This window comes from Dermacentor variabilis, chromosome 4 (assembly GCF_050947875.1).
Source record: "Dermacentor variabilis isolate Ectoservices chromosome 4, ASM5094787v1, whole genome shotgun sequence".
NCBI classification, from domain to species: Eukaryota; Metazoa; Arthropoda; class Arachnida; order Ixodida; family Ixodidae; genus Dermacentor; species Dermacentor variabilis.
This window is the reverse complement of record NC_134571.1, coordinates 150,636,046-150,708,134: the sequence shown is the minus strand read 5'-3', so window position 1 is coordinate 150,708,134 and position 72,089 is coordinate 150,636,046. Positions and strand designations below refer to the sequence as shown.

General features: G+C 45.4%; 1 long non-coding RNA gene across 1 annotated transcript; it reads right to left on the bottom strand.

The window, feature by feature from the left end:
* Positions 1–32,659: 32,659 nt before the first annotated feature.
* Positions 32,660–49,464, bottom strand: LOC142578010 (uncharacterized). The gene is made up of 2 exons (XR_012827128.1): positions 49,366–49,464; positions 32,660–32,970 (listed from the first exon to the last, which is right to left on the bottom strand). It is a non-coding gene; the product is annotated as an uncharacterized LOC142578010 (long non-coding RNA).
* Positions 49,465–72,089: the final 22,625 nt, after the last annotated feature.

Here is a 72,089-nt window from a genome sequence, read left to right as displayed (position 1 = left end):
AAACACCAGTCGCCAAGCATCGCAAAAATCACCGAGGAGTGCGCTCGACCACTCGGCCAGAGCCCTTGCCGAGTTTCGCCTCGAGAACGCGAAGCTATAAGAGAAGAAGTCGACGAAATGCTGCGCGACATCATCCAGCCGTCGAAAAGCCCGTGGGCATCCGCTGTTGTCCTGGCGAAGAAAAATGACGGAACCTTACGTTTCTGCGTCGATTATCGTCGTCTGAACAAGATCACGAAGAAGGACGTATACCCCCTCCCACGGATAGACGACGCATTGGATCAGCTCTGCAACGCGAAATACTTCTCGTCGATGGACCTCCAGTCTGGCTATTGGCAAATAGAAGTCGACGAAAGAGATCGCGAAAAGACCGCCTTCTTCACCCCACACGACCTCTACGAGTTCAAGGTTATGCCATTTGGACTGTGCTTGGCGCCTTCAACGTTCCAGCGCGTGACGGACACGGTTTTAGCAGGATTGAAGTGGCAGACTTGTCTCGTTTGCTTGGATGACGTCGTTGTCTTCGCCGGAAATTTCGGCGATCTTAAGCGGCTTGCAACAGTACTAGCAGCCATTAAGTCATCAGGGCTTACTCTGAAGACAGAAAAGTTCCGCTTCGCTTACCATGACCTTCTGTTCCTAGGCCACGTCATCAGCAAATGTGGAGTCCGCCCCGACCCGCAGAAGACAGCTGCCATCGCAAAGCTCCCGCAGCTCATCGACAAGAAGGCAGTGCGTAGATTTCTTGGCATGTGTCCCTACTACAGGCGATTTGTCAAGGACTTTTCACGCATCGCTGTGCCACTGACACAACTAACTATATGTGACGTCGAGTTCAAGTGCGAAACGCCGCAGGCCGATGCATTGCAAGAACTCAAACGACGCATGCTATCGCCGCCCGTACTTGCGCGCTTCGACGAGCACGCTGATACCGAAATACACACTGACGCCAGTAGCCTAGGCCTCGGTGCCGTCATAGTCCAGAGAAAAGATGGAAATAAACACGTGATAGCTCACGCTAGCCGGTCGTTGTCAAAAGCGGTAGGCAATTATTCTACAACCGAAAAGGAATGCCTCGCCATCGTTTGGGCTACAGGGAAATGTCGTCCTTACCTATATGGCAGGCCATTCAAATTCGTCAGTGACCATCACATCTTGTGTTGGCTAGCGAATTTAAAGAATCTATCAGGACTGCTGGCCCCACGGAGCCTCAGACTACAAGAATACGACATCACTGCAACATACAAGTCCGGAAGAAAACACTCAGATGCCGATTGGCTATCACGCGTCACCATTGACCCGCCGCCGCAAGATGACGAGGATGACGACGCCTTCCTTGGAATAATAAGCGCGGAAGACTTCGCCGAACAGCAACGAGGGGACCTGGAGCTGAAAGCCCTAGTCGATTATTTGGAAGGGCACACCGACGTTGTCCCCAGGGCATTTAAGCGTGGATTTTCTTCGTTCACGTTTCAGAACAACCTACTCGTGAAGAAGAAATTCTCAACGAGTCCGCGTTAACTACCTTCTTGTTGCTCCGTCGGCGCTGCGTCCAGAACTACGGCACGCCCTACATGATGATCCGGCCGCTGGGCACCTCGGTTTCTCCTGGACGCTATCGAGGATACAAGAAAGGTATGATTGGCCGCGCCTAACCGCCGATGTCTCCCGTTACGTCAAGACATGCCGAGACTGTCAGCGACGCAAGACACCACCGACAAGGCCAGCGGGATTACTAAAGCAAATCAAGCCTCCTTACCGTCCTTTTCAGCAGATCGGGATGGACTTGTTGTGACCGTTTCCGACATCAACTTCTGCAAATAAGTGGATGGTCGTGGCGACGGACTATCTCACCCGTTTCGCTGAAACTAAAGCTCTACCGAAAGGCAGCGCAGCAGAAGTGGCGAACTTTTTCGTCGAGAACATCCTGTTGCGACACGGTGCTCCAGAAGTCCTCATCACCGACAGAGAACGGCTTTTACAGCCTAGCTCACGCAAGCCATTCAGCAATACAGCCAGATAAGTCACAGGCGGACAACTGCCTGCCATCCGCAGACGAATGGTCTCACCGAGCGCCTGAACAAGACCCTCGCCTTCATGCTAGCAATGTACGTCGACGTTGAGCAAAAGACGTGGGATGCGGTCCTGCCTTACGTAACATTCGCTTGCAGCACGGCGGTGCAAGAAACAACACAGATCACGCCATTTAAGCTGGTTTACGGCAGGAACCCGACGACGACGCTCGACGCCATGCTGCCACACGTCACTGGCGAGGAAAATCTTGACGTCGCTACCTATCTCCAGCGCGCCGAAGAAGCCCTACAGCTCGCCCGCCTTTTGGATCAAGAACCAGCAGAGGACCGATAGCCTACACTACCAACCTCCGACGACGCTTCGTCGAGTACCAGCCCGGCGACCGTGTCTGGGTTTGGACCCCGATACGCCGACGAGGACTTAGTGAGAAACTACTGCGGCGCTATTCTGGACTCTACAAGGTCATCCGACGTATTGACGCACTGGACTATGAGGTCGTGCCAGACGGCATTTCGCATTCACAGCAGCGCCGCGCACGATCTGAAGTGGTTCAGGTGGTGCGCCTAAAACCCTTTTACGGACGCTGACGAACTTCCTTATTTTGTTGTTTTCTTTACTACGAGTCATTTTCTTTATTACTTTCGTTTGTTTGCAGCATCGGGTCGATGCTTTTTAAGAGGAGTGTAATGACACGTGTACTTATCTTTATCGGGCGATCACGTTGCGCCGCCTAACAAATATTATCGCGCAGCGCGGAACGCGCCTGTATGTATCCGAAGTATCTGGAAAGTTATTGATGCTTCTATCCGCTGTCTGTTGTCGCCGAACCTTGCGTTATCTGAGTTCATCACCTGACGGGAATTGTGTAGAACTTTGTGGAAGGCACGCGGGTCCCAACGATTAGTCTGGAACATTCGACAATTGATGTATGAAAGCCGACGCGCTTGACCCGTTGATCAGATTTTCGACTATCGCCGAGTGTGTTCGCCGCTATCGTTGTGCTATAAGTGTAGCCTGTCTTGTGGGCACAGGTTCGCCCAATAAAAGTTAGTTTTGTTGTTCACAGTATTGCTACTGTGTTCTTGAACGGCACCACCACGTGACAATATGCGTATCCATTTTGTTTTATTTGGTACGATAAGCCACACATCTCTGTGGACTTACGCGTTCCGTTACGCTGACAGATTAGTTAATTTTACAGAAATATTACACAAGCTTCGCCGAAGGGAAAAAGAATTTTTGGGTTGTTTATTGAAGTTGCGTGAAAAACTGTCTCGCCCGGGTATGAGCATTGTGGCACAGCGTTGCCGTGAGAATCCGGCATTCTGTCTAAATTAAAGCCCCAAACACACGCGGTTAATCGTGCGCGTCTGGCTAGGCGTCACGCGTCTGCGAGGCCATGTGCGCCTGTCCTACGCGTCTAGAGAGGGAAGACGCGCAGAAATCGCGTGCATCAAGGAGGTCTTGATCTTGGGTGTCATGTTGAGCGTACGCGACGGACGTGGAAGCTTGTGCACCGACCTCACGTGGGCCGCATGTACACTTTCGGCGATTCGGAAAGGTTGTTGAAGTTTCAGAATCCTACGGAGACGTCGGGAGTAGCTGCTGGTTTCGTGTCGCTGGAGCACAGCGGCTATGGAGGCGATCAACAACCAAGCGCTGATCGCCTGCGTTGAGGCTCGAACTGCGCTTTGGTGGCCAGCGGAACACAAGGGCCACAAGAACAAGCACATGACGAGGTGCTCGTGGATCGCCATGCCCAATGCAACAGGTGAATGCTCAGAATTTCGTACGGGCGTCGTACCGGAGCAGTTTCAATCGCGATCGAACCCGATCGGAATCGGATTTTGTGATCACGATTGCCTGCACTACGGAGCCTGCGTAGAAGCAATCGTGATCAAGAAAGTTGTTCGCGCTCGATCGCGATCGAAAGCCTGTGTGCAGCCGGTATAAACTGCCTCTCTCATCAGCCGACTCGCAGATGTCGAAAACGCGTTTCATCTGTGCAGATGACGTTATCACAGCGCTGCAAAAGTGATGGACGTCCTTGGGGAATATATTTCGGCGCCTTGAAAGACGCTTCAGAAAGGAAAGAGCCTAACCATGCCAGACGACGTTCAGGACGACGTCATCTGGCTGTCTTTCGACCAGATGATGTTCCTGCGCTAGACAATGGAGTGTAGACCGTAAGTCATTTTGAAGTTTCCATCTTAGCTGACGTGTTAGAAATGAGACACGGGATTCTAGTTCTTTCTCTTTACCACGTCGACCGGCGATGCCGTATGTTTGTATTATAGCTGGCAATGCGCCGCATTTATGGGGATCGACTCAAAATTGTGCTTACACAAGTAAATCAACGGGTAGTATGCATTATATTCAGCTTTGTCTAACTGGCGATAACAGATTTGTGCGGCATTGCTGCTCCGATTATCGCTTATTTCGTTAAATGTGATCCGGTAAGGGGACATATAAGCAGTACAAGGATAGCTTTCTATATTTATTTATCTCGGTACCCACACATCAAGTTTATCTTTCCAGTTTTCATCTGTTTTCTGCAGAGAAAGCAGAAATACAGATGCAAAATAACAAGTAATATAGCACATAAAGACCTAACATAATAAAGCATGAGACAGAAGTAGATTGTCACGTACAAACTAGCACGTGAATGAAAAGAAAAGGACTTGCATGATGCACACACAAAAAGAAAACACACAAGATGCAGGTAGTTTCCTTTGGTGCTGTGCACTGATCCTAAAAGGCAGCACGCAAGTCAATGGGCAGTATTTAGCCAAGTATTGAATGTTGCTTTATTCGCATGTGTCTTGGGCATTGCAATAAACAGCTTTAATTTTGCATTTCGTTGCTTGCCAGCAGTGTGCAAATCTGTGCTTCATCACAGACCCTCAAATTTTACCTAGCTTGCTCAACGATTCATTCAGTGCCCTCATGCTGTAGAAATAAATGCACCATAGTACCAACGACATTATCAGGTGTGTAATTGATAATCCTTGTTTTTGTGTCTGTTCAGCAGTGTCATGACCTAATTATCTGCTTGCGGTTATTCTGCAGATACCAATCGCTGTGAACACTGGTTTAAGCGAAGCTTTCACGATGTTTGTGGAGAACGCTTTTCCTGCTTAGCAAAATTTTCAAGGAAAGACTAGTTGATCCAGTTGAAAAGATTTTCACTGTGCAAGCAAAGATTATGGAAATTTTACATACCGAAACCACGATCTAGTTACATTCTAATAATTGGTATTTGCACTATGTCCGGTACTGGTCGCTCGTGCAAGACAGTAGCCAGTAGTCAGCTGGGATGACAATGTTTCAACGGCTGCATTAATATCATTATGAGGCATTCAGTAAGACCTATTTGGCAAGACAGTAGTAGCAGCGGTGGGAAAGTACAGAGAAGAGGCAAGAACGCTGAGTTTTAAGAAACCTTCTGGAAGGGTTTGCTCGCTAAGATAAGCATTACTGGGCCAAAACACCCTTTACCAGGCAGATGGCAAGATGACAAATATTATTATACGTAACTTCCTAAATACAAACAACAAACGCACTGACCACTACGTACACAGTTTCACACTGTGTTTAGACATACATTCAGTAAAGAAAAACAGTTTAGAATGAGATGAAGTTTAAAAACAAATGAAAGGAAAACAAAGTTACAAGCCAAGAACGTTTCAAGTAGAAAAACTGGAACAGGAGAGAGCCTTATGCTAAAGCAAGACCTAACAATACTAACTTCTTTGTGTTTAGAAAGTGGAAGCGTAGGTCTTTCAAAATGGAATTTATTAAGTGGTATTACTGAATAAACGTAGTGGAATGCTTCCTGTTAATTCATTCGAAACTTAAATATTCCAAGTATCATGCACTGTTTTGAGCAGAAGGTATCACCAGGCTTTAGGCATGCAGATCTCATAAGAACTGCTGAAATGCAAGTTGGAAAAAGATCAGTACCCATGTCTCAATTGTTGTTTGCACATTAACTATGATGACATGACTTTTCTTGACAACGATTTCCATGGTTGTGAGGGCAATTCCTGTGTGACATACAATCAAAATGCTTTTGTGTAGGTTTGCTACCACCTTTATTTCATGCTACATGTGCAAGCATTCCTGAGTGCATGTTTTACAAGTTACGCAAGGTGAAAAGTGCTGAGGTAGCTTTTGTGCAATGCCACTCTATGGCAAAGTTTCTCGACTAATTTAGCCAGAACAGCTACACTGGCGGTGCGCGAAGGGCAAACTTTCAGTCTCTGTGATCATGATATAATTTTTTTCAGGTATCTTTTTTCACGCAATTGTCAGTAGCTTGAATAATATTTCTCTTGTTTTTTATAGGTGTTTCTGACCCATCATTTATGTTTGTATGAGTTCATAAACATTTGGTTGTTTATGATGAATTGGATGATGTATTAGTATTTTTTTATGCATCCTCATTGTCAGGTGCTTCGTTCTATCTTTTGTTTTGCTTCAATGTTTTGTGACCCCTCCCTGCTTTGGCTACGAAACGGCCCTGGGCAGTATTATGTAAATAAATAAAATAAATGATACATTAAATGACAAAGAAACAGTGTTCTTTGTTATTTCTCCAATCGCACATTATTACTATAGGGGCAACTAACCTTTACAAACCTCAGTGCTATAGCAAGTCGTTCTCCAGGCTGCATGGGTTTCTCGAATGTGGTGCTGCCGTGTGAGGTCCTCTGCAACAAAGCTCAATAGCTTGTAAAAGAGCTGCGGCGTCATGCGAAAGAACTTGTAGAAAAATTCGTGGTCATCCGGACGCATCCGTTGCATCTGTAAAAAATGGTGCATTATTACTTGACAGAAGGCCCGTGCCTACCCACAAACACGCGCAGGTATCAGGAGCTGTACACTTTTCATTGACACACACGCATGGCCACTAGCCATGATTAACTTTACGCCCTGCTTTGTTTATATGCTTGAATGCAAACGCAAATTTCTTTTTCTTGATTTCAACTAAGATGTCATTAACTCGCGTTTGTTCCCTCACCCAATCGGCTCTTTTCTTATCGCTCAACGTTAAACTCATGATTCTTCTTTCCATACCTCTTTGAGTCGTTCTCAATTTCAGTAGAACCCTTTTCATAAGTCTCCAGGTTTCGGCCCCGTACGTGAGTACTTGTAAGACACAGCTGTTATACACTTCCCTCTTGAGGGATAATGGCAACGTGGTCTTCACGATCTGAGAAAGCCAGCCAAACGCATCCCAGCCCATTCTCATTCTTCTGATTATTTCAGTCTCATGATCCGGATTCGCCGTCACTAGCTGCCCTAAGTAGATGTATTCCCTTACCACTTCCAGTGCCCCGCCACCTATCGTAAATTGCTGTTCTCTTCCGAGAGTGTTAAACATTGCTTTAGTTTCTACAGAATTATTTTAGACCCACCCTATTGATTTGCCTTTCCAGGTCAGTGAGCATGCATTGCAATTGGTCGCCTGAGTTACTGAGCAAGGTAATATCATTAGCGAATCACAAGTTACTAAGGTGTTCTCCGTTGACTCTTATCCCCAATTCTTCCCAATCCAGGTCTCTGAATAACTCTTGTAAACACGCTGTTAATAGCATTGGAGAGAACGTATCTCCCTGCCAAATGCCTTTCTTTATTGGGATTTTTTGGGTTTCTTTATGGAGGACTCCGGTGGCTGTGGGGCCGCTATCGACATCTTTCAGTAATGTTACATGTGGCTCGTCTACACCCTGATTCACTAATGCCTTTATGACCTCTGAGTTTTTGAATAAATCAAACGCTTTCTCGTAATCAATGAAATCTATATATAAGGGTTGGCTATATTCCGCTCATTTCTCTATTACCTTATTGATAGTGTGCATATGGTCTATTGTTGTGTAGCCTGTACGCAATCCTGCCTGGTCCTTTGGGCGACAGAAATGTAAGGTGTTCCTGATTCTATTTGCGATTACCTTAGTAAATGCTTTGTCGACAACGGACAATAAGCTGATCGGTCTATAATTTTTCAAGTCTTTTGCATCGCCTTTCTTATGGATTAGGATTATGTTAGCGTTTTTCCAAGATTCCGGTACGCTCGACGTCATGAGGCATTGCGTATACAGGGTGGCCAGTTTCTCTAGAACAATCTGCCCACCATCCTTCAATAAATCTGCTGTTACCTGATCCTCCCCAGCTGCCTTCCCTCTTTGCCTAGCTCCCAAGGCTTTATTTACTTCTTCCGGCGTTACTTGTGGGATTTCACATTCCTCTAGTCTATTCTTTCTTCCATTATCGTCGTGGGTGCCACTGGTACTGTATAAATGCCTATAGAACTCCTCAGCCACTAGAACTATCTCATCTATATTAGTAATGATATTACCGGCTTTTTTCTGTTCACGCATGCATCTGATTCTTGCCTATTCCTAATTTCTCCTTCACTGCTTTAAGGCTTCCTCCTTTCCTGAGAGCCTGTTCGATTCTATCCATGTTATATTTCTTTATGTCAGCTGTCTTACGCTTCTTGATTACCTTGGAAAGTTTTGCCAGTTCTATTCTAGCTGTAGGGTTAGAGGCTTTCCTACATCGGCATTTCTTGATCAGATCTTTCGCCTCCTGCGATAGCTTGCTGGTATCCTGCCCAACGGAGTCATCACCGACTTCTATTGCACACTCCTTAATCGTGCCGATCAGATTGTCGTTCATTGCTTATACACTAAGGTCCTCTTCCTGAGTTAAAGCCAAATACCTCTTCTGTAGCTTGATCCGGAATTCCTCTATTTCCCTCTTACCGCTAACTCATTGATCGGCTTCTTGTGTACCAGCTTTTCCGTTCCCACCTCGTCTAGGCTAATTCGAGTTCTTACCATCCTATGGTCACTGCAGCGCACCTTGCTGAGCACGTTCACGTCTTGTACGATGACAGGGTTAGCGGAGAGAATACAGTCTATTTCATTTATAGTATCGCCATTCGGGCTCCCCCACGTCCACTTTCGGCTATCCCGCTTGCGGAAGAAGGTATTCATTATCCGCATATTATTCTGTTCTGCAAACTGTACTAAAAATTCTCCCCTGATATTCCTAGAACCTATGGCATATTTCCCCACTGACTTGTCTCCAGCCTGCTTCTTGCCTACCCTAGCAATACGCCCATCCGTAGAGTGTATTTTGTTTCGCTTTACCCATCACCGATGCCACGCCTTCGTAGAAGCTTTCGACTTCCTGGTCACCAAATCGAGTGAGACTCGCCTCACTAGATAACGTTCTAGCATTAAACGTAGCAAGGTACAGATTCAACTGGCGGCCTGTCCGGACCCAGGGATTCTCAGCACCCTCTGCTGCGTCACAGGTCTAACCGCCGCCGTAGTCAGTTGCTGCGCAGCTGTTGGGGACTGAGGGCCGGGGGAATGCACAGCACTCCTTTATTCTGAATTCGACATTCTCGCCGCTCACGAAACTTTGATTGCTGGCGCACCCACTGGCCTTACGCCCTCTACCCATTATAAGAACCCAGACCATATATATAGACGGTGACGAGGAAAGCATATGTCGCGTTGAAGTAGACAAGTCCGTTTGTCGGAACGTTGGCTCCTGCTTTCATTTTGTTCTTGTTCCGCTGATCGTCTTATTATGGGTGAGTCATTCTCCTGGTCTCCACTGAAGGTTTTGTGCCACCGCAGCTTTTTCTTGGGACAGGCGAATATAGCGCAAGACATAGGCAAGAAGCGTAAAGAGCCACAAGGAGAGCTGAAAACTAGGCACAAAGATTTTATTGTTGCTGAGGCCACTGAGGCTTTACTGGCGCAAAGTCTCTTACTTTCGCTTTCGAAACTTCCCCAAGTTCAATAGCGGGCGGGTTCGCCTCCAGCACCTATCACAGCCTGCATTCTGTTCTGCAGGGAGCTGATAAGGACCGACAAATGTTGATGTTTGATCTAAGAACCTTCTACTGCTCTTTCATAATAGAGGGCATGGAGCTGTCGATGGGAGAGGGCAACCTTTATGTTGACGTTGACATTTTCAGTTAAATTCAGGTCAGGTGACTGTGGAGGCCATTCGAGGACTTCCACATCATGACTCTCTCGAAAGCAGTAATTTTTTCTGAGAGCAAATTTTTTGGGTATGGGAGAGCTATCATGCTGCAAGTTGAAATCATATTCAAGAAATGGTCCCCTGCCGAGGTATGGGAGCAACACATCGTCCTGGAGGGCTAAGTACGATTCTCCATTGAAGCGGTTCTGGATTCTCACAAAGGGACCCAGCCCTTCAGCTTATTTATGCCCAGATTCTTGGAGAACGTCGTTTCTACGTATGCCACAGTGCACATAAATCAGCTCTCTAACTGCTACTATTTATTGAGCAGCAAAATGTTCTACAAATTCAAAAGTTTGTGCCTGTCTTATTAATTTCAGTGCAAGTATACTTTGGTCGTAGTTTAATCATGGCTAAACTCATGGCAAACTCCGCTGATTACGTTTGTACGCTCAATGTTCCGTTTGAAATGTTAGCCTCATAAGCACAACACAACTTCTAATTCTATTCCATTTTATCGAATCTACCCCACGTGTAGCTGTGGGAAGTTTAAACTGAAGGATTATTATTATTGCGATAGCATTTATATGGACACTCCAGAGGCATTTCTGCCGCCGCCGTGAGGTTCCATATGAGTGAAAGCTTGTGAGGGGGAACTGGCGAACGCGGTTCAAGTTCATGCGCGCGAGAGAGAAACGCGGCCCAGATGAGCGCCCTCTCCTGTGGCGCGCGAGGCAGGGGTTCAAGCGAAGGAGGAGCGGCGTTCGGCAGCTGCTATGCTACTGCGGCGTTGGCGACGCCATAACGGACGCCGTAGTAGACGCCTTCAAAGCGATCTCGTAGACGTCTTGAAAGCGATCTGCAACGTGGCCAAAGTGCGCACCCTCGCGGGCCTCATCTGCAAAGCGACCTTAGGTGGATGCAGAGTTCGCGTACCACCGCTAACATCACACGCGCTGTGCTTTCGACGTTTCGTTCGCTTTGAAGCCGCAGGTCACGGAGGTCAATTCGCTTGCGGCTGCAGCCACGATGCCTTACTAAAGCGTTTTCACAGACAGTTTCCGGTGTCATCGAGCGAGATGTGTTCATGTTTACGTGTGCGCGCGTGACACCGTGATGGTTAATTTAGTTAAAACACGTTGGCTGGCTAGTTGGTTTGAATCCATGATAGTATGTGTTAGCGCGAATGAACAAGGACGCAGACAGAAGTAGACACGCAAAGACAGCGCTGGAGGGGGGCACGCAAAGACAGCGCTCTGTGCGTCTGTTTCTTTCTACTTCCTCGTTGAGTGAAGATTTCATATTCTATTATTGTTAATTTAATTAGTAAGGAAATGTTTACAAGTTTATACGGCCGATAAATCTATTATGCTTACTTTTTGCAGCTATCTACTCATTCGCTATCGTAATCGGTGCTTCGCCTTCCGGGAGGAACTACTATTTTTTATTATGCTTCTCTTTCTTCTGCTTATTATTATTATTATTATTATTATTATTATTATTCCGCTGTTGGGGCGGACGACTTGTTTAACGCCAGGGTAATATGTCCTGAATGCGAGTACTGCGGTACTTTACAAATATTTCACAGTCACTCAGTCAGAGGCAGGCACTGTAATATTGCACCCTGGCTTCAAGGAGCTGCACGAGTTTCTAACAGGCATGCATGTGATATGCATTGGAGCAAGCACAAGGTGCGGTGCCAGAGTGCTATGTGGCTATGTGACAGAAATTTGAATATCCATCTGGACAGCTGATACTACTGTGCAAAATGTAAGTTAGCACTTTCAAGGATACGAGAGCTTCTGTAAATCATGCTTACCAGCAGTTTCGCGGCCGTCGTATTCGCTGCCGTTGGTCCCACCTTGTAGTACATGAAGATTCCACCATAAAAACGACCCTTTCCCAGTAGTCGTTGGCCCATTCTTGATGCTGCGAAGCAAATTCGAGGCGTTTTTGCTTCTTGCCCTCACTCACAATTGGCATCTGAGCCGCTTTCCTCCATTTGAGGCTCGAAGTGTACAGGCGACGCTTCACGGTTGTGTTTGACACACGTGCTAGTCCTACATTCTTTTTTAGTTTTCGTCAACACTTGCAATTGGACTGTCCACAGCTGCGGCAACAATGGCCACGTCCTCGTGTCGGTGGTCACTTTTGGGCGGGCTTTACGTGGAGCATGCTTAATTCTCCGCTGTTTTCAGTACGCGTGGATGATCCGCTTCACTGCTGAGACCAGCCGATGGGTACCTGCCTTTGTCTGGATGTAGGCTTGCAACTGCTTCATGCGTTGTACTTGCGGCGCCTACCCAAATGGCTTTCTCGGCTTGTCCGTAATACTTGTGGAGGGCACTTACCTGAGCATTTGCCCAACCCTATCCCGACCCCTAACTCTCCATCTTCCCTGGGGCTCTACACCTGAGGAGGCAGAGGAGACCGCCATCACCTGAGCCCGCGCACTTTCAAATGCTGAATACATCTTTAGCGATTCCAAGCCTGCTGTGTCCAACTTTGCCAGAGGCAGGATTCACACCGATCAAGGCAGAAAGCTGGGCTAGTTGGTGTGTCATCATTAATCAAAAGATTAGCGCAAATAACAGGGACACAGACAGAGAAAACGACAGGACGAGCGCTTTAGCACTCGTCCTGTCTTTTCTGTCTGTGTCCCTCTTATTTGCGCTCGTCTTTTGATTAATAAGGATTCACACCCCTGCCTGGAACTTGTTAAACACCACCACTCAGAATTTACGACGCATGGTAGAGCTCCGGTGTATCCCGTTTACAGAACCGAGATATGTTTTTATGCAAAGCTATGAATCTCTAAACTTCGTGCTCCTATATTTTTCAAACTTCGCAATTTTTGAAAAATGTTTTAAAGAAAATTCAGGACCTAAATAGAAATTCCGCAACCAACAGTCACTAGAATTTAGCTTTCTCTCTCAAATGCAACAAATTTCATTGAAATTGGTCCAGGGGCCTGACTCTTCTATTTTCGGGGTCCAAAATTAAAGAAAGCTTCTGTTAAACATCAATGAATTCCTCCAAGCCCTGCGCACATGGAGTAATATAATTCCATTAAAGATCAATACAAGCAAAACTAAAGCAATCCTTTCGCTCCTAAACAGTCGCCGGTAGTTCTCACAGAAAATCTTACGCTTGAGCAAATGCTTTTACAGGTCGTTCAATCCTTCAAAACACTCAGTGTAGACTTCCACAAGCACATGTCCTGGGGCACGCATAATAGAACACCTCTTTTCTGCCGCAAGGCTTTGCCTATGAAATGCAGAAGTAGAAACGGTTGAAAAAAATAAACAGATTACCAAACTTTTGAGGACTGTCGCCATTTTGGCTGGTTTACGTTTTTTTTCTACAACCCATTATTCCTGACATGCAAGTGTTATTTTTCCAGAACTTAAATAACGGCCTTCTTGTATGAGGCAAAACTGCATCATCCAATTTACAACAAATTGTACTTCAGAAATAGGCCCTTAGGCACATAGCTGGCGCGCCCTTCATTCCACATACAGAGGAACTTTTCAGGCAGTTTAATGTAGTGCCTGTTAGTAATCTTTATTAATATAACATGGCCATACGATGTAAACATAGCATGAATACTGGAAAAGACATCATAACGTCGTTAGCGCACTTGAAGATAAGGACACCTAAATGCAACACATGCATCAAAGAGTATTGGAAAGTTCAGTTTTGGTCGAACGAAATAAGCAGAACAAATACTTCAACACAGCATACCTGTACTACTAAATTGTTATCATGAACGAGCGATCAATATCACAACTGTCAGAAAAAAAACTCAGTGTGCACGATCTTTGCGGCGCATTCATGATACCATCTGTTCTGCGTATATTTGCTTGTCTGAAAAGTAATATGCATTTCATTATGGACATTTCATGTATATAACCCTGCAATTCTCTGTGTTTTCTGTATTTTTTTCCTACAGAGAATATGTGAAACTGTAGTTCGTGCCTGAAACGCTGATATTGAAATGTATGCTGCTTTGTCTTTGACGCTTCTTCTATTCACACTGTGTTTGATAGGTTAGGAGTATCACTGATTTTTCTTACTGTATACACTCGGTAAAGGTTTGGACCCCCTTTACAAAAAGGGGGTCCAAACCTTTACCGAGTGAATGAACTTTCACTTTTTAGTTCGTACTTTCCCCTATTAAATATGGAAATAAACTCAACTCAATTCAATGAGATATTGCACAAGATTGGACGATGTGTGTGACATAGTCATGGCTACTAAACAAAGGGGAAATTCACTGGTAATGGCAAAAGCGATGACACGCAATATACCTAAAAATAGAATAAAATGCTAAGATTGCTTTATTGACAGCCGTACCAAGAAAAAAAAAACAAGAGCTTACTTATAAACAAGTCCGAAAGTATATGAAATGCATGATATGTTCATTACTTGTGAACAAAACGAAGAAGACATGACAAAAAAAAATAACATTGTACTAAAAACGGAAATACACATTATCACACTATTTTGCACTTGGACACAGATTGAATAACGGTGACAAGGTGGAGCAGAAGGTGCTCACCTTTTGCAGCAGCACATATGAAGCATTCGCAGAAAGGCCTATTCTTCAATCAAAGACCAAATGAAATAGGCCAACAACAAATAGTTTTCTTTCACCAGGAATGTAATACTTAACAATAAATTTACATCACTTAAGGCACTACGTAGTACCTACTGTGCACTCCTTCGTGTAATAAACACGGACTGCAAAATTCTGTATATGGGACACTTTGAATGCTCAGGCTTTCCAAAAAAGAAAGTGTATCAGGCCTACACATGAAGGCTGTTCGCACGGTTTTGTCATCGGCAATACTGAGATAATACATAAACACGAACAGTAGTTTTTCAGCTGTTAGTACGTGTGGAACGGCGACACAGAGAAAAAGCACTGAGGGCGGAATGGACAGCTGGACCAGTTGCTAAAGTTGGAGAATGAGACTTGGCACCGAAAAACAAGTCACAGACCAGGTGACAATGAGGAGGAACATGTATTTGTCAGCTTTCTATACCGGTAAGAAGGAAGTGTAGCACAATTAAGGCGCAACGACGTCTGGAAACTCGTGGAACACACACATGCACAAGGCCGTGTTCTTGTACATGCGTCTTCTTATGTCATTGGGTCTGCGCGATCACCTGTTGTCTTTAGGCACCCGGAAGAACGTTGCAGTGCTTGTTTCTGAGGTATTCGTGCACCACTTCACGATACACGAGCGGTGCGAATGGTGAAACGCGTGAAAGATCGCGGAGCACAAGCACGCCGCTATTGCGGACCACGCAACTGCCCACGCTGGTCAACGTGCTGCAGCGCACGTTTCCCATAACATCAGATAGCGAAACATAAAACTTCATGCAGCGGGCTAAGCTAGCGCCAGTCAGGGAGCCAGGGTCAGGGAGTCAGGGGCTTGCGCCGGACAGTCGCAAGTCAGGGAGTTGTGAGGGAAGGCACAGGGAGAGGAGCTGAGAGGAGGAGCCAAAGCACATGGCCAGCTGGATCGGCGCATGCGGGCGCGCGCGCCGATCTAGGAGGCCGTGCAAGGGAAGCGGAGTTGCTTTGCCACCCTTTTGATTGATGGCACCAATTACCTCGGCCACCAAAGTGGCTGAGTTTCCAAAGCCGGCGTTAACTGCGAAGTGGTCCCGGACACATCCTCATAGACACGGGCCAGGACACAAAGACAACCAAGCTCGGACATAGTTTATATTGTGCGCATAAAACCGTACACTGCGCGTTCGTAATTTTTTTTCTCTCATTCACCCTTCTTCGTTTTTGCTTTTCATTTCATCTTCGTGAGCTCGCCTCTTTCTTCATTGATGATGATGAGTTTGGCGCATACCCACTCACGGTGACCGGATTGCCTGTGCCAGCGCAACGTTTCTTTTTTTTGCACTTTCGCTTCGTCTGCGCACTGGCATATCTTTTTGCTTTGTTTTCAATGCTTACGCATATTTTGCAGCATCGAGACAATTGTATTCTTCGGAAGAGGAGATAATGCTACATGTAGGTAGTGGGTCAAGGGCAAGAGTGGGTCGATCCCAAAAGAACAAAGACGACCGCGCGCTTTCCCTGCTCACGAGCCAACACCGACGGACGCGCTTTCCAGGAGCCAGCTGCTCTGCGGTTTATCAAAACCCCAAGAGTGCCCCAAGATGGCTCGGGACAATATCTGTCTATGTATCTATGTATATTTTTATCTAAGCTTTATCTCTTTCCCTGTGTCACTCGGTAGCCGTGTTCGAATTGCCAGCGTACCGGACGGTTCTATTGATTCAACCGTGTTCAAAATCAATTCTGGGAAAATCTTGGACCATTAAGAACGTGGCGTTGTACGAACATACATATCACTCTTGAACAAACTTCTTTCTCGCCGACACTGGTCACTAGACGGGGGATCGACGAGGTACCAATCTTTGAAGAGCCCGTTTGGCACCAATTTAGAGCACTGACTATGTGCCACTCGTTCTATGTACGTCTTCAATGAACCTTTTTCATGAGAAATTACGTCACTGGGTATGGGCCAGTATGTGTGCGCTGTTCTTCGATAAACGTATTTGAGGCGAACTTGCGTAACTATATATGGGCGACTGAGACTGACAAAGTAAGAAGTACACCAAGCAAGTAAAAGATGAAAAGACAAGGCGTTTCGGCTTTCATACAGAAGCCTGGTTCAAAATGGGGCGAAAAAGGCTGAAGTACCCGTCCACATAAGTTTTACCGTGCGGGGCACGCACGCACGTAAGACAAGGGGAGGGTTTGTTCGTTTCGACTGAGCGTGTGTCCTGTTGATTATATCTCGAGGGATTCAAGGTACAGACATGCTTTCTAGTTTCTTTCCTGCCTGATTAGACTACACTTCATCCAGTTGATATAGTGCACAGTCATTGCTGCGTGCCCTGCCAAAGTATTTGCAGCCACTCTTTTCTTATCCACATTGTTCTGATGTTGGCACTGCCGCGGTTTAAAGTATCTTGTCTCCCCTATGTAGACGCAATCGCAATCCGCACATGGCGTCTTGTGAAGAACGCCACGAAATGCTTCTTTTGGCAGCGTGTCCTTCAAGCTAACGACTGCTTGTCTCCGTTGATGCACAGGAACGTTAGCCATCTCAACGTCAGGTTTATGCAGCATGCGTGACACGCGTGACACGTTCTCATTTATCCCGGGAACATAAGCAACGGAAGCGCCTTACTTAGGACCGGCACTACCAGCTTGGAAAGGGTTGAACAAATGATATACCACAGCAATCAGGAACGCATAGGCGTAAACGCTCGTCGAAAAATCTTTCCGGGTTATCTGCACATCAGAATTCAGGTCTTCGGGTTTCGTGCAAATGCGGCTCGCACGACCGAACAGGGAAGCAACTACTGACCTTTTGTGAGCGTAAGGGTACGCAGACAAGAAATTCAGGTACCGGCCAGTGTGTGTACTCTTTCTGAAAACGTTGGACCATTGCTTGTTTTCACCAACCCATCCCAAAAAAGGCAGCTTATGGTATGTCTCCATCTCCACCGTGAACTGAATGGAACCTGCTTGATTGTTCAGATGCGTGGCGAAAACCTCCAAAGCATAGCATTTGATTACACAAAAAGAATCGTCAACGTAGCGTAAAAAATTATTCGTCATGGGCTGAAAGAAGCGAGCACTTGACTTTCCAGCGATTCTGTTATCAAATTCACAGCGTTCACCGAGACAGAGGCATACATCGGTTTGCCACGGACTTGCTTGTAGATAGCCTTCTCAAAACAGAATTAGGTGGCGCCCAGGCGGAGATTGACGAGTCTTCAAGTCCGTGACATCAAATGGCAACCTTTCCAGTAGAACTGGATCGACGTCTACATCAGCAGAACAAGCTTCTACGGCCATGTCAGTGGCAATGGGAGTAAACAGCGACACAACGTCAAACGATACCGTCACCTCGCGGTTGTCGAGGACGAGATCCAGAACTCTTTCAACGAAATTGGTGGAGCTGTGCACATGCGTTATGCCTTTCCCTTCGAGAGGAGAAAAATTCTGTGCAGAAAGCCAGATACCTTGTACAGGGCGGAAGGGGTAAATTCCACTGTGGGTCCTAAAATAACATGCGGCTGATGAACTTTTGGTTAGTCGTAAAGCGGAGGGGGTGCACCATTATGGCAAAGAAGCGAGCAGTAGAGGGACTTGGGCTCCCGAGAAACAAAGTGGAACACCTCCACTTGGCGTTTCTGTAGTCCTTTCTGTAGCTTCAAGGTGGGCTCGCGGGTGAGCCGGACGTAAATGGTCTGACCGCCAAAGAGTTCCCGCACTTTCATTTGTACGCGGCCGCGTAAAAGAGAACTCCGGTAGAATTACGATCTCGAAGTTGTCAAGAAGCCTTTTGAAAGCACTGCGTTCCTCAGATGAAAGTGGTGAAGGAAATTTCGGTCGACGTAACCGAGAGAAGACACCGATAACGCGTGTGCGGTGCTCATCCCGGTGGGACTGATGAACTTGGCTGACGGCGTGCTCCACAGCGCAAACCACCTTTGTGAGTTCCAGGGCAGGACCAACGTTGAGTTCAGGTCAAGCTCAAGAACAGAAGCATCAGCCGGATGAAGTGTGTGCGAAGACAGATTATATACCGCCCCATCCGTGCCACGTGGACGATGGGGTATGGCGGTGTCCGAGAGTCTGTGAAGCTTGACTTCATGCGTAAACTCCGCATGGTGTGTCCGCATCTTGACCTCTTGATTGGTATTTAGCTGGGTTCCATCAAAGTGATCCGGACAGCGGAAATTGAGGCGACGTCGGGCAAACACGTTTTCAAGTTCCCGAATGGTATTCCGGCAATCCAGTAAGCTTCCTTGCAGCAACAGTCTTTCTGCCTCCGTGACGACACTCAAGCCAAACTTGGAAGCTACAGGCCGGTTCAGATGCAGAGGACAAGTGATTGGTCCCGCCTTTTGCAAGCCAGGATGATGTCAAAGTGTCCATTGAAAGCTGCTACTCGGGGTGCCAGGGAAAGAAAACGGCGAATGTCGGTGATTACAGGTTGGGAATGCGCGTTGCGAAGATGGATGTAATCGAGAGTTCGAAAGAACCCCATCTGGTTGGGATGACACATGGCAAATAACGACATATACCGACGCAGTAAAACTTATTAATAGGCAAGACGTTTCGGCATTCATACGGAACCATTTTTACAATGGGGCGAAAAAAGCGAAAAAGGCCAATGGGTTTTAGCATACGGCGCAAACAGCGCGTGTAAGACGAGAGGAGGGTTGCTGCGGTCTGATTGAGCGTGCTTCCTGTTGATTGTATCTGGAAAGACTCCAGGTAATGACATGGCATACACTTTCTTTCCTTATGGTTCACGCACTTGAACCATCAGATTCTTACAATATGTTCAGGAATGTACGTCTTCCTGAAGTGATCCGGTTGAAGACATTCCGCCACAGGTCTTTCTCTGCTTCGAATATCTTCTTCTATCTTCATTTTGTGTTCATCATTGCTATAGCAGGGCGTATACTAACCTTGTATAATGCGATGCCGTCACGTGTCTGCATAAAGGTTTTGAGGCTGCCCATACAAAATTACATTTTGGTAGGAGAATATTTGCATTGGCCTCTTTAAACATATTGTTACGGAGGGGCTGAAGAGAAATATATATACCAGAATATTTACAATGATTGAGCAGGGTACAACATAGTGGGACAAAGTCCGCGGGAATCGGACGGCTCCGTCATGTTCGTCCCTGTCCTAGGTTTATTTTTTGGCCGCGTGCTGTGCCATGACTCCAGGCAGAGGAAGAACCGTGCCGTTGCTTGCTTGTGTTGAGTGATATGGCTTCATGCGGGCGACATGATCTACATAAGAAGGAGCCAGAGCGGTGCCATCAAGAGGCAGGGTTTTATACGTTACATCGGTCAGTTGTCTCAATACGCGGTTTATGCCAGGGTAGCGCGAAATCAGCTTCCACAGACGCCAACGCTTCGTGAGGGGTTACAAAGCAGGAATATATAACAAGGGATCAAGTGGACGTATTGTATGCTTCCGTCTTGCAGTTAGGGAGAGGGCGGATTCCATGTCCATTCGCATTCGTTCGGACTTGAATCATATCAAGAACCTCAAAGTCGACAACAATTGATCGTCAGTTAAGACATATGGTTAGTTAGAAAAATGCAGTAACTTGATCAAAGGACCAGATAAAAGCAGCGTTTTCCTTAAGGCTCGTAGCGAGGAATGGTGCAATTCTAGAAACATTGAGCACGAGCCTGTGGAGTCTGTAATTACCTTACCGCTTAAGGCACACTTGCATCTCGGCGCCAGCCAACACTTTGATTGATGGGCTCAAGCTCCTTCAAGGAAGCTGCTGCGCACTTCTTTCGCGTTTGTTCCTCAATGCGTTGGTGATTTCTATTCTCGCAGTTCTTCAACTGCACGTTCGCCACATGAACCATGTGAAGCAACCTTTTGCATAGTTGCAGCTTCAACACCCGATTTTTCGGGCTCCCTAGGGGCCGCGAAACCACCCGAAAATCGGGCATTCGGAAAAAATGAATGCGTGCCTTTTACTGCCCACAAAGGCCTGAAATCGCCACAAGTAGGTCCTGAAAGTACTCTGAAGGCCTGCCAGTACACTTATTAGGCATATCGGTGCGCGTAATGCGACAGGAGACGGCGTGTGCACGCGTGTATAATTAATAAACAGATACTGCGTCCAGTGAGAATTGCCCCTTCCCACGCTTGCTAAGCTTCATTGCAGTACTTTACCTATTCTTAATGGCATATTATTCATGTATTGAGGCAAACCGGACTTTCAGGAACCGGCATTCAGCAATGCGCCGTGCTTTCCAAGCTTCGAAGCCAATCGCGAGGATTACAAAGACGGAATCAGTGCCATTGCTGACAGCGGCGAATTCTTTCAATGAAAACCACAGCACCGAACGAGAAAAAGATTAATAGAGAACGTCAAAGCAGCTAGGCCTAGTGTTGCCGCGGTCGTGGCTACGGCTGCCAGCGGATCTGCGTGCGAGAGCGCCGGTTCGAGGCAGCGAGCGCCGGCGAGGCGGCGAGATAAACGTGGTGGTGCAGCGAAGCCGTCCGAATTATCACGCATGTCGCAAAAGCTGGGCGTCCGGAGAATCGGTCGTTGACTGTATGTTCACTGGCAACTCCTCCAGCCGACGAAATGGCGTCAAATACGATTCGTTACGGTCCCTCTGTGTTACTCGCAGCTAGCATTACGCGACTTCCGTTCCCTTTCAAAAAAGTTACACCTAATTTTCCCTGATAGAAGCACAAATTTCCGGAGTTTTCGCTAAGTATTTCCAGAATATGCGAAATTCCTGAGAATTCCCGGTTTTTACTGTTGGTAGGCGTCCTGGCCTGGCAATAATCACACGAGCAACACTTATATAAAAAAAAATTGGCAGCATGTTGCCCTACTGAAACACGTGAAGGCGAGAGCCTCCTGTCTCTGTAGCTTCTCAGTGGATAGTATTTCCCCGCAATGCACTAGTCCCTGAACAAGCATCCTCCATCGCCGTCTCTGTCGCTTCGCAGTCGACGATAATAAATGCGAAGCATTTTTAGCCGAACATTTGCCACTTCGACAGTATTTATGTATCTATCGATCTTTCTAGCTGTCTGGCTCTTGGTGGTAATATGGTTATTTCGGTAACTTGGTATCTACCAAAATCGGCGTAGTATGACGAGAGTGTATGATGAATATAATATAATATAATATAATGACGAATGAAAGGACACGACGTGAATGTCATGACATGCCTGTCATGTACATCATTAAACAACAACCTATGTCTTGGTATGTTCTAAAATTAGAATAGTATGGCAAAAGCGTATGACTAAAATAAATGACAGGTCATGATAAGCGTGTCAAGTAGTTCATGAAACCGCCGCCTAGGTATTGGTGCTCCTATGGTCGCTCCGTTCATTTGGTAGGTACCAAAATTGACATTGCATGACTAGAGTGTATACGAAAAGGTTCTGTTGTACGCCGATTTCGTTTTTGCCTGGTGGTAGTTATACTGTACATGTAGTCCTAATCACGTTTCTGTTGTTACAGTTCAGCTCTTTGTTTGTATGAGTGTAGATGTTGTAAATTTTATTTATGTCCTGCCAGCTATGTAATTTTTCTGTTATAGTTACCCACCTGGGCTCCCGGTTACAGTCTCCGAATTTGGGACCCTCATCTGTAAAATTAAAATGTAACCGTTTCGTTTTTGTAATGAGTAAACTTGATTTGATTCGATTTGAATATAAATGATAGGTCATGGCATGAATATCACGAGATGTGTGCCATGCAGATTGTGAAAGAGCCGCCTACGTCTTGGTGCTCTCATGGTCGTTTTGTTAACTTGGTAGGCTCACCGCACACTGCTTCGCATAAATCAATTCCCACAGGTTGTGAGATCTGCCGGCTTTACAAGCAAAGCTTATCTATGACTGGCCTGAGCGTCCGCGTCTGTTCGCAAAAATGATAATGGCTCATACCCCTCTAAGCAAGCAAAAAATGCATTAGCTCATATGCCTGTAAAGCAGAGGCTAGAAGGCTATAACGTACACATTTGCAAACCAGAACGACTGTGCCTGATTGCACTCATGCTTGAGCGCTTCTCAGTTCGGTGTTGCGCTCAGGTGAATGTACACACTATTATAAGACGTGCGTGTATAGATTTGACATTTTCAAACAACATGTGTGACCTCAAGGTAAGCGGACCTCTTGCCCTATGGCACAGCGATCACAAGGCTATCCTGCTTATTAAAAAATTACCGGTGAAGTTTGTGATGTTCCATAGACATGTGTTTCACTTGCAACACAGAAAGGACAGTGGATAATAACCTTCGTGTTTGAACGCTTCTCGCTTCGGTGTTGCACTCAAGTAAACGTACCCACTATTATAAGACGTACCTGTGTATGTTTTACATTTGGAAACGACATGTGTGGCATCGAATTGACCAACCCTTTGCAATATACCGCAGGAATCACAAGGCTACCTTGCCCACTTGCAAAAAAATTAATTGATGAAGTTCCCGATGTTCAAGAAACATGTGTTTCACTGACAACTTGTCTTCATTGATCTCATCAGTAACCACACAATGCAGATCTCGTTAATCACAAGGGCACATTGAGGAAACCATAATATTGATCACAGATGGGGCGGTTAAGTATACAAAGAGACAACCTTCCCTTATCCTCCATCTTCACAGAGTGGAAGGGCCGAAGATTTTCCTCTTTATGTTAACTGGCCATGACCCATTACTGAGGATGATATTTGTGTGTACGACACATTGCTGATGATTACATTTTTAACCACATGACCAGACGCCACTTTTTTAGCTATGAGCCGTTGCAATGAGTCACTTAAATCTGTCGTCTTAAAACAGCTGCAGTTTAGCTGACGCTCTGACCCATCTGTGGTGATATCGGCGACATCGAGCATTCCATTTGGCTATGCCCGCTGTTCGGCACAGAAAGTGGTCGACAGCCTGAAAAAGAATGTGCTTTCGCACAGGGCCTTTGGGGACGTCGTTTCTGACGTAGGGCCTGCGGAAATCAGGAAGAGAGTGCAACGAATCCTGGTTGCCTTCATACAAGACGCGGTGCTCCTCGAAACCTGGTGACACACATAGTGACTCATATAATAGGCTCAGGTTGAACAATTGTCAACTATATATGCCAGGCTAACACCGCCTGCTGCGACACCACCACGATCACCACCTTCCGCCGCATGCGCCATAGAGGTAAGGTTGCGGGTGAGGGCTGGAGACCTTCTTTAGTTGCCATGTATTCTAGAGCTTATGGCCAATATGTGTGCAACGGTGTCCATCAGACCTGTTACGGGCACACCGTCCAAGTGCATGTTGATCAAATTATGATGGGTAGGGGGGCTCAGAGATAAATTTTGCTCCAGTCCTCGTGACAGAATCATCTCTACGACCTGCACCCGTTAGTTTTCCGAAGAAAAGCCACCAGAGCAAACGGGAGATGGGAATGTAAGATGGAGGAGCGACCGGGAAAGGCGCCGGTTTAGTAAAGGCCAGTGACTGGATTCAGTAAGGGTAAGCATCTGGACATTGTTGTCTTCTATCTCCGTTGGAGGGCGGTGAGTACCAGACAAGCGACGGTTGTTTGCAAAATTTGGACAATACTGCGAATTCCAAGGACTTTGATAATGGCAAGGAATATTGCACATGGGTCCACAAGGGTAGCAAACGGGTCTCTCATCGGGGCTGTGCCATTCTGAGCGGTCGCAGTAACGAGGACGAGTGTACGGGGTTCGGTATTGAGTTGCTGCGCCACCTAAAGGAGTGTCAAGTGTGTTGATAGAGCGAACTGTATGGAGCCAGATTTTTGCCAAGTATAGAGGGATGAGGCTCTGAATTAAAGACATTGTCGCGTGGGAATCATTGGAAGCTTGGAACCAAGAGGGAACTGCAGAGGGAGCTTCGATCGCTCTTTGCAATGCGCACAATATTTTCAGATTTAGTGGGAAGTGGCGGTACATGGCGCCGCACTGTTGGAATGACGGGAAAAACGGAGGTGCTGTGTGACGGCGCTTCGAGCCTTCAACGTGCCCGCATTCAGAAATTATATTGGATACTGCCGGTGACTTCCTAAAAAAGAGGAGGTTGAAGGCGTCGGCATCTAATCTTTTGCGAACGTGGGCAGCCTATTTCAGTATTTGCCACCTTGTCAAACCCTCGTGTGGACCCCCGCTCACGCGGCTGTGCCCGGCAACGTGTCGGCTAACAGTTTGGCTCGATATATCGCGCGGCGAGCCTCGTCCACGGATGCGGACGGCGTGAATGACGAGGAGAGACACGAGGAACCATGCTAGACTTCAACACATAACCCATAGGTGTCGAATGAGGCGTCGCGCGCTCCCGCCACCGGCCAAGCAATTCGATAAAACGAAAGCGGTCGCGTTTATGCGACAACAGAATCACAGGAGGCAAGGAAAGCGACCAATGTAGGGTCTGTTCACAAACAGGAACACTACCACGCATAATGTGGGAATGCACCTCGCTCCGCTTTTCTCGGCACCCCGTCAACAGCGAGACTGACTGGACAGCCTGGCTCGGTTCCGGGGACGTCGACCGACAGCTTGAACTGGTGGACTAGGCGGCAAAGGCCAAGCTGGCCCAGGGACTTACTTGAGTTTGATCCCTCAGCCACGTCCCCCTTTACCCATCCCCCTTTCAATAAAGTGTGTGTGCGTGTGCGTGTGTGTGCAACACAGGGCTCACTGCAAGGGTGAACTGTGTGTTTTCAGTCCTGCGCGCTTCCGAACAAGAGGCTTGCCAATTCATTCCTGAAGCTTTTGCTTACAGTGTGTCCATCTGGTGAGTATTTCGCCATCGCTTGAGATGTGGCCCGTGCCGTGACATTGAGGTACAAAGTCGTGTTAGCTAGCATACGAGTTGGGTCACTAAGACGGTGTGCGCTCACGCCCGCGCACATCTGAAGTCAGTTTTCGATATCAGTGCAGTCGGTTCACTAAAATGTGCTAAAATCCCGCGGTTTTACGCGAACGACGGTGGACAGAGTAGTAGAAGTATTGTAAGGATTCACGAAGCAGTTACCGCTGCTAATCCCGTCTTGCTTGCCGAAGTACCCGCACCTCCATCAAAATATTACGGCGTAAAAAAGGGAGCTCGAAGTACACGCGTCTAAGTCTGCTTGGTCATCTTCGGTGCTGCTGTTAGTTGCTTTTTTGGCAGAACACTGTGACAAAATCATTTGAATGTATTATGGGACGGATGGATACAACTTTCTTGGATGTATTATGGGATATCCTGAATAATAAATGGACGGATGAAAAGTCTGTTTGCTAGGTGATGATATAAGAAATGTGAAAGCCATTTAGTAAGCATGTTGTCCAACACGCTATGTCTGCTTGCAATTAGTACGGCACATAATTATTTTTGAATACTTTGTGATAGTTCAGAAGATTATAGATTACATTCACTACTTGGTATCACGAATGCATACTCTTAGTTTGTGATTAAGTTAGGGAGAGAGTTTCTGCAATCATAGCTCATATTTTATTTCAGGAAAAACAAGAATTTCCAAGAACTTGAAAAGTCGAAATGTTAGTAATAAAGGCAGAGATGCTTCAATGAGAAAAGGCGGCAAAGACATTGGCCGGAAGAGCACTTCTCTAGCCTTGCTCTGAAGATATAGAAAATGGGAGACAGAAAAAGGGAAAGAAAACTGGCAGTTCAAATTTTAGTCGATGCAAAGTGTTTTTTTTCTGATGTGCGTGTGTGCACAAGCACAATTCGGGCATTCATATTCAGACTCGTGAATGCATAGGCACTAATATGCTGATCCCAAGAGAAATTTTATGCCACAAATTTATCAAAGGCACTTCGTTAGTCCATCTTTTCGCGTAGGGTACAACAGAACTAAAGATATAACTCAAGAGTACAAGGAGCTCTCCAATATATGTGCTGGAGAAGCACACTAATAAGCACACACTGCGTCACAAGTGTGTAGCTTGCCGGCCGTGCTTTGTCGCGGGCGCTGTGTCTTGAACGGGATCTGCAGACGGTTCATACATGTGTACGCGCTGTGTTGTCGCCGCTCTTAACAATAATAATAATAATAATAATAATAATAATAATAATAATAATAATAATAATAATAATAATAATAATAATAATAATAATAATAATAATAATAATAATAATAATAATAATAATCAGCCTGGTTATGCCCACTGCACGGCAAAGGCCTCTCCCATACTTCTCCAAATACCCCGGTCACTTACTAATTGTGGCCATGTTGTCCCTGCAAACTTCTTAATCTCATCCGCCCACCTAACATTTTGCCGCCCCCTGCTACGCTTCCCTTCTCTTGGAATCCAGTCCGTAACCCTTAATGACCATCGGTTATCTTCCCTCCTCATTACATGTCCTGCCCATGCCCCCCCCCCCATTTCTTTTTCTTGCTTTCAACTAAGATGTCATTAACTCGCGTTTGTTCCTTTACCCAATCTGCTCTTTTCTTATCCCTTAACGTTACACTCATCATTCTTCTTTCCATAGCTCGTTGCATCGTCCTCAATTTAAGCAGAGCCCTTTTAGTAAGCCTCAAGCTTTTTGCCCCGTAGGTGAGTACTGGTAAGACACAGCTATTATACCCTTTTCTATTGAGGGATAATGGCAGCCTGCGGTTCGTGATCTGAGAATGCCTGCCAAATTCACCGCAGCCCATTCGTATTCTTATGATTATTTCCGTCTCATGATGCGGATCCGCCGTCACTACCTGCCCTAAGCAGATGTATTCCCTTACCACTTCCATTGCCTCGCTACCTGTTTTAAATTGCTGTTCTCTTCCGAGACTGTGAAACATTACTATAGTTTTCCGCACATTAATTTTTAGACCCACTCTTCTGCTTTGCCTCTCCAGGTCAGTGAGCATGCATTGCAATTGGTCCCCTGAGTTACTAAGCAAGGCAATATCATCAGCGAATCGCAAGTTAGTAAGGCATTCTTCATTAACTTTTATCCCTAATTCTTCCCAATCCAGGTCTCTGAATACCTTCAGTATACACGCTGTGAATAGCATCGGAGAGATCGTATCTCCCTGCCTGACGTCTTTCTTTATTGGGATTTTGTTGCTTTCTTTATGGAGGACTACAGTGGCTGTGGAGCCGACATAGATATCTTTCAGTATTTTTACATACGGCTCGTATACACCCTGATTCCGTAATGCCTCCATGACTGCTGAGGTTTCGACAGAATGAAACGCTTTCTCGTAATCAATGAAAGCTATATAGAAGGGTTGGTTATATTCCGCACATTTCTCTATCACCTGATTGATAGTGTGAATATGGTCTATTGTTGAGTAGCCTTTACGGAATCCTGCCTGGTCCTTTGCTTGACAGAAGTCTAAGGTGTTCCTGATTCTATTTGCAATTGCCTTAGTACATACTTCGTAGGCAACGGACCGTAAGCTGATCGGGCTATAATTTTCCAAGTCTTTGGCGTCCCCTTTCTTATGGATTAGGATTATGTTAGCGTTTTTCCAAGATTCCGGTACGCTCGAAGTCATGATGCATTGCGTATACAAGGTGGCCAGTTTCTCTGGAACAATCTGCCCACCATCCTTCAATAAATCTGCTGTTACCTGATCCTCCCCAGCTGCCTTCCCCCTTTGCATAGTTCTCAAGGCTTTCTTTACTTCTTCTGGCGTTACCAGTGCGATTTCGAATTCCTCTAGACTATTTTCTCTTCCATTATCGTCGTGGGTGCCACTGGTACTGTATAAATCTCTAAAGAACTCCTCAGCCACTTGAACTATCTCATCCATATTAGTAGTGATATTGCCGACTTTGTCTCGTAACGCATACATCTGATTACTGCCAATTCCTAGTATTTTCTTCACTGCTTTTTGGCTTCCTCCGTTCCTGAGAGCATATGAAATACTATCCATATTATATTTTCTTATGTCAGCTGTATCACGCTTGTTGGTTAACTTCGAAAGTCGGCGCTCTTGCGTTGAACCACAGGTCACTTCGCTCCCCGCTGCTGCTGCGCTTGCTTACACCAGCGTTTTGACAGCAAGTGTCCGCGCTCATCGAGTGTTATGTGTTCATGTTTACTTGTGCGCTCTGACACCATACTTGCTAACTCAGTGTGTAAGCGAACGGTTGCAAGTTTATAATGCCGCTAAAACTACTATCCTTACGTCGTATAGCTCTCAACTTATTTGTTATCACAATCGATGCTTCACTTTTCGGGCAAGACTGTGACTTTCTTTTAGTTCTAAAAATAAAAAGCGCATGGAGCATATAGCGCAATTCAGCCTATTGATATGGATTACGTGAAGGAGTGTACTTTACTTGAGCGACATATTAGAATGTAGAGGTTGCTGATTAAAAATATTCACTGAATAACTTAATAAGTATTTTATATCAAGCAAGTGTACAAATTACGACATTGAGACCAAGAAGCAATGAAGTCATTGCATCACTTCTTGGCTGATTGGCGTGAATTCCGCAGTTTCAAAAAGGGCCCTCAAGTGAATAAATAGTAAGATTAGTTTAGAAGCGTTATAAAATAGGAAGTCATTGAAGAATATGCATTTTTTGGTTTTAATATAACATTCTAACTGGCTGCATGGTTTAAAAATGTCTCGACCATAGTTCCACCGACGGCATGGTAATATTGTCATAAATAGGTGACACGCGTAAAAATGAAACGAACAAAACGAGCAAGATAGTGGGAGAGTGGTAACTACAGTTTTACCTGAACAGGTGAAGCCCACCCTGGAATCTTTTTCTTTGTTTCTCCCCATTGACTATCGTTCTTTTAAAATGAAGCAGTATTGATTCTCAGTATGTCTCCTTTTGCATGCTCAACTGTACTTAAATAAGAAAATCAGAGATGTCCCAATTAACCTGCGGTTCACACATCTTATAGCTTAGTGCATCTTGGCAATAATAAGATGAACTGTGTCAGTGCAGTGTTCTGTATAGGCATCTACATTTTTGAAACAAACAGCCACCAACATGGAGTTGCGTCTGTGTTGTTTGTGTGCGCGCTGTTGGTGTGTGTATGTCGCGTACATCTTGTTTGAGTGTGTTGTGTTTGTGAGGGGAGTCGTATACATTGTGTCACGTGGTGAGTTCTGTTTGTTTCAAAATGTATACGGTGCCACTGACTGACCATGCACTAATATTCTGCAGTTGCCCGAAACTAAATAATCCTCTGGCTGGTATAAATATTGTTTGGAAGCGGCCTCCCCCACGGTACTCCTATATGCACACAGTGCCGGGCTTTTTTGATCTCTATTCCCAAAAAAGTCTTCTGCCTAAAGCGCTTCACGGAACTCTTCACCATCACGCTACTGCCATACGTATACTTGCAGCACTGCATATGTAAAAGCGCCGCTGTTGTGTGTCAGGTAAGTCGCAACTTTACCCTCTGAGAGAAAAGCCAAGTACCCGCGACGAAGCAAAAAGCACGGCATTGCACCAAAACTTGTCTCCATAATAAGAGGTCTTTCCGATGGGGTTTAAAGCAGAATGTTTAAACCTACATTCCCTAAAAGCATATGCCGAGGCCACATTTTATTTTTAGCACCAGTACGGTTTCATGTATAATCTGATTCTTTTGCACTGTAGTAATAAGTTCACTTTGTTTGTTTAGCTTTTAGAGGCTTATTTAACCGTCAATTTTTTTTCTTTCTTAAAACAAAAGAGTTTTTTTTATTTTTGTACGAAACAAAGTGTAGCCTGGTTCTTCTTTGTACTATCATTTACAACAATGTTACCCCTGAAACCTGCTCTTGGTCTCGCAGGCTCCATGAAATATCTGATTCCTTGATTTATAGAAGAAACAACGCAGTGGCTTATGGGCTGTGGTGTTACGCTACTAAGCACGAGGTCGCGGGATTGAATTCCGGCTTCGGCGGCCTCGTTTTGATGGCGGGAGAAATGCAAGAACACCCGTGTCCGGTGCATAAGCGCACGTTAAATATCCCCTAGTGATCAAAATTAATGCAGAGTTTGCCACTACGGCATGCCTCATATTAAAATCGTGATTTCGGCGCGTAACATTCTAGAATTCATTCACAGAAGAAACACAAACGTAACAGGGAAATTAAACAATTTTCAAGTGAGAACAGGCCTGCTATTGTGTCAGTCAACTACGATGGTTAAACCAATGTCTGACTTTACACAGCAGTTCCTTTGTACATTAAAAAAGCATTTGGTTGCACTTGCATTTTGAAAATACGCACATCTCTCCAATGTGCACTTCACAATATCTGGACACTGTGACATGATACATAATGCACACCTACTATGATGCCTCATAGACACGGCACACCCATCTTGATGCTATTCGGTGTCGAAAATTTGTGTATGAATACATGCCGTGAATAAATAAAAACTAATTTACTAAGGAAGTTCCGTACATTTGCCATCAGTGCCTTTTGTACACAAAGATGTACGTATTTATTAACTTCGCTTGGCCTTGCTTTGAAAGCGCATTTACTTTTTGCTGTTCTTCCTTTTTTACGTAGGAGTACCTTACATGGCAAGCGGAAGCTTATGTACAGTGCTCACGGAATGAAACGCGTCAATTTAGGGCTAACTAATGCGCATACGCTCGTCTGCACCGGCTGCAGTTCATGTCGCATCGACGTAATTTTGGCGCGATGCAGTTAGATTGAAGTCCGCGTCAATTTTGATAACCAGATTGCTGGCGACATGACACACAACTCTCAAGCACTTGGCATAAAAGCGGGGTTCTACTAGATGCTGCCTGTCGCGTTTCATTCCGTGAGCCCTGTACAGCCTGGGAAATTGACTTTGAAGCTGTTATAACACGGAAGGAAAACTGACGCTGCTTGGTTTGTGAACCTAGTGCTCATAGGCAGTTCTATTATTATTCGTGTTTTAATATTTATCTCTCCAGTGATCTTTCAATATAAAATAAAGCAAAAATGAATTTTATTCTGCATTGTCCTAAATTAAAAATTATATCTTACGGTCATTGAGAGAAAAAGTGTTGGTCATACTTAACAACAGCAAAAAATAAGAGTAATGTAAAAACTAAGACACACACCAGCGCTACGTGTGACATTTTTCTTCTTGCGTTAGAGTTGAATATTTTCAGCTTTCACCACTCAGCCTAATTTTCGTTTTGAGACCAGCTGCATATTTATATGATATTTGGTATTTTATAAAGATTATCTGACGGGAGATAGAAAACTCCACCATGACAGAGGTTCAAATAAAAATGCAGGCTAGATTTGATAAACAGTGGTGGAACGAGGAATACCGGCTGCAGTCAAAGCTTGGACAAAGAAAATTCGCTTTGTTGGGGTGGCGACTGCTCTGACGTAGAGAAATGGCCAGTCATAGCGTTGGCTTCAGCGACACTCTGGGTTAGGCCATTATTACTACCGATAGAAAATTATCTTTACGTGTCGAATTTCTGTACAGTGGAACAGACAAAAATATGAAGTAACATAAAAATATAAACAGAAAATAGAACTTTTTCTGTGCCTCAAAATGGCTAAGTGTTTGCACTTACGTTTTCGTAAAATAAAGAAGAAAATGTAATTACAATAAAAGAAAAATTTAGAACAGAGAAAAGAGCTTTTTTTCAGTAATATAAAACAGGTATCTCTTCTTAAACACAATATTTCTCTTAATGCAAACAGAAAGATCTTGTTAAACCACAAAGAAAACCAAAAATCGAAAACACAGCTTTACAGAAATTTTATGGAGGGACAGTGGCCACACAAAATTTCTGTTTTATTTTTCAGGAAGTATTTTATACACTGTCAAGTGAATGGGGATGTTATATTATCAGAAAGTGAAAAGCAGGAAGTTAAAAGACGACTTAGGGGGGAAGCAAAATAGGAAGGTATTTTCTCTGACACTTATCAGGGAGGCTAATAGACATATTTAAAAAAATAACTTTTATTGCCACTAGTGAATGTAGGAAGGAATGTTTTGCTGGAGGACTGTCTGTGCTATCAAGCCTCTAAATGATGAGAAAAATATATTGAACAAAACAATGCCTTTTCAACATCGCATATACCTTTCGTATGCAAGACAGCCAGCAACCAATTAATAAAACAAACACAGTTACTTCAAAATGCATAGATATTTGCTATTATTCTACAGATCACACCGTTTAACGCCTTCTGCGTCCGGCACTTAAAAAAGATTGGCAACACCTTTCGCACTCTTGTTGGGTTCTGTAGAAACGTCCCTTGCAGGACGCTGACGAAGCGGCAAAGCACCTTCCCTTATCCCCGGGGAAATAAAGCGCCTTTGGATCCTTTTGTCCGTTTCCAAGTCTTCTGCATCGTGGATTGCTTGGCTTCGTGCATGAATAGTGGCAACCCTTCCAACGTCCTCCTACTGGATGTAGTAGCACAGCTGCAAATTGACAAAAGTTGTCGTTACACCAGAACTTGAAAAGATAATTATGTCATAGGCTTCCCTTTTAGTATTCATCATCGACTAGGTTGCTGTAAATAGTGGTTCATTTCTATGTCAAAGATTTTTATATAGCAAGCTGAGCTTTAAGCAGCATTAGAGTATTTGTATTTCTGCCCGATTTTGCCTCCCCCCCCCGAGCCCAATTTTATGATGCCTAGATGAGATGTTTCTTAGAGTGTAATCAGAATTATGCTTGGGCTACTTGGTCGTGCTTGGGCTACTTTGTCGAGCTGCATCTTAGTACGGCTTCAAGAACAAGCCAAGTAACTCAGTAACAGACGACAAACTACTCGCAACTCGCAATACTATTCGTAGCAAGTGATAACCATAAACACAAACCAGGTTAGTATCACGCTTGCGATGCTAATTAGTGTAATTTGGAGAAGTATGGGAGAGGCCTTTGCCCTGCAGTGGGCGTAACTAGGCTGATGATGATGATGATGGATGCTTATCCATTCAACCATCTTTACCGTGTCATGCTGTTCCCCAAAAGTACGCAAACACATGGCAAAAATTATTCTGTTCACTGCATATACTGGTCTGGATGTGTGCTCAAAAAAAGGAAACAAATATGGCTCTCACTGCCTTGCTTTGACAAATATTATTCATGCACCGAAACATTCACTTACCCTAGAGCCAACTGGTGAAGGTATACACAAGTTCAGCAGCACATTACACTCCGGTAACACGTGAACGCGAAAGCCTTCTGTCGGCAGCTTCGCAGTCGATAGTAATTCCGGGCAATCCGATAGTCCACGGGTGAGTGTTCCCCATCGCCGTCTCTGTCATTTCGCAATTGGCTTTCCCCACAACCGCCACCGCCATCTGTTTCTGTTTGACTTTACCCTGCATCCTCTCATCAGGTGCATACAGCACTCTTGATCTGTCGACTTGCTCCCGCCGCCTCGCACATCGCATCTCGTTTATCCCTTGGCAGGTATCCTCGGCCGTAGCGTACTGTCGACGCCTGTCCCGCAATTTAGTAGGCCCGCTGCGCCTTGTATTTGGGCATTTATTCTCTGCTACATTTATCATTCACTTTCGTTACCATTATCCCTATTTCTGCTTATAAAATGAAATAACAAATTTCATCTCTTATGCATCTAACAATCTATCCTCTTACGCCGACCCCGTGGCCCAAGTTGTCTGCCTGCATGGGTCACTAGGCATGTGCTCCAAGCCCTGAAGCAGTCCTGGTCATTCCATTGTCGTCGTTCGGCCTTCTTGATATTACTCCATTCATGCTGTCGCCATCACGCCTTCTAAACAGACCCACTGATTTAGTGATTAGGTATGAGATCGTTTTAGTGGTGCAGCCGTGGTCGTTGCATCGCCTTTATTCTAGGTTTCTCATCCGATACTTGCCATGCGGTCGCCGTCTGCCATCGTAGGTATGCAGGGAGTATGGATTCCTCGTTCCACCTCCATAGTGATGCCCGTCGTGGTCGTTCTATTGTCGTCGTTATAGCTTTGAGAACTCACTCTCATCAGGCCGTCGTCTTCAGGCCCTCAACTACAACGGTATGGTCCAAGTTGTCTAATAGATTCGATCACTAGGTATGTGCTCTGGGTCGTGAGGCCGTCGTGGGCGTTGTATCGTCGTCATTCCAGCTTTATCATTGCACTTTTGTTATGTCGTGGTCATCAAACCACCGTCGTCCCACAATCGTCGTTAAACCGTCGCCGTCACGCTGCCATATTATCATTCTCATTACTTTCGCAACATCACCCGAGAGTCTTCATGCCGTCATCGTCATGCAACCTGTGCCGTTCCAATTACTTCCGTCTTTATTATTCATTGTATTGTTATTATATGGTCCTCATTCATTCGTGATTATGCTACCCTTGTCATGCAGTTATCTTCAAAGACCCGCTGTCACGCCTAGAGTGTAAGACCGTCGTCGTAACGTCGTCGTCGTCATGGTATCATCGTCAGACCACCTTCGTCATCTTACTCTCATGCTGTCGTCGCCACGCCATCGCCATCGCCTCGTCATTTTAATCATGCACTCGCCGTCATCCCATCGTACTCATGTCTTTGTCATGGCATCTTCGTAACTGCTTCGTTGTCATTTTAACTTCGAGACCCAAATCTAGTCATGCAATCGTCGTTATGACATTGTGGTCATTCTGTGGTTTCACCATTCTCATGACTTCGCATTGTCCTCCTATTGTTGCCATGACATCGTTTTTCTACTGCGTTCGTGAAACCATCGACCTCATTACTTCTCCGTCGTTCTATTGTAATCATGCTGTTGTCGTTCAATTGTGATTACGTCACCATTGTCATGCCATCATTATCATTGCGTCTCCGTCGCTCAGATGATATCATGCATCCATTGTAAAACTGTTGTCTTCATGTTATATTACTCATGACATTAACATCATTCCCGCTTAATCCGGTTGTCTTCATACCGTCGTCGTCACGACATCGTCTCAATGCACTCGTTGTCCTTTCATTGTCCTCATGTTATTGTCCTCGTGTTGGCATCATTATACCATCGTCATAACATTTTCATGGTATTGTTGTCATGCTGCTTTCTTTATGTGCCTTTGTCGTTAGACCATATCGTTTCTTCAGCAATCTACCTTCGCTGCGTCGGCATCATCTAGCCGTTCCCATGCAACCGGTCTCGTGGGCGACCTTGCCAAGTTCGTGCCATTGCAAAGTGGGACGATATAGTAACAGGTGGCCTATAGACGAAGCAAAGAAAATCTCAGAATTACCACTGCATGCATAAAATAACCATGACTTTTGGAATATGGTCTCTCGCGACATTTCTTGGTTCGCATTACCGGCGGCAGTCATCGCGAGTGGAGTTCTGTCGTGATTTTATTACCATGAAACTGGCTACTTTCTCGGCGAACAGCGCATGTTCCTGCGCCGCCATAAATCATCTCCGAAGGACGCGCTATGAAACTTAGTGTTATTTCTCTGAGCATAGTAACTTTCATGATCTTGTCGGCTTCTGTGAAGACGCAATTCAATACTGTTTAAAGCAATGAGAAAAAGGTGCCCTGACTTCATTTTTTCGGTTCCTTCACTGTTCGTGCTATAACCAGCTTGCTCAAGGACACCTTTGCAACTTTTCTCTTCTTTTACCCACGGCTGCTGCACGCATCGCCAAACTGCCAGCATACGTTGCTGAGTGTGCAACATGCTAGACTTAAAAGCCAGGTATTGTCGGTGTCACACTAAATTATCTACACAATGAAACTAAGTCTCACGTCTGGGAAAGGTATTTCTATAATGCGCTTTCCCTTTGAACGGTTGTAGGTGAAAGCTCTCTGCTTATTGGTCAACTATGCTTGGTGGATAAATGGTGAAATCAAATTCGGTGCCAGCAATAAACTTGGTCACAAAATATGAGTGCAGAAACTGCCCTACCAGTAATTTTAGCAAGCGTTAGGCACAAGACATTGTGGGCTGCATATGATACGCGATTTTTGTGGTACATGTACAGTGTGTTACAGTTATCTAGAGAACCCATTCTCATGTAAAAAAACTGGCATTTCTGGTTCATGAAATCAATAAAGATTTCCTACCTGCAACACCTGGAGAGAAAATGTTGAAGCTATGCGCAGTAGTAATGAGAATCTGTAAGTCAACCTAATGAACTTGCACAGATTACATAGATTGATGATTACATGTTCTGCCACTGACACTTTAAAATGACCAAGCAAACAGAATGGAGGAAGCAGTTGCAGTACTACTGGCAGTGACGCGTTGCTCTAAGTACTCTCCTAATGTCAGTAGGTGAGTGTGCTTGCGTCGCACTAACATTTATAGTTTCCTTTGTCAACAGCGTTGGCTTTGGGTGAAGGAACATGAATTTGAGTGTGTGGAACGACGCAACTGCTCGGGAAAACTCAAACACAGGGGAAAACTCGCGCATTTGCTGAGCCCGCCTTCTGTTCATCGCCATCTTCAAAAACTCGCTCTGCATGTGGCGGATGACGCCCTCAAAGGAAACTTTTCAGGGCACGTTGATAGAGGAACCTCTCACGCTGACCTTCCCGAGGCTGCGGTCGTCGCCAGTCGAGTATAGGTACACACGCTAGGGCGCACGTTTCGCCACGGGAATCACGGGGCAGACGTTCCTGCCACCTGGGGCGCCCCGAAAGCGGATCCTGAAAGATTTGTCAGTGTAGCATAAGGTACAAATGCTGGAAACGTGTCGTAAACATTTAGCCCGTTTTCGTCGCGAGGGCAATTGGTTTGCAAAAAACTGCAAAGAAAGTCTCACCATGCAGCAAGATAACGTTCGGCCACATTCTGCCAAACGGGCAGCCGAAACATTGAAGGAGTTGGGATTCGAATTGCAGGAGCACTTGCTATACAGTCCAGACTCGCTGTATATACATCACCACCATCATCATCATCATCATCATAATAATAATAATCATCATCATCAACATCAGCCTACTTAAGCCGACTGCAGGGAGAAGGCCTCTCCCATACTTCTCCAACTACAGCGGTCATGTACAAATTGTGGTCATGTCGTCCCTGCAAACTTCTTAATCTCATCCGCCCACCTAGCTTTCTGCCGCCCCCTCCTACGCTTCCCTTCTCTTGGAATCCAGACCGCAACCCTTATTGACCATCGGTCATCTTCCCTCCTCTTTACATGTCCTCCCCACGCCCATTTCTTTTTCTTGATTTTAACTAAGAAGTCATTAACTCGCATTTGTTCCCTCACCCAATCTGCTCTTTTCTTATCCCTTAACGTTACACCCATCATTCTTCTTTCCATAGGTCGTTGCGTCGTCCTCAATTTAAGTAGAACCCTTTTCGTAAGCCTCCAGGTTTCTCCCCCGTACGTGAGTATTGGTAAGACAAAGCTGTTATAAACATTTTTTTAGGGATAATGGCCACCTGCTTTTCGGGATTTGAGAATCCCTGCCAAACTCACCCCAGCTCATTCTTATTCTTTTCATTATTTCAGTCTCATGATCCGGATCCACGGTCACTACCTGCCATAAGTAGATGTATTCCCTTACCACTTCCAGTGCCTCGCTACCTATCGTAAACTGCGGTTCTCTTCCGAGACTGCTAAACATTAGTTTTCTGCAAAATCATTTTTCGACCCACTCTTCTGCTTTGCCTCTTCAGGTCAGTGAGCATGCCTTGCAATTGGTCCCCTGAGTTAATAAGCAAGGCATTATCATCAGTGAATCTCAAGTTACTAAGGTATTCTCCATTAACTCTTATCCCCAATTCTTCCCAATCCAGGTCTCTGAATACCGCCTGTAAACACGCTGTGAATAGCATTGGAGAGATAGTATCTCCCGGCCTTTCTGTATTGGGATTTTGTTGCTTTCTTTAGGGAGGACTACGGTGGCTGTGGAGCCGCTATAGATATCTTTCAGTATATTTACATACGGCTCGTCTAAACCCTGATTCCGTAATGCCTCCATGACTGCTGCGGTTTCGACTGAATCAAACGCTTTCTCGTAATCAATGAAAGCTATATATAAGGGTTGGTTATATTCCGCACATTTCTCTATCACCTGATTGATAGTGTGAATATGGTCTATTGTTGAGTAGCTTTTACGGAATTCTCCATGGTCCTTTGCTTGACAGAATCTATGCTGTTCCTGATTCAATTTGCGATTGCCTTAGTAAATACTTTGTAGGCTACGGACAGTAAGCTGACTCGATCCAAACGACCTTCAAATGTTTGGACCATTGCAGGAAGCGCTCAAGGTAAGAAGATTTGGAACTGGCGCAGAAGTCATTGATGCGGTGCAAACTTCGCTGCGCGTTGAACCTAAAAACTTCTTTTCCGACGCAATCAAAAATCTCTGAAACCGTTGCCCAAAGTGCGTTGGAGCGCATTGAGGTTATGTACAAAAATAATTTGCGTTTCGGTATATATTATCAGAATAAATCTACCTATCCTCAAAATTTCCGTCACGTTGTGACTTGTCCTCGTTTATATTACACCAAAAAGTGTACCCAGCCCGGCCGCCAATCATTATGGCATGCGATTGTGAGTATTCTGGGACATACCGTGCTAACTGACGACAACACGGAGAAGGAGGATTAAAAAAAGGAGCAGGAAATACAGGGAGGTTGACTATTGTGAGTACTTGGTGGCCGCCCTGCGCTAGGAAAAGAGGTAAATGGAATAAAGACGACAGTTCACACTGTTCCTGTCATGTCTGAGTCCTGCAGGTGCGAAACCAAATTGTTCGAGTGCCTTCTTGAATACTTAGGGTGCTAGAATACTTAGGCTCAGATTTGCAGCGTCTCTGGCAATCCATGGGTGGGGAATGGAAAATAGCTTTTGAGTTTAGTATTGCGGGCACCTTAACAAAACCAAGAAATCAAAATGCACACTTATCCACGGCAGTGTTTGTTATTGCTGTTGTACGGCTATGGGACACTATACCTAATATCAAATACAGAAAACGTCCCCCTGAAGAGATCCTGCCGCGGAATGCCGTCGGCAATTATCCTAGCACGTTAAGTTCTTAGCAATCTATAAAGATGAAATAGAAACGTGGCTGTTTTTCGCAATACATATCAAGGAATCAAGCCTCATTGCGTTTTACGTCTCTCGACGAAACGCTGTAACGAAGGTCAATAATTTCATCCCAACGGCCACTACTATACATCAGTTACAGTAATGGCACCCGTGCGACCATGGCTGTGGCGAATTTAAGTGGTTCAGTGATAAGCGATGACTTTTATTCGTTTACTTTTGTGGTTCACATCAGCACTAGCACACCTCTGGAAGTCTGAACAGTTTAGGCGCATTATGCCACGTGGTTACATGACTAGAAATAGTAACAATAAATCAATAATTAAATATGTGCCATTTATTGCTACATAATTGATTTACGACACTTATTAAATTTATGAATTGTAGTGGCTGATTTTCTAGGGCGTATACACTTGGAATGAACTTGCAAAATCACAGCTGTATTTAGACACTCGCCATAAACCTCGTAGTAAAAATGCAGCATTGTTCCACTTATTTCTTCAAAAAACACGATTTTATGCACTGAAGCACAGAAGCAGCAGGAACGCCCGATGTATTTTGTCCCACACTTAGGGAAACATCTCGTAGGTGGTATAACCCTGAAAGCTCTTTTACCGTGGATACCATTCGCGAACTTACGGCTTCAATTGTAGATCGGAATCGATGGCGTAAAATATTTATTTAATAATTTACAAGTGTCTTTTTTACTATTTGTCAAATTTGTGCTAAAATTTCTGGTGATAGTGATCCTTTCTCTTGAAATAATCCTGCTCAAGGGCAAGAATAACGTTATCGGCAACAGGCTCTTTTAAAAATTCCAGAAACTTGAAAATGGTCACCCCCTACATGGCCCCACCTGTCTTTTACAATTTTCCAACGGAATTATTTGTCCGCGACTGCCTTTAATAGAAAAAGCCACCTACAGAGTGAAGACAGACAGCCCATGTAGTGGTACACAATTTCTTATTTACCCCTACCGAACAAGCTGGTTGGTTCTATTGCTACTTCTAAAGGCTACAGACAAAGAACTGTGATAAAAATTTTTCTCCTTTGTGGAAGGCTGTGCACAGGATTTCGTGCCCTTATATTCTGTGGGACAGTTGTGCTCAAAAAATTCGAATTATGATAAAGCTCCTCCCTTTCGATCTCATCCTTTTCTATTCATATATCTCCATAGCCTGCTTCCCCAAACTTTGCCACGTTCATTGTGACGTTTCTTCTACTGGGATTTTCAGTTTACCACCATTTGCTCTGTAGCTGTCTATACGACCGCGCGCTCCTTTTCTACACTGTGTGTCAAATTTTTTGAAATTTTTAGAAAATTTGTTGTACTTTTTTCATGTCCGCTGGTAAGAATGTGAAAAAGTTAATGTGTTACAAATGTCTGTGAACGGCCAGATCTTCCGCGCACGCTTGCGAGCATATTTCCTGGAAGTTTCGTGTACTAGTAATGATAGTAGAGATGCAATATTATATGAAATGTAGCGTTTGTTTTTGTCTGCGAAACGCAAACTTAAATTAAGATGCACATTTCGTAAACAATTATTGGGGGCGACTACTGCTCCACCTAGAATTTCGACCTCCGTTTAAGGGAAATCGACGCTGTTTCTCAATTGTAAGATTCGAGGTTTTTTGAGAAGCGGCCACAGCATTAATCGGGTAGAGCAGTTGTTTTCCCAGTTGCTCCTGTCGCTGCGAAACAATCGCTGAACAAGTTTGCATTGTAGCTCTACTTATCTTTCCACTCGACCGAGTATCAGCATAAACGTCAGGAGTATCGTGCGTGCTAGGGCTCTCAGCTCAGCTGACTGGCTTAGGAGCAGCCAGGCAGTAGTAGCTGGCGAAGCGTATTTTTCGGTTTTACTTTAGCAATATTTCGCGAAAGAAAGCGTGCCTTATATATATGCACATTCTTCAATATACACTTTTTCTGGCATAGGAAGATTATGACGACTGCGTATTGCGCACTGATGCGCTGTGCGATTACCAGTGGTTGCGGCAGTATGGTTTCGAACAGCGATGCTTTCGATAATAAATTGGTTGCCGTGATGCAAACGTGAGATGTTTGAAAAGCTATAGACGCAGCGGCTATTGCAGTGCTTTTCGTCCAAATCTAATACTGCGAAAGCGTATTACTCGTGTCTATGAAATCAGCACGAGTGAAATTTCTCACGGTCACAAATAAGTCCGTGGCAAGAGCCTAGAGAGACTTGCCCTTTAGCGTAGCAGTTTTGATTTACAGTGTAACGCAGTTACGCTAATCTAGCAGAATGTCGCCGTTACAATTACCACAGCGGCCACATTCTAGCCCTCTCGTGAACCTCTGCCACTACTAGGGGAATGCGCAGCGTGAAATAGATACAGTGCGAATAATATGCAAGTTTCGCCATAGCGAAGCCGTGGTATAGCAGAAATAAACTATTACTGTCGCCAGTAATATCCACTGCCTTTGTCCATATAAGCTAAAAGTACAATTATACGAACAGAAAGAGACCTGCAATGACATACCACGCTCTTCGCCGAGGGCACACGGCGATCATTGGAAAGAACACATGTAGCGCATCATTTGTGCTGGCGCACCGGTGCCGACGCAACTCCAATGTCTGCTTCGATCTGAGAGCGTAGTGGACAGCGCTTCAGAAACAACCACCACTGGTAAGGAAATGCACTGGTTCGTCACCACTGAATGTTTACTTATCATCATAACCACAGGAAGAAAATAAGTAGAATGAAATTTCCAGCGCCTTTAGCTGTACAAAGCATGGGTATGTACGAGGGAGATATGTTGCAGTGCACTGATGAGCACCGCAGTCGCGATCTCTTTCGTAGTAGAGAACGGTAACAGTATTTAAACTTCAACAGAAAAGGCGCATTTCAGGCAATGCATTTTTTTTACAAAATATTACTAAGCAATAAGAACATGTATTTTATTTTTGCAGTGTTGGAGCGCCTATAGACGAGGCCGAACGGCAAGGTAGCCACGGTTCATAATGCGAGTAACTCAGAAATGCGGCGGTTTTGTGACAGAGAGGAATAGCGCTAGGACTCGTTCGCTCTCTGGCAAAGAACTGTTCTCGTATTGCCAAGAAACAGTCATTGGTCAGCTACCAGCACGTGGAAAAAGCTAGGGACCGTGCCGCTACTGTGTCCATACCGCGAACCGCGCTTTTCACGCACCTTCAGGTGCAAGTCGAATCATTAAACACGTGGAAATCTGTTACGAGAAACCAATATATTTCTGTTATATGGTAACTAATGAAATCGATTAAAATGAATCATGACACATAAACCCCGTGAAATAATTGGACTGGCAGCGAGTGGTGGCAACGATGTCGTTGCTACCGTCAAGAAATAGCGCTCTCTTTCGTAAGAGGCTTTTCTTATCGGATTCGTTGGCAAAAGGAGAGAAGCACGAGTAAGTAGAGAGGGTTACGGTGGGATCGATCACAGCAGAGAGGTCATTATGGCACTTGGGACACACAATGAGTTCTGCGTTCAAATATTCAAAATGCAATTTGTTTCTTTGTTTGAGGAAAAGAGTTTTTATCATTGGTGATGAAGGTGAAATGAACTTAATTTGGTACGGCAGAGCCCCGATCAGGGTCCGCGGTGCTCTGTGCTGAAATTGGCGCTACCTAACGCTGGGCACTGCCAGAGCATGTGAGCGAGTGTGCACTTATCCGCCCGGCACCTAAGGCATCCTGGATGTAGTTATTCTGCAAAGTGACTACACGTGCTACGAGGCGGGAACAAACCTCCCTGCAGTGTTCGGAGAGCCGACGGTTGCGGTCTATTGAGCTTGGAAAGAGGGAGGGGGTACCTCCACCTTGCCAGTTGATAGCGAGACGTAACTTTATGAAAGGTGCTAAGTGGATCCCTGAGGCTCTCCGCAAGCACCCGCCCACGGGCCGCCCGAGCATCGCGGCCAGTGATTTCCAGCGCACGGTTATGGGCAAGTTCATTGGCGTTTGGAACAGACGGATGAACCCCTAAGCTCTTGTCGTCCGGGAACCACGTAATTTTGTGCAAGCCTACCATACCCCCCGAACTGAGGATAGCGGTAGCCTTCCTGGAGGCCAACCTTGAGGCGAAGGCCGGGACGGCAGTCCTGGTGTCAGTGAACATGTGAGCACGCGAAGGGTCCTTCATCGCTAGAGCTATCGCTGCCTGCTCTGCTACGGAGGCAGACACCTTCCCGACGGAAGTTAAGTACGTGTCCGCGATGATCAACAAACACGGCCGCAAAGCTATCGGAGTGACCATACGGCGCCACATCAATGAATGCCACCTTTTTCGGGGATTTAGCTGTTTAGTCAAGCCGAGACCTGACCCGTTCATTTCGCCGGTCAACATTGTACTGCGGGTGGACGTTACGCGGGAAGAGTTCCACCTATCCCTTCATTGCCTGTGTTAAAAAGACATTCTGTTCCACACTGCCCGTATGATGGCAGCCCAATGAATGTAGCAGACGCTGTCCAGCCTTGGTGGAGGAGAGCCGTGCCACCTGAGCTAGTTCCGGTCGCCTCAGTCGCCTCCGATAGGGAGTTGGGTATGCCCAGGCTTATGAGTTTGTGCATGCCGGTGCTCATGGGGAGTCCCAGCACCCTTTTGATACTTTTCCGCATAATTGTGTCTTGTTTATCCTCTTTGTGTTTAGACCAATGTGGTGCCGATGCAACGTAATTATTATGGCTCATGAATCATGGGTATAACCTTGGACATAACCGTGCGCTGATGCGTTTCAAAAGCAAGTACGAAACACGAATCTTCGACTGTACACTTAGTTTTAACTGGCAGGTGAGCAATATTAGTAACCTACTGCATCTCGCATGCTTTTACAGCATGCCTTTATGGGCTCATTGCAATAGCCGTTGGGGTTGTCGATGGTGTCCCCCGCAACCAGTGTCCGTAGCAGCTAACTTCTGGAATGAGAAAAAAATAACTATTTCCTGCCGGGATCGAAACCGGGCCCCATACGAGGGAGTGAGCCACTCTACCACTGAACCACGCAAGCGTTTGCTAACACAGAGCGGAACAATACATTATAAACGCGTCCTAGCGTGTGATGAGAACCGCGATTTGACATGAGCGCCACGTAGCGTTGATACGTGTGCATTTTGCATTCCAGTTGCATAATAATGCACCAGGTAGAAATCCATGCAGCAGATGAATAGGTAGCGGTACAAGTATATTTAAAGCAGGCTTGATGAAGAAGTTTAAGGAGATATATAGAAGAATGCTAGAAAACATAAATATCGCGTACTGAATAACTCAAGCTGGTTAGGGGACTACATCATCGCCGCTTTTCAAAGTGAATTCCAATAAATCATCATCTTCATTATTAGCATCATATCCTGCTTCTTGCTTTGCGAAGTGAGATGCGCGCCACGTAGGGTCTCTAAGTGGGCCCTTTGCATTGCAGTTGCAACATCAATTTGGACGCCATGTAGCAGTGGTACAGGTAGGTGTACAAGGTAGATAGAGAAGTCTTGAGCAACAAAAAGAAAATTACGGATATGCAGAAAGAGTGATGTAATGAAAAACAAGTATGACATACCTTAATAATTCAAGCAAGCTAATTGACAGTACCTATGCCGTTTCAAAGGAAATGCGATTACGCCATCAGTTTGGTCGTATCGTGGCATTTGGCATGTGATGGGACAGGCGGCGCGCTGCGTCGATATGTACAAACTGTGTATCGCACTTGCGCTATATTCCAAGAAGTGTCCGGAAATTTAGCAGTTGCATATAGCAGTTACATGCTGCATGCAGCTGGACCTGGTTAACTCAAGCAGGCTGGGTGACGATCTTTCATCACCCCGCTTTGAAGGGGATGACAATAAACCATCATTATCATCATCGTCAACAGCAACTTGCCGTGCCACGGATTAAGGGATGTGACGTGCGCGACACTTAGTCTGGATACCTGTCTTTGCTGTTTGGTGCGCGTTGTGCCGCCCCCTCGCATGGTATGAACAGAACCGCTGCTCAAGAAGCGAATCGCAGAGCTACGCGCGCGGCATCAACAAGGCAACATTGAACTCAGCAGACCTCTGTGCAGTGAGCAGGCCAAGCTGCAGCACAAGTCGCAACTCGCCGTCAACGCAGGACGAACCGTTCAGGTTGTTCTCGTGAAGACGACACGAAGAGACTTCACCGCGAAAAACATGTAGTGCGTGCTGCCGGAAATGGAGCTCCTATGGAGCTGCTCCTCCACCTTACGCTGCGCCTGTGCTGCGTGTGCCGAGCGTGCCAGTGAATTGTTTAGAGAAACGTTTTTATGCTTAATTTAGTATGTATCTGTGCATCATCAGAAAGAAATAGGGCAATAGAAGATTTTCGGCCAGACTTTTCTATATCCCTTGCATAAAGGTGAAGCGAAAGTGGCAAACTCACCATTGATCATGATGGTATGGGCAACCCGTCTGAAGCTATCAAGTGGTAGTAGTCACCAAGCTCCTTTGTTGCCAACTGGTGCGTGTACACATAAAGGCGAAAGCCTTGGACAGCTCAGGGGGCGAAAATTTGACAGTCCCGCGTTAAGGTATCAAATTCAATTGCACACAAATGAGGGATCCAAACCTCCACCTTTGGAGGGAATTGAACACACTATCTCTTGCGTTATAATATTTGGTGAAATATAAAAAGAATTGACGGATTTTTTATCCTTTTTGTAGACACGTTGTTTTTTTTTTACGATAGCAATATTATGTATCGCGACGCTCCAGTTGATTTTGGTGTCTGTATGATTTGGGGTGTGTTGCATACGGTCTGCGAGCCGTATTGTTCAGGGACCAGAAGCCCCCCTCAGGTCACATTGCCTCCATCTTCTGCTTACTTTCTGTTGTAAACAGGAGAAACGAACTCCACTCTATTCCATATCAATTGCAGCAAGGCGAATTCATGTACAGATCGTTAAGATAGAGTTACTTAAGGAACTAGTAACTATAACCTTTGGTGGAAGTCGAACCATCGACCTGTGATGGTAATTATGGCAAACTGAATTAAGACTTAGTTAATAAAGATATAGATTATCAGGGCTCTTGAACGCCCGAAGTTTGGTGGGAGTAAAACCCTCGACCTTTCGTTTGAGTCGAACACAGTCGGAGATATGGGAGAACCGGCGATATGTTCTAGTTCTTTTCCAATCCACATCGTGATGGTCGAGAGTCGCACTCAGGAACTTTGGTGGGAGTCCAACCGAAGACCTAACACGGAGATATGGGAGAACCAGCGATATCTTCAAGTTCTTTCCAAATCGACATCGCGAAGGTCGAGAGTCACACTCACTACCTTTGTTGGGAGTCCTACCCAAGACCCAACACGGAGATATGGGAGAACCGGGGCTATCTTCAAGTTCTGTTCCAATCGACATCATGAAGGTCGAGAGTCGAACCCACTACCTTTGGTGTTAATTCAAGACAAGATAATTAGCATAGTATTATTTAGGCACTCGAACCAATGACCTTTCGTGGAAGTCAAACCCGTGACCATTGGTGGCACGAAACAAGTAATAGGAAGTTGCAACGCTTCAGAATGATAATGTCAAGTAATGTAATGAATGCCTCAGGAGCAGGTAGGCTTTCGCCTTCATCCTCTACAGCGTAGGCTAAGGTGGCTGTCAACTTTTCTAATACCTTTATACCTTAATCTACGTTTACTGCCATTTCTCATACCTAGATGCTAAGAATTATATAGCCCAATGTGTCCTTTAGAAGCATTGATATGTTAACAGAAAACGCGCAACTCATGCACTGCGTAATACGCTAATTACTCATTGGAGCGTATAGTGGAAGAATGACGAAACTAGAAGCGAACACCAGCTTTACAAAAAACTAACATGCTTCGTACGAATGAACCACAGCGCACTGCTTTATACTGATGATAGTAACAACATAAAACATTCCTTATAGCGTGCCGTTTTTGCTTCGAGCAGGTGACCGTCCATGCGGCCCCATAGACTATCGCAGAATTACGACATAGAACTTTATAACAAAAGCTTAATGGGGGCGATTTCGTTTTGCATACTTGAAGAAAAGAGCGCTAAGAAGACGTGGACTAAAAGAACAACAAGAACGACGGACAAGCGCCTTGTCCGTCGTACATGTTGTTCTTTTAGTCCAAGTCTTCGTAGCGCTCTTTTCTTCAACTTTATAACAATTTCCAGAGAGTTTGGTTTTTTCAATTTGTATACTAATCTTCACAGAGAGAAGAACTGCTGGCGTGAGATAAGAAATTTGCAAGTACGCAATTGTAAACTTCGCTTGCTTATAGATTGGAGCTGCAATAAGAAATTAAAAGTGCATCAATGCATCTTGAGATATAACTTGCAAGTGAGGTATAGGGTACAATTATTTCTCGTTTATGTTATCCCTGAATCTGAAATACTTTTAACATCGTGATGCTATGGTTTTATCATTATACAATGGGACAGTATCTTTGCTCAGTACTGGTATCGGAGAGCCTGAGAACATAAAAACTATCAAAAATCCCGTCAACGCGACACGGAAAGCTGGGTGACTAGGGTAGCACACAATGCTAGATACAATAGCGACCTTTTTCTTTGTCCCTCTGTTTGCTTTTTACCTGATTAGGAGAAAACTTTAGCTTCGGGCTAACTATAATTTCTCTTTTCAAGTGCGTGTAAAATGCAACACTGTTCTTTTGGAACAAGCCCTCGACGAATTGGACGGGAACTTGGTGCATTTGGGAGAGAAAGCAAAGAATAGCAACCCCATAAAAGAAGTTTGTTTTACAAATTCAAGCATTTTTTAATCACTGCCTAAATATTTGCAAAATAAAAAAAAATAGGTGGCATGAAGTGTGCCAGCGCCACAAGCAGATATCAAAGTTTATTCAGCTGTGTCTGTTATGACACCTGAAGGGAAGAACTGTGGTGTATAAAGTATAAGATTATTTAAACAACTTGTGACAAGGCTTGCTACACTTTTTCAATTTTTCTACTCATAAAAGTACGGTCAATTTTATATAATATATAATCCGTAAGTTCTGTCTGCTTAAGACAGTTTGATGAGTACTACTTTAAGAATTTGACTTTTATTTTGACAGCTGAGCTACAAGTTTCATGCATGAGAATTTTGAAATATTGAAATTTTAAACATAATTAATAAAAATATTTTAACAAAATTTTATGATACACTTGCTGCCTCAATTGTGTTAAACCTTACTATAAAGTATCACAATCTTCACAAGAAGTGGAGTACTTGGTAGAAAAACTGTTTCTCGGCTGGCGAGATGAAGCTTCCTCTTAAGAAACATGTCTGAATAAAGTTCCTAGATGCCTGTATGGCGCAAGTACAGGTATTTTACTGCTTGCAATTTTTGAATTTATCGCCATGCCATCTTCTAAAAGTTATAAAGCTTTTCTTCAACGAAAATTTTTTGTTATGAATCTTCGCGGAACATGCCTCAGATGGCAAAACGAGTTTTATTTCGGAAACTTCACAAAATTCGGGGATGCTAGGAGGTATATGAACGCATATTTTATCTTTTCCAGTCACCATTTAGTAGTACAGACCAAACCCAAAGGAAACACTCTGCACTTATCAAATTGCCTATGAATTAAACCACATAAGTTAATGTGCTTTGTTTGAAAAATGCATTTTCACGGTTTTTAAAAGCACACGCATGCGCTAATGCATTAGAGATTCTGCAAAATATGTCCCTTATTACATGTTTATAGCTCCATCTATATACAAATGTTCTAATGTGGCACGGCAATAAATAAATTTGATGTTGTACTTCTACTTTCAAAATGATTTAAGGCACAGTTACTCATCCCCATAAACAACAAAACGTAACAGTAATTTTAGGGAGCACATACCTGCAATAATGCATAAACATTGAAGCAATGTAATTTTCATTGCTTCGGTATTATAAGAACTTCCCTTGCCCTGATCACACTGACATTTGACGTCGCGATGTCGTTAGTTCTGAGTTATGACTGAGGAGCAGTGCAGCTTTTTATAAGGGAGGCTTGAACAATGATCCATTATTCCTATTCAATACTAACATTTGTCAACATTTAAAGAAATATAAATATAACGAACTGCAGTAAATGCAGGCGGTTATTTTCATCGTGATAGTTTAAAAAAGAACACTGCAGTCATCTGAAGAACGTTCTCAAGTACGCTTGGTGCTTATATATTCTTCATGTTATTCGATTTTTGTGGATGAATATAGGTGTTTTTGCGTACCTTGCATCATTCTGAGGAAAAAACACATGAGCCCCAAATTGGGGAAACGACGTAGTTTCGAACTGCAGTTTTACAAAACAATTTCAGTCGGGCTGTTTGACAACGTACGCTTTATTTTTCGTATAGTGTTCATATGTGAATGTAAAAAAGCCTGTAAAAGAAGCTTGTTTTACCCATGGACAGGGCAGTTTCAAGCATACGCCCCTACTCGTTTGCCCCATGAACATGATGTCGCAGTCATTAAATGAGGCTTCATTTGAAGAGTACTGCACTTGGTCAAACACGAGAGCAGCCAATTCTAAACTAATTTAAAAGAGGGAGAACAAGAATTGCATTTGAAAAGAGCATGTTTGGGTAACGTTACAAAAGAAGCAGCCTACAAAAGTTCCGCATTTCACGAAATTAGAATTCTAATTTTAGGTTTAAAAACACGTCTCCAGTCAAATGATTATTTCAACAGTATTCGAGAAGCAGAAGCGAGGCTCGCTTAATTGTCAGGCAAAATATCTGTAAGCCGTGTAGGACCCTTTCCACGTTTATGCAAGAACAACTGCTGCCTCATCGAATGTACCTACCAGTGGACTCGTTTCTGCTAGATGGCGGCTCTCCCCTCTGCTACAACAGCCCAGGCTTCAGGGTTAACGCTGCTTGCTATAATACTGCGGAATGACCTGCCACGCGTGATAATTAACGACTATGGCGATCAATTCATTGATGATGTTGTTGAAGAACTTCTAAGCTTCTGCCCCTCTAACCGCCCACACTGAACGCCTTACTTGACCGAGTGACTTACTGACCGCACGACCAGAACACATATCAATGTGTTTTTAATGTACGTTAACTCTCAACTCAAATAATTGGACGAAGTGTTGCCGTTCATCACATACGCACATAATAGCGCGCAATACAAGACCGCCGGTTACACTCCATTTTATTGGGATGTCATAACTTTATTTGGAGTCCGGTGATTGGGAGGCCCGGGCCTGGGGCCGCGCTCAGATGGCCACTGGGAGCTGCTGCTCCCGTGCGGCTTCCTTGGCTCACTGGACGGCCCAAAGTTGGTCTAGGAGTTCTGAGCCGAGCAGCACGGCCGACTACCACGCCCGTAGATTTTCCGGGGAGGCTGCCATTTTATTTTGGCATAACTCTGTTTTATTGCGATAGCAATTATATGGACACCCCAGGCGCATTTCCGTCATCGCCGTCACCGCGATGTTACGTATAAACTTCAAGGGTGATAACACCGGCGCCGCGCATCGTGTGCTGTTTGTGCGAGTAAAAGCGCGCGAGGGAAGCCGGCGATCGCGGCTCAATCTTCCTCACGCATGACAACACAGATTAATAACAGAGTGCTTCGCTAAACTGGCATGGTTCTTTTTTCTCGGCATCAGCGTCAGTGGCGTAGCTTGGTGACACCATCAAAAACAAATATGTGAATTACTTATGAAGTACACTAACCGTGTGTTCGAAATTAGTCTCATACCGCCAACTTTGTCTTTTTTATTGTGAGCAGTTTGCAAGGTGCCGAACACTTATCCAGCCTCGACTTGCACTCTGGCTATTGGTAGATCCCGAGGCGTGAGCCCGACAAAGAGAAGGCAGCGTTTGTAACGCCGGCCTTTGCAAATTCAATGTGATACCTTTTGGACTGTGCAATTCGCCAGAGACATGTGAACGAATGATCGATACCGTACTGTACGGCCTCAACTAAAATACCTGCATCTGTTGCCTGGACGACATTGTCATCTTTTCGTCCACGTTCTTCCTCCACTTGGAACATTTAGATGACGTCGTCACGTGTCTAGCCTTGGCGGGTCTCTAGCTCAGTACTAAGAAGTGTCACTTTTCCAGCCACAGCGTCAAATAATTAGTTAGGTCGTCAGTAAGCACGGCATTGAGCCCTACCCTGACAAAGTCGCTGCTGTACTGCATTGCCCAAAACAAACCACAACTAAAGACTTGCGCCGCTTTCTCGGATTAGGGTCGTACTTCCGCCGCTTTCTGCGTGGCTTCACCACTATCGCAGCTCCTCTTCACAAACTTCCGACCACAACCACACCGTTTACCTGGACGGATGACTGTGAGGCCACCTTTCGGACCCTCCAGCGAGGTGTCATTTGGACTCTCAGCGAGGTGTCATCTTTGAATTCATAGAGCCCATCAGGCGTTACAAAAGCAGTCTTTTCGAGATCCCACTCATCGACCTCTATTTGCCAGTATCCACTTTTTAAATCCATCGATGAGAAGTACCCTTGCTTGCCGAAGCCTGTCGAGGGAATCGTCAGTGCATGGTAATGGATACACATCTTTTTTTTTGTAACCCGATTGAGCTTGCAATAATCGACACAAAACTGCAGGCTACCATCCTTTTTCTAACAAGTACCACGGGCGAAGCCCAAACGCTTTTTGACGGCTGGATGGCATCATCATCTAGCATTTTCTTGACTTGCTGCTGCATTGCTTCCCGCTCTTTCTCAGCCACGCGATACGGATGCTGTCGGATGGATATTGCTGTTTCCTCCGTAATGATGTGGTGTTTCGTCAGTGGCGTTTGACGCACTGGGGACGTTGTAGAGATGCAGTCCTTCAAATCGTCAAGCAGCTCCCTGAGACTTTGTTTCTGTTGAGGCGTTAAACTTGGGTCAACGTCGACGACGGGTGCATGTAGCATCGTATCGGTGGTCGATTTCTCTTTTACAGCAAAGCAGTGTTGAATGTGGTCAATTTCATGAAAGTATGCCACAGCGCTGCCTTTACTGATCTACCGGCGTTCATTGGTAAAATTTCTCAGAAGTACCATCGTGCGACCACCGATTAGACTGACGATACCGCGAGCGATGGCAACACCTTGATGGAACAGAAGTGCAGTTAGTTGTTCATCTACAACGTCCTTGTTAAACTGTTCTCCGCAACTGGCGGAGACAAGACTGCATGATAGTGGTGGTATGCCGACGTAGTCGTCGGCGACACGTAACGATGTACTTTGGCGCTCTTCGTCATGGCTCGTCTCTGTACTAGTTGACAAGGTTATCTCGCTATTCCGTATGTTAACCACGGCGCCGTACTCCAGCAAGAAGTGCATTCCAAGGATGAGTGATCTGTAGTACTCTTTTAAAATCATAAAAGTGGCGACTAAAGCTGTATTTCCTATCTGGATTCGTGCAGTAGATTTTCCTGCAGGTGTCATTATCTGGCCCCCGGCATCTCGAATATAAGGGCCCGTCCATTGCATTTTGATTTTCTTAAGCCGGTCTGCCAACTGCTCACTCATTATCTAAAGTCTGCGCGAGTATCAACTAAAGCTGTCACGTCGTGCCCATCAACCGTTAAGAGTAGGTCGGCACTCACAAATTCGTCGGCGTTCCGTTTCTCCGGGTTGCCCTGCTCATTTCTGTGTAATGTTGGGGGACTTTGGGCCGTTCGACGACTTGCAAGCTTCCCCCCGAAGGTCACCGATTTCAGTTTCCCCGCCGTGGGCTTGGAGAGCGTTCTCTAACTACGTCGGCGAAACTGCGACGGTTCGGCGAGGAATAATGCAACGGAGGCGGCGAGCGCGACCGGAGATTAGCTGAGCTGCCTCGTTCCCGAGTGACACTCTTGTCGAAGCGTCGATGTCTCTCTAGAAACTATGGCGTAGTGGCAGGTGATATTTCCTGGGTGCCACCCTGGGGATGAAGGCAAAAAGGATAAATGTGCTCTGGTTCGCCACATTGAAAACACAATGATCGGCGATCAGCAGGGCACCGTACATCGGTCCTGCCAATCTGGGTTCGCCTGAAATGCTCCCTCTGTATGCAGCCAGCAATAGGTCGCCGCTGGTGGTACTGCTGTACCGGCCCGGTAGAAAGCGGATGACGGACAGCGTCTGCGTAGCTATATGCGCGCGGCTCGAAGCGTGGCTCGGGACACGGTTCAGGGTGTGGCTCAGGTGATGCAAATGCTTGCCGGATTTTTTGGTGGACAACTTCAGCGACCTAAGCAACAGTGAACTCCTTAGGTGTAACAGTTTTCTTCGCAATCTCCTCACGCACAATGTCTCTTATTAGTTCACGCAGCGAGGTCTCGTCTGTCACTGTCAGTACTGCGGCTCCTGCAGGCGCATCGTTAGTCAGGCGTTCGTATTGCCGGCAACGCCGCTGGAGCGCCCGCTCGATGGCTGTGGCTTTCTTAATGAACTCTTCTACTATTGTAGGTGGGTTATGCACGAGACAAGCCAATAGCTGTTCTTTGGCGCCGCGCATGAGATGGCTAAGCTTGTTCGAATCAGGAATTTTGGGATCCGCGCGGCGAAACAAACGAGGCATGTCCTCGGCAAACATCAAAACACTTTCATTGGGCTCCTGAATGCGCAACTCGAGAAGGCGTAGTGCACTATCTCGGCGATCAGTGCTTCCGAAGGTGTTAAGAAGCCGACGGCAAAATTCGTCTCACGTTGTCAAATGTGCCTCGCGGTTTTGGAACCATCTCCTTGCGCTACCTTCAAGAGCGAAGTACACATTGGCAAGCTTCTGGTCCGTACGCCACTGATTGACCTTAGCTACACGTTAGTACTGGTCCAGCCAGTCTTCCGCGTCTTCATGCGTGTCACCGTGGAAGCTAGTGGGGATTAGATTGTTTTGAATAGTCACCTGTGTTGGATTTGCAAGCGCCATTTGCTGAGTCGGTGAGCTCGCTGCCAAAGTTTCTTGGAAGAGGCCGAATTCCGGACACAGACCTTGCATGCGGCGGCTTTCGCCGTGCACAGGTGTCTCGATGCGTGGATGATGTTTTGAAGGGCTGCATGCAGGGCTACTCGCAGGAGTCGTCCCTATCATTAGGTGATGATGCGATACCCAGCACGCCCACCAGTGTCAGCGCTCACTCGAGACAAGAGCGGAAAGCGGTATTTATTCGAGAGAGTTAGGGCAAGCGCTCAGTGCAGGCTACTCCTTCTCTAGCGCCTAGCTTGCACAGACGAAGTCGTCGTCTCCATCGTCTACTTGGTTGGGCACAGATGGCGTCGCGGCAATATAATGATATAGGCACGTGTGGCGACGCATAAGGGTGCTTTGGGGGTAGTGCCAAAGGCACATGCGCATGGAATGATCCTAATTATCTTCGAGAGGATCGCAGCCAATAGAAGTTCAGTTGTTTGGGATGCGAGATATTCACTCGCCTTTCTCTGCCGCGAAGCGCCTTGCAAGATTCGTGACCCGGAATCGTGCCGCAGCATTGGGCTGGCGAACCAACGTCAACATGACTTCGACGTCTATCTTCAGGTGTCCGCATGTCGCTGCGTCAGAGCAGAAAGATCTACCCCCGGTCACTGAGCTTGCCGGCGGGCTGGTGGCAATCACCCCTCCCACATCATTGGCTGTCGTGCAAGCACAACAGTGTCGAGACGAACTTCAAGAAATGAGTGACGAGATTTCAAGACTAACCGAGACGCTATCAGCTTTGTGCAAAAGCATAAGGGCGCAAACATTAAATGAGCCAAACACGCTGCTATCACAAGCTCAACGTCAAAATATGTGCAGGCATGACCAGGGTGTCTACCAAGTTGACCTTTCCAAATTCCCTGAATTTTCCAGGTTTTCCTTGAGTGCCTTTGCAAAATTGCCAGAGTGATGCAGAGCTATGTTTTATGTCAAGACGAACTGAAACCATATCGCGCGATGCTTTCACCCTCTAGTAAGCATATTAAAAAATAAAGAAAATGACCTAATCCAAACTAAATTCTAAGGAGTAGTGTTTATGTTATTCAAAAAGAGAATAGAAGGGAGGGGTTAGTAAAATGCACAACAAGTAAAATGTATTCGAAAAAAAATTGCAAATCCAGTCAGCCATTCTCAAATACGAATGAAAAAGGAGGTGCATACAAAAAGAAATATTTTCGAACATGAGCTATTTCTATAACTGATAGCAAGCTCAGTGGTATAAGGCCCAAACTTTTGTCACAATTGAGATTATTTCATCAGCCGGTAAGTCAACCTCAACTGCCCTGACATACTCTAAGCCCACACACGACGCCTTAGTGTTGTGTTTAACTGCTTTAAAGTGTTTATTTTGGTTTGGATGAGGGACAGTTGCATCGCGGCATCAGCCAACACTTTGGTTTTTGAGCTCGAGCTTCTTCAAAACGGCGGCACCATGCTTCCTTTCCCTGTCATTCCTTAATGCGTAGGTTCCATCTGTTCTGGTACTCCTTTCACCACTCATTCTCCCCACGGATCATTTGAAGCATCTACTTGGTCAGTTGCATAGTCCACGTCCGATTTTTCGAACTCCTTAGGGGCCGCGAGAACATCCGAAAAATCGGCCAGTTGGAAAAAAATGGACGCATGTCATTTACTGCCCTGAAGGGCTCAAACCGCCACAAGCACATTCGAAAACGCTCTGAAGGCCTGTCGGTACACGTATTAGGCATATCGGTGCTCGTACTGTGACAGGAAATACCGGGTGCACGCGTGTATAATTGATGAATACATACTATGTCCCGTTGTTATGCTTCAGCAAGTAGCACTTCTGTACGGAGGCGAAGCTGACTTTCGGGAACCGGCATTACGCAGCGCACCTTGCTTTCCAAGATTCTAAGCCAATCGTGAGGACCGCAAAGGTGGAGTCCGTGCCACTGCTGACAGCAGCGAATTCTTTCAATAAAAAACACGGCAAGCAATGGCAAGAAGCTTCATAGCGAACGTCGATGCAGCTAGGCGTAGCGTTGCCGCACCAGTGGCTACGGCTGCCAGCGGATCTGCGTGCGAGAGCGCCTGTTTGAGGCGGCGAGGTAATCAAAATGGCAGCAGTGCTGGCTTTGAATAATGCCATTTCGGACGTGCAGTCACGGCAAAACGTCGGGAAAATCGAACGGCGAAAAGTTCTTGTGTCCGAAATCTAGAAGTTCTGATACATTCACTCTATGGGGTATGTGGTGGTGCCGCGAAGCCGTCCAAATTATCGGGAGTCCGGAAAGTCGGTAGTTCACTGTGCACTGGCAACTCCACCAGCCGCCGACGGGACGTCAAAGACGATGCATTACCATTCCTGTCGGTTACTCGAGCCAGCATTACCGCCACTTTTGACCCTTTTAATAAAAAACAGCTAATTTTGCCTGGTGCAGGCAAAAATTCCATGAGGTTTCCCTGAGTTTTTCCAGACTACTCAATATTCCTGAGAATTCCCGGTTTTCCCTATTTTGCCGGTTGGCAGACACCCTGATTATCGGTGGTCCTAAAATGCAGCACGAAACCGTCTTCCACCCTGCACGCACTCGGGAAACGGCCGAGGCATGTACTGAGGGCGACCAGTACTCTTACGTTGCCTTCAAGTTGTCCCTCGGTATTCTTTATTACTGACCACAACAACGGAGTTCGTTTCTTAGTCGACATTGGCGCCGAGGTGAGCGTGATACCGGCGTCACAAACCGGAAGAATGAAACCTAAGGCGTCACCACAGCAAGCGGTCTATAACACGGCGCACCAAAATATGGACATCGTTCGCTCACGCTGAACTTCGTTTCAGCAGAACGTTTAGCTAGGTGTTCATAGCCGCTGATATCAAGTTCACCATATTAGGCGCATACTTTCTGCAATGTTTCGGTCTGTCCGCTGGCCTACGCGTTGCGTGCGATAAACTCCGATACTAGTGCACACGTGGTATTGGAGCTCCGCCAGATGTCGTACATCGCAGAATTCATGACGGATATACGTCATGTCAGCGGGGCGGACAAAACTGTTGCAGACGCCCTTTTGCGTAGAACAGTGAATGCCGTCAGTCTATTGAGCGGCGTTGACTTCACCACACTAACAGCGCCCCAACGCAGTCATATTGAGTTGAATCACCTACTGACGTCTACAACCACCACCTTGAACCTGCAATGGTTGACTGAACCTCCAGGCTCCGTATACTGTTACATGTCCACAGGCAGGGCCAGAGCGTTCCCACGAATTTTCGCTGCAACATTTATGACCTGCTGCACAGCCTCGGTGGTTCGTTACACAGACGTAATTATTTGCGAGAGATTGCACAGCTGGTGGCATTGCTCCAGAGTTTTTGCTTGCGTCAGTGTATTTGGTCACTCTATAAAAAAATTAAGATTGCTTTCACCATAATTTTTCTTTCTTCTGTTTCACGTAATTCAACGTAACCCATGAAGAATAAACGTTCATCACATGAGTAATATTAGCAAAAACAAGTAAAACACGGGGAAGGTGGAAGATAGAATTCAAGACGGTGAGAAGCCACTAAATAGAAAACTGAACGCCTTCAAACAGTTTGGGAAGGAACCGGCATAGCAATGCAAACATTCATTGAAGAACAGTGCCAATGACTAATCTGCGAAAGCAATAAGCAATGTATAAGGGTTGATGCCATTTCACCAGTTCCACGCCACGTCGTCGTCGTGCCGCTCGAGGCTTTTGTGTTTAACGGATACGGCTAGCATTTCCCACGGCACATAGTTGCCATTCATGAAAGGGGAAGAAGTCAGATTTAGCGAACGCCAGGCACGCCTGTTGAGCTCAGAGCCACGAAAAAGGTACTTCATCGTAGAACCCTTCCAGTCGTGCTTCGCCGCCGACGTACACTGATGCCGAAGGACAGTGTGACACAAAACTCATGCTTATAAAGGAACTAGCTGACATTGAGGAAGGAGCCAAGCGTGTTCTTTAGCTTCCTTTAAAACACCGAAGCTTTCCTTGCCTTTTCCTTCAACATTTTCATTGAAGCTACTGTGTGGCACGCCACAGGAGAGCGCGGCAGAGGATAATTCAGAAAGGGAATCTAGTTTCGGGTCCATTTTTTCAACGTGTTACGACGTCCTCTGCAGCTCCCTGGGCGTCGCCACAACTTGAGTAGAGCTTGAACACAGGAAATACTGGCGCCACCATCGATGTCACATGGATCAAGACGGCAAGTTGGGCCAGTTGGTAGAATTCATTGTCAGGTTCGTAACAGTGCAACACAAGATACGGACAAAAGGAATGTATAAAAGGACGATACGGCGCTGACATACAACTGATATTTTATTGAAGATATGTCTAACATATATATGTGAGCCAGTTCATAACCATGACGTGCACGTGAAACAGACACACATCCTAAACATTTTCAGTGCGATGTGCCTAACATGAGCACGACGCCTATCCTGGAGGCACACAAGCGGCTATTGGGTCTCGGCCTGATTTACTGCATCGAACCTCCCCTGATCCCCCTTAAGAAGCTGGTCGTCAAAACAAGGTCGGTCTCAAGATGGTGCCAGAGATGAACGTTCAAAGTATGTCTCAGAGTGTGTAGACACCATTGCTAGGACAGGAAGAGGGCGGGGTGGCAAGGACGTGCCTAGGCCCTTAGTTCATTTTTTGTGTGAAAAGAATTTGCTTGTGTCAGCAGCAGACAAAGAAGATTACTTCGTTGTCTTGAATTCTGATGTATGCACACCAAAGTCTGAGGATCCAATCTGGAAAAATTTGAAAGGTGTAAAGGTTAACGCGGCGAAAGTCAAGCAGCAAGTACTATCTTTTTTTGGAAGGAATGAATTCGCACCGTTTAGCGGCCAGTGTAAAGAAAGCAATGATTATGGAACTACATGTTTACTGTGAAATCGCACAGGGATGACATGCCGTTCCGGGCTATTGTCTCAGAAAAGGGCAGCTGGCAGTTAATTGTGTCACGATTTCTACAGAGGAATCTTCTACTCTTAACATTATTTGACCCTTTCGAGATAGCCAATTCGGATACTATGCACAAGTGGCCGGAAGACCATTTGCTGAACATGGGATGTACCTTCAGCGTTTATTTGGGAAACATATATTACTCCCTTCCAAATGCCCAAGCTAGAAAACGTGTTAAAGGCTCCATAGTGCGCTACAATGATGAAGAAGCCTTCATCAATGACTGTAGTAACTCAATAGAAGCCTTTCTTGAACTTCTTTCCTTTTACTTGGGATCTATCTACCTTTGTTTCATGGAGAGGGGTTCTGTGTATACAAAAAATGAGGGGCATGCATAGGCTCATAAGTAACTCGTACCATTAGTGCCATTTTTCTGTGTTATATTGACAGGCAACTAGAGGGCCACCTTGCTAATCTTTCCAATAAGGTTTTCTGCTTTGCTGATGATTTCGTTATATTTTTTTAACTCTTACAATCATCCCAAAGGTGTTGATAAAATTTAGCCAGTATTCAGGAAGCACGGCATGGGCCTTGATTTTAGAGTCGAAGTCCCCAAAGATCATCAGTTGCAGTTTGTAGACCTGAGGCTAACCTCTGATAAAAATCATGTGTGCTGCAAATATGATCCCAGGTCAGTTACTCCCGTTTTGTACTATAGATCCAGTCATTCTAAGGCAGTGAAGGGGCTTAGCGAAGACTATTTTAAATGCTGCATTGAAGAAGTGTTGTCTGATCAGGTAAATCGTTTACTGGACGCTGGTTACCCCGAAGTGGTTATTTGATCTTTGGTTGAAAGTATTCTTCGTGACGTCAAGAGCATAAATGACCAAGGTGGTAAAACTAAATCACAAGAAAAAAAAGGAAAAACGCAGTAGTACCGCATGTACACAAGTTGGCGCATGAGCTTAAGAACTTTGGTTTAAGGTACAACATTGATATTCATTTTTCTGCGAAACATATATAGGTCGCGTATGCCCGTTAGCTGATAATATGCTGAAGGATAAGCAAGCAAAGGTAAAGTGCACTGTCAACTACGCGAACAGGTACACCCCTTGTGTTAAGAAGGTTGTATATGACATACCATTATTTTGTAGCAGAGGGCACGTGGGACAAACGAAACGCTGTGTGAGTGTTCTACTTAGGGAGCATAACCTATCTCTTCAAGGGGATGCGCCACTTCAACTCCCGCAATATTGCAAGTCGTGCGGCTGTCGCTCCTATTTAAATAGAAAGCTAATGTCATTTATAACCACGTGAGCTAAATGACAAAAGAGATCGCTGAGGCTTACAATATAAAGATAAGAAACAACGCATGTAGGAGCGAGCCGGCTATCGTTCTTCATGATAAAGAACTGTGTTGCCTTTGTCAAATTTGATCATGCGTCAGTTGGTCACAGTTGTGTCGATGTGTCTCTTCGTCGCAAGCATGTCACGGTTAAGAACTGGCACACACACACACACACACACACACACACACACACACACACACACACACACACACACACACACACACACACACACACATATATATATATATATATATATATATATATATATATATATATATATATATATATATATATATATATATATATATATATATATATATATATATATATATAATAAACGTATCTTAAACAAAAATATCAGTTGAAAGCGCCTTGTGGTCGTTTCATACCTTCCTTTGGTCGTTACTTGTGTTGCGCTGTAACCAACCTTACAAGGTGTCACTTCGTATGAGGCATCACGTGCACACTGCTGCTGCTTCGGCTGCTTTGAAAGCGCCCAAGCGACCTGAAAACTAATTTTTAAAGTCCCTCCTGCGCTGAGCAGTGTGGAGGTTTTCCGGCTTCGAGTGCATGCTTGATAAAACTTGAAAGCAGTATAATAGGTTCTCGCGGCTTTTATAGTCGTCCTACATTGTAGGCTACTGATCGGTGACGCGGTGCCGGACGTATACAATGGAGCACGGTGTCAGCTTTCACCCGCGCCCGTCGAACAAGAAGCTACGTGAAGCTTGGAATGCGAAACTTAAAACTGGCAAGATGCCATCGGCAACAACTTCGGTGTGCAGTAAGCACTTCCGTGAGGAATATTTCAGATACGGGCCGGGGCTGCGATGGACGAGCTGTACCAGAGACCACGCACTTAGACCTTCATCCGGCCGCGCGGCGCGGCTAATGTACTGAAGCTTTTCTCTGTGAGCTTGTTGATGCTAGAAACTGGCAAGTTCAGTAGAACAGAAACGGAACGCTTGAAACCAAATAAAAATAAAGCATATGGCATATGGTCATGTTTGTATAGCACCGAACAATAAATAATGTACTGGATTAAGAAAAAGAACCAGCGCATAAATGCTCGCTGAAGATACCGCTAAACATAGAGTGCCACTCAACTTGAGAAATACTGATATTGAAACGTCCAATGCTCCAGAAGAGTAAAAGAAGATTCAGTCCACTAAAGTTCATTACCAATCGCGGAGGGCTGATTGCAGAGTTGGAATAGAAATGTTTACGTATGTTTTACGTTGTAGCGCCCTTGATTTCTTCGATTTGGCTGTGTCCATTGAGGACAATGACCAATTTTGCGGAAGGACGTTGTCATAGGGGATAGCGGAAAAGCTACTCGTGTATGCATACAGATTATTGAAACATTCCACGTTCCTCTAGACTTCCTAATAGAAATGCGCACTTTTTTTGTATCAGAAGGCATGAACGCACTCGGCAGTGCTGGTGGATCTTGCTGCTGTATTCATCTTTCTAGTCGAATCGCATTTTCATAGCTCGCGCCTATAGTTAAAGATCAAACTGCCGCAGCTGCTTGTTTTTCAAGGTACTTAAGAAGGTAATGAAAAATCACTGCCCATGCACTCCCCACAGTTGATTGACAAGAGAAGTTGAAAGGTGCGGCCCTGGTGTTTATCACTGGGTTAATTCCGGCGGTTCAATAAATGACGGCTTGTTAGGCTGCGGATCCTCGGTACGCAGTTGCTTCTTACGCTCGGTTGCATGAGCCTGTTCTTGTGCCCGGGCTGCAGCATCGGAACGGCGTAGACGAGCTCGTTCCCGGTTCTGCTCGCGGCGTTACTGATCGAAAACTACCAGCTCCCCAGGAGGACATCTGACGTGTGGGCGCCCCATTTAGGAAACCGAGAGGAAGTGCTGCGTCCGCGCTCGGCTGCAACAGAGAGCAGCGACGTCACTATTGGTGCAGCAAGTCGCGCACGTCTCTTTCTCTTCTTTTTTCCTGCATGCGAGTGGCTGGCGCCCCCATCGGCGTGACGTGCCATGAGGGATCACGTAGACACAGCGGCCGCATCGGCTGCTTCGGAAGCGCCGAAGAGAGCTGAAAAAGAAAATTTAAAGTCCCGCCTGCGCCGTGCTTCTGATTAAATGGTGAGGTTTAACCGCCATGGCTATCTGCTCGAAAACATTTGAAAATACTATAATAGGTAGTGGCTGCCTTCGACGGCGTGCAGCACGGAAGGCTACTGTTCGTTGCCGCAGTGCCGGACGTACACAACGGATCCCGGAGTCAGCATTATTCACACGTAGCCGCAGGGCAAGCACCTGCGTGAAGCTTGGCTGGCGAAACTTAGAACTCGCGGACAGCCATCGGCTACAACTCATGTATGCAGCTAGCACAGACGTGAGGAAGATTTTTGCTACGGCACCGGGACTGTACGATGTTCGGTGAGTAGCAGAATGCGCGCACTGCGAAGCTCGTCCGCGCCCGGTATCTCGGATAATGTCATGATGGTTTGGTCTATGAACTTGTTGATGCTAGATACTGGCAAGTTCACTGGAACGGGAAGGGAGTGGTAAGACGCACATTAAAAAAAGGCATGACACATGGTCATGCTTGTGCTATGAATTCATCCACTGTATTACAAAAACAAGCAGAGGGAAATCGAACGCTGAGAAGACCGACAAACATACAGTGTGACGCAACTTGAGAAATAATATTGATATGTCCTAGAATTTAGAAGACAGAAAATGATTGAATCGTCGCGACGGCACATCCCATGTCGCCATAGGCGTCGAAGTCTCTATAACGAAATTTGTTTTGAACAGTTCTGACAGCGTCCACGCAGCAATGGTTGTTAGTGTACTGTCAAATGCACACATGCTGTGGCCTAAAGCTCACGGCACGGTGCACAAACGCGCTCACAGCGAAAGGAAAACATTGTGCGCGGACATGCATGCAGACGCGCAGTCGATCGCCGTGAACCCGGGCGATGGTTGCATTGAGGCTTCATTCTGTTATGCGCAATTGGGTTATACAGACAGCCCACTATAAGAACATATTTCACATAGTTTACTGTCAGTGTTTGCCTAGCTTTCATGCAAGAAGCCGGTTCGGGAGACTCCGTCGCGGCGACCGCGCGCACTGGCGTTCACTGCGCGTATTCGGTAAAGAGATAGCGTCTGTAACGATTCTGTGCTTTCAGTTTGCACAAGATTATTATATCGACAGTCAAAAACTTCCATCGTTTTGTGAGTACCTACATAAATGTCCAGTAGTGCTGCCGCGTGGTGTTCTTATTGAGCGCCGTAAGCGAAACCTATGAGGAGCGCGACGTGTGATCCCTCATCCTACGCAAGGGCGGCGCTTCCGACAGATGGCGCTTCCGTAACTCCTCACCCCCAATACAGCAGGGCTTTAAAATATCAGTACCGCCCAGAGTAACGCGTTCTAATGCACCGTAGCAGCTAACTGCTCTCGGAAAGACGTCCACTCATATCTCCGTTAAATGGCTTGGTCTGTAGGCGAGGTGAACGTATTTTTGATATTTCTGTTACTCCGATTCGTGACGGCGGTCATGGTGCTCGCATGGTGCTGCGTTCTCATCTCCGCAGGCGATGCCGAGCTCCTTGCACTGGAGACTCGCAAGTATGGAAACTACTTTATCTCAATGATGTACGGCTATACCGTATGCACTTTCCTGCACCATTGGTGGAAAATTATCGCCAATTTTGGCACATGTTTTGGTCACCAGCCTCCGCTGTGGCGACCATGGTGCCCAACACGAACTCCACCAGCAAACAGACAGGCTCCCTTCGAAACGACAAAAACCGCCGCGCTTACTGAAAACGGTAACGACTGTGAAGGCCAGTCTCATGACTGACAATCGAAGAGCCAGTGTTGACGAGTTGCGTGGAGCAGCGTGTTCCTCTGTATCGAGGTTTCCTTTTGCTTAGCAGGGGTGTTTGAAGCCTTGACATAGGATGCGGAGCCCTGCAAGAAGCCCTGCTGTGAACACTGCGATCCCTGTAATTTGCCGCAACAAAGTCATCGCATCCTCTTGCATATGCAACTATGGATAAAGAACAGCTCAAAATGGACCTCTTGTGTGTACTCATGTGTGTGCTGACATGTGTGCTCACACATGTAGTGAGCTTGAAAGTGCTCCAACGTGGAGTGTGCTCTCGTATCTGCAGCGAGTTGTGCATATATGTAAAATAAAGCCGTTTTTCGTTTTCTTCAACCCGCCTATACCTCATTTTCTCGCCAATAAGCAACTCTCGACGATAGAGACGGGTGATGTTGTGGGTCCGCTCAGCCAGCTTGATGAAACGCCCTCGTAAAGCGCCGGCCGTCTAATATGTTTAGGCGCTCAGGCGGCGTACACTCACGACTTTATCAGTGACGGCTGAGTCCAAACGACGAACCCCCAAACCGGATGACGGTTTGGGGGTTCGGTCATCACGAAACCGGATGACGGTTTCGTGATGCGTGTCACTCAATTGATTCTACTATTTCTCAAAAGATATGTCGCCTAGTTTATAATGTTTCGGTTCAGTGTCTGCCGAAGTAATCTTTAAGGCCGATATAGCGGTAAACGCACATACACAGGTTAAAACACCTGGAAAGTAGATGGTTGTTCATCTAACTAGCCGATGCTTTCAGCTTGGTATTCTAGATAGTCTATGAGATTTAAAACATTTCATGACTGCTGTGGGTATGCAGAAATCGGTGAGATTTCTGCATACCCACAGCAGTTCTATAGGGCTGCATTTGCTGGTCGCAGCACTACATACATGGACACCGATAAAGGCACACGGAAAGCTGTTAGCTCTTCATTAAGCACCTTGCCGATGTTTTCACTTTAATGGATGAGATAATCTAGTCCATTTAAAAAGTTTCATTACTGTTATGTATAAGTACAAATCTGAGTGATATTTTACTCATTGACGTTACTTGTGTTGATCTCCGATCAGGCTGACAATTTGACAACCTTTATTGCTTGAATTAACCATTGCTGTCCGAACTTTTAATGCTGTTGCCCACTTCGCTCAAAAGCCAATAATCCCAAGTTTCCGCATCTGGAGCTGTGGCGTGATGAGCTAGCGTTGATGTAGAAGGCAAAAAAGAGCTAGAGGCAGCCTGCGATGACTATTTATTGAGGTAGCAAAAAGTATTGACATTCCAAGTGCATTTCGCCATTGGCATCACCGTCATGTTCCTTATAAAGTCCCAGTGGGATAAAATTGTGGCCACAAGCCATATTTGGTGTGTGCGAGACAAAAGGTATTAGTTTAAGCCGAGGATACCGGCTCGATCTCGCGCGCGCAATAGAGGAGGGCAGGGAGGAAGCGCTCCGTCTTCCCTCGCGCGCAACGCGACGGGAAGAGGTGCGTTGTCTCCGGCGGCGGCTGCGTATGGTATGACTGAGCGCGGCCGCGCGGGCCCTATTTGAGAGCGACCAGTGATAGGGATGAACATGAGGTGCGCAGAGGCATGTAAGCTTCGTGTGCGCTGTGTATGTTCTCGCCGCTCAGTTCGTGTTGAAGTGAGGGGCAGCACAAGGGGTAATTTTCTCGCTGCGGCTACAGCGATTCCTTACGCCAGCGTTTCGACAGCGAGTGTCCGTGCTCTTTCAGAAATATGTGTTCGTGTTTGCCTGTGTGCGCGTGGCACCATGCTGGTTAGCTTAGTTAGTAAGCGAATGCTTACAATTTTATGGGGCCTATAAAACTGCTATCGTGACTGAGTAAATCAGTCTAATAATTTACTGTCGTAACGAATGCTTTACCTTTCGTGCCAAAGAACAATTTGGTTCTGGTATAAACAAAAATAAAAACTACAAGATGAGGAGCGGCTTCCTCGCGCCCTGCTCTGATTCGCTGCGCGTGTCAGGCTGCCACTTCACTTTCGTAAAGCCCTCTTTCCCTGTGTCCCAACATCAACACATACTTGGTGATGATAGCACCATGCATTTGCAATCCATACCTAGCCCTTTGAAAGGTGGCATTTCTGCGTATTCATATAGAAAGTGCGTGTTTCCTTAACGGTTTAGTTTTCCCGTCGGTTTTTCACGAAGCTGTGTGGCTTAGAGTTAGGACTATGTAGATAAATAAAAACGTGATGATGAAGGTCCGCGGAAAGAACAAAGCCGTCGGTTGAGAGGCACAATAATCAAGCTGTACTTTAAGCACAAAGCTTTTTCGGGCAACAACTTATATTCCAGAGGTGTACATTCGAATACCTCAAAAAGAAGTCCAAAGTTAAGAAATCAACATAGCCCTGAAACCAGAGCAGAAGAGAGATTTAGAACATTACGACTAAAAACAGTCTTTCAAATTGGTTAAAAACAGCGGGAAAAAGGAAACTTTAATAAAAAAACAACCTTCCAGTCAAACAGCCTCGAGTTTAGATGTACCATACGTGTAGAAAACCTCCACGAAACTAAACCACTGCAATGTCATAGACATTTCAAAATCATTAAGTAAAAAAGAAATAGACGTACTCAGCAAGGGCCTAAAGTTTTGTCCCACGAACAACACAATAAATGAATTCGAGCTTCACAAGGACCTCTCAGAATTCTCCCGACGAATTCATATCAGACAATTTTTCGCAGGCACACCAGACACCAGGACGACACCACTTAGAGCCCAATCCACTAGGACTCCCGAACCAGAACAAGCCATAGAACTTGACATATACCTTAAAACTGTCACTAAAGAAATTATAAGCCAATCCAAGACATCTAAGTGACCTAAAAGCACAACTGCGTCGGAGAGTTATATTATTTCAAATCTTAGTTGCCGGAATGATATTTTTATTAAGGAAGCAGATAAAGGAAGAAGTATAGTTACTTGGCCGGCAGAAAAATACAGGCACGAGGCTTACAGACAACAAAACCCAGAGCATTACCGCAAGCTAGATAGCGATCCGACATTGACCTATACAGTGACAATTACCAATAGGTTGAAATCACTTTTGGCTGATGAATTGATAACACCGTCAGAATACAAATTTCTTAAACCAAGCAATAAAACTGCCGGGCCATTTTACCTCCTTCCATAAATTCACGAAATTTCTTCCGCTGAAATATACACTGCTATTATCCCAGGCCGCCCGATAGTATCAAACAACAACACCCCGACAAAGAGCATCTTCACATTCCTTAACCGTTACCTTGGTGACTTGACAAAAGCACTTCCGTCATTTGTACAAGATACGCCCCACCTGCTGAGAATTATAGAGGACATTACTACTAAAGGCACATAACCCCACAACACAATTCTCGCAACACAAGACGTCATGGCGCTGTACACCAGCATTCCAATCCCTGATAGTTTATCGTCAATAAAACAAACGCGGTCTAAACACAATGCACAACACCCTACTGAAGTCTACTTGTCTCTCCTTGAATTAGTTCTAACAAGTAATTACTTCGAATTTGAGGATATTTACTATCTACAGATACATGGTACAAGCATGGGTACGCCTTTTGTACCAACCTACGCGAGCATATTTATGGGGATTCTAGAAACAGATTTCCTATCGCGCTGCACTGCCAAGCCCCACACATACCTGCGATACATAGACGACATACTCACAATAAGGGGACATGGTCAAGACTGTCTAGATAAATATGTAACATTTCTAAACTCTTTTCACCCAACAATAAAATGCAAATGAGAATCCTCAGCTGAGCGCATAAACTTTATGGACACAACAATATATACGTCTGACTTCGTATGCAGATCCTAAAAACGGGTGCTCAATCCTCAATGAGCAGAAAAACACGCTTATTAAAAAACGGACCAGCAGTCCCCAAATCCCTGGTCTAAGCGAAGTGCTGTCATGAATATTTTCAAAATGTGACCTACGTGTTGCGCATGCGCTATGTACGAAGCGCCGAAATGAGCTTGTCAATGTGAAAAATCGCTTAAGAGATGGTAAGTTCTCGAGAGGAATATATAACATTCCATGCAAACACTGTAAGTTCTTCTACATTGTTGAGACGGGAGACTCCACTCGATGACTCAAAGAGCAAAAATGCGATGTTCAAAATAATACACATGTGTGCAACGCACTTGTGAAGCATTTACAGCGCGCGTCACCCTTCTGTAAAGAGCGTGAACGGCAGATGCCAGGGTGCTCCGGAGGCAGCCAGCGACATCTAAGGGCTCGACATAAGAAGTGTCTGGGTACGCGCGGCCGAAGCATCTCGCGCCAAGCCACTATGGTTAGACGTCACTGTCTGTCTGCGGAACGCCCTGGGCGGTGGCTGTCGTTCGCGCACTCTAATGAAAGGTGACGCTCACTGTACACAAGAGTTATGTATGTGATCCCCATAGCTTGGATGAATGCTACAATCATTACTAAAGGAAGAAACATACATACGACGTCAGATGCCGTTAACAGGGAAGACGGAAACGTGCATCAAGTTTATGCCCGCTCATTACGTCGTATACCGTGTATGGAAGTGGTCAACGGCACTACGTCATATTTATCGTGATCAAGGAACATATAAAGGTTCTGAAATGTCGAACTTCTCGCTTCTTACTTGATGAGTGACGTCAATTTTTCATTAGTGCGATATTGTGAATGTTTACAACTCAAGCTCAAGCCATACTATGGCACTGTCACTAGACACTATAGAAAGCGCCGAAACGGTACTTTTCCCACTGGGGGTTGTGTGAGCGGTGTCTTGAGAATCTAAAAAAAACGGCGACAACAATTTTGGCTAGCGCACAATGCTGGGGCCGCCTGTTTTCAAGGCTGGACCACCTTGCCAGGCCGTATTAATAACTATCTTGCCGCGTCTTTGTGTATTTTTTTCAGTTCATTTCATTGTGATAGAGTATAACATTTTGTCATTTCTTATTCGGTTAACTCAGATAATTAGCTGAATAGAGTCCTAATGCAAGCTGATGTAAAAGGATGGTCTTCGGATTTCCAGTCCATTTTTTTTTCTATGGATTAGGCAACAAGTGAGCAATAATCTTCAAAATATGGACAGCTTTGTTGTGATCTCCAATGTAACAGCAATAGCTACTGAACTTCATAAAAATTGTCCAGAATACAAAACATTGTCCAAATTTATTGGCATGCTCACTCATTTGCAATAAATCAGGAGGATTACCGCTATTATTCTCAGGCAAAAGAGTATAGTTGGTAGTCAGCACTAAATTGTTGTGGTCGTTATCAGATCCTCGTCATACCCACTGCTGCAATATAACTTGAAGAATAAAACTGGAAAATAAAATTGTTACCATTAGGAATTTGTTTAAATTTTCTTTTTTCCTTTCCTTGAATTTGCTCTATGTTGGTCCTGTACAACATAAATCTTGAAAAATATAAACATGAAGCATATATACAATTTGGTGTAACCGATTACTGTGTACGCCACAATAGAATTTTCAAGCGAAGGCGATTGCTTAAATAAACCGCAAAAGTGAATGGTGCCCCAAAGAAAGAACTTGTGTTTTCTTTACTCGGCTGAGTGACAGGCTGCCTGTCAGTTTCTACAACATTGCAGATTTTCTTGCCATAGAGTTTTAACGTTTCATATATGCGAAAAAAAAAACACACACACACCTTACATATTGCGTACCTTTACATATTCGATAGTGGCTGTATACTTATATGCGTCAAACGGAGGCTGCTGTATCAGCACATCTTGAGCATAAGATAACACTTCATCTATTGCAGAAAAGAGCACTTCGGTATATTGCAAACGTCCCGCTGTAGTAGTTCTGCAGGTACATTGTTTACTCGCTATAAGCTAATCAGTGTTAAACGCATGTTCGGTTTTCGTTTAATGTATGCTTATTTCGTCCCAAAGGAAAAATGCAGAGTATTTATTAAAGTCTCATCTAATATAAGCATGCATTACGCTGATTCATGCACACGCAGCGCCGACAAATGGCGTGTTCCTTGTTCCCGCACGACCCATTTCTTTTTTTGCACTCTCTTAGATTCACACTACCGTCCCTACTTAATAAATATGAAGAGAAAGACGCCAATTTTCAACTTTTACAAAAAAAGAAATGCGCGAATTCTTTCTAACCCTTGTCTAATGTCTTTTATAGTATACTGTCTTTCCGAACATGATCACGAATGTTTCATTACGCTTTGAATTGCGTTTACTGTCTTCGTCGTATTGTATGTGTTCACGTGAACATGGAATTTTTTCACCTACACTGTAGAACCATCCTTGAGTGTACTTATATATTGGCCTTATTTGCTCCTTTGTTCCACTGTTGTACTTGCACAACTGTTTAATTTTTTAAGCTGCATTTTTAATTCTATTATTGTAAATTTGTTTTTGAAAGTAGGGATTTTATTACCGCTGTCGTGTACTGTCGGCCCAAAAAGTAAACGGACCACGGCTTAGGTGGCCGGAGCGGGTGCGGGGCCACACCGGACGCTGCCATCTCGCTGCGCGCGCTGACGGCGAGAGTGCAGCGATAGACGCAAACTTCGCCCTCACTCTCACGCGGGGCCTCTTCATGCTTGATCAATTCCTAGTGCGCCGTTCATTTGCTCTGCCGCTGACAGTCACGACGAAGGGGACCGTGCATCGCCGGTAGTCCAGCACACGGCGCTGTCGCACAGTAGCCGACGGCCGCAGGACATCTAAGTGCGGCTCTGAGAAGGAATGAAGACCCGTTCTCATAGTTCTGCTGATATTCACCTTATCTTACACATAGGTGCATGCAGCCGGCGTCCACCGCTGCTCGATTTTAGGCAACATCACGCAAGCAGCCGTAACGGCGGCTACGGTGACGCGCGCTCTTTCACGGCGGTGCGGTTACGGGCACCAAGCTTTACTGCGGGCGCGTCTTCTCTGTCAAGATTACATTTCCGGAATTGTCTCCAGCAGCGGGTTTAATATTTATATCAGCGACGCCTCTGAAAACTACTTTAATTACCTACTACAATACGTCGGCCGTTATTAAACTTTATTTACGAAAGTGTACAGCCAAGAAGGGATGATCGGGAAGACGAATTGGAAAAGCTAGTCAATCGTGAAAGTTTATTCACGGAAGCATCCCATAGCCTGCAGGGTCGTCAGTGCGATGAAAAGTTGCCGTCGACCGCGATGACTTGGCTTAATCGCTTTGGCATTGAGTGCCGCAACTATAACTTTGCACGTCCACGTAGCCCTTCCCCCTCTGTAACTTATCCCGCCGGCGTGAAAGAGCGTGCTTCACCGTAGCCGCCGTTGCGGCTGCTTGCGTGATGTTGCCTAAAATGGAGCAGCGGTGAACGCCGACTGCATCCACTAATGTGTAAGATGAGGTGAATGTAAGCAAAACAATAATGAGAACGGGTCTTCGTTCCTTCTCAGTGCCGCACTTTGATGCCCTGCGGCCGTCCGCTACTGTGCGACAGCGCCGTATGCTGGAGTATACCGGCGATGCACGGTGTTGCGTTTGGAGGCGATCCCACCGCTAGCAACC